Raw genomic sequence first — 72,089 nt, forward strand, 5'->3', positions numbered from 1 at the left:
TTTATAGAAATGAGGGTGTAAAGGAGTCCACATCCAGCTTCACAGTTAGGCTTGGGGAAATTCAACCACTGAATGTGGGGTTCACTGATGAAAACAAGGTAGATTGATCCTATTGCAGGAAGAAAAGGGACTCTGAGGGAATCGAAGGCTTGAGTAGCCCCCAGAGAATGTTCTGAATAGACAGTGCTTAGCTACAAGGAAGAACTAATGGTTTAAGAGAGAATCCCTTTTGAAAGTCTGCTCCATGCCAGATGGCGTCCAACATTGCTAAGAAGACCCAGAGACCACATTGTGTCCTACACACCAGTCCTGGGCTTCCCTTGGTCCCTCTTCGGAGTTGTATCCTTGTTTGGTGGTCACCTTTATGGTCCTTGGATCATTTTTGCCCACTTTTCTGACCTTCCCCTTATCTCTGCTCCAGGAAAATGAAACAGACTCCTCTTCCGTTTACCCCAAAGCATAAGTAATGCTAAGATCAGGCACTTTACAGGGTCTTCCCTTGAAGCTTGAGTGTGATCTGGGAGATCACAAGGCAGAAGACAACAGCTGCACACTAGTTTTGTACACATTTGTATAATATCTAAGGAAGGATGGACAGATCCTGTGCAACAGGTGGGGTTTAGGTTGCTGGAGAGAAGGATCCAAAGGATACTTGCTTTCAGATCTAAACTTCTTGAATTTTGCACTAAAATTTCCAAAAATGTTTATGTATCTACTTTTCCAACTCACTCAACCTTAAGCAAGCATGAACCCAGGCAATGCTGTTTCTCCAGCCCAGAATCCCTTCCTGGGGCTCTTCTTGCATCCCCAGCTTGCTGCCATCTTGCCACCATGTGGATTCTCCATATCCTGAACTCCCTCCCTGAGTCTCCAGGACCCCAACACTTTGTCAAACCAGCAGGAAGAGAAATAAGCCAACCTTATCAGGCTCCACTTCTTCTTTTAAATCTTGAGACATCTCCTAAGATGTCCTTGACCTCCTGGCTGATGGCCTCTTTTGCCACTATGTGATATACCTCTCCTTGTCTCAAGATCTTTTCTAGAAGAGGATTTAGGCTTTACTTGCATCACTCATAGTCCCATTGGAGAGACAAGTGGTCAAATGGAAGAAAGCGAACTGTCCCTTCTACCTTTATAAAGTGGTTGAGATTGGGAGTGAGTATTATTGATTTGAATTCATCTGCTCACTTCTCATTGACTGAATCTAGTCAGCTATGCGTAGACTTCTTGATGAAGCTCCCTATTTCACAATGTTTGCCCCTTTCCAGTGCTCAGTAGATATTCCCATAATATCCCTGTGTTTTTTTTTCCTGTTCTTAGGGCTCTTGGGGTGACATGGTCAGGCCCCAGACTCTGCTGCCAGATTATCAATGGCTTCTGCATGCTTTGCAATGCAGCCAGCTGTTGCCAGGGCCAGCTGAGCTATTTATACTTAGCCAGTCAGCTGCCCTGGAGCAATGCAGAGTGATCAGTCTGACCCCTTGACTGACTTCTCTGGAAGCTGGTGGTGGAAGGATGCTTGAGAGGAGGTGAGCTTGCAGGCCTGGGGAGGCATGTAGGAACTCAGATCTGTCCGAAGTAGATCTGCTCAGCACCTCACTGAGGTGCCTCCAAAATTGTGTGTGTTCCTTGACCAATACATCCTGAGGCATTGCAAGTATACTAAGGGATTGGGGTGATTGCCAAGCCCTGGGATTGGGGGTACCTTTGGGTTATCCAAATTGGGTAGTAATTTAGGTAAAGACCTGTTGAGGGTAAAACAGTTGGCTCTGTCATCTCGGTGACCTGAGGTTAGATATAAATAGTCCAAACGTGATGCCCACCATCTTTACCATCCCATGCCTGTCCCCACTGCTACCTCTAAGCACCGCCATATCCCCTCTATTGTCATGGAATCCCACTGCCTTTCCCCCATACTTCACGCCTTTACATATGAGATAACACACCTTTGACTTTTTGAGACTGGCTTATTTCATTTGGCATGATGTTCTCCAGTTCCATTCATTTACTGAAAATGCCTTGATCTTTGGACTATTTTCTACCAATGGCAAATTAAATTCAAGGATAAGAAACCTGTAAAATGGAGGGATGTTGAATTTGATCTTGCGGCTACTTTTTTTAAATTAGAGGATGATTATGAGCTGAAAATTCAAACACAGGATCAAAGTTCATCAATTAATGAAAACTAATGACACACCTGTGAGAGTATGTAATAAGGTGACCTGTAGTCATAGTGAGAGAGAAGGTTGGGAAGAGGGAGCCGGACATGATGACCAGAATAGATTACTGTAGTTTTTTCTAGAAATGTCCCCTGAAAAGCTTTTGATTTTGTTTTCCTATACAGACAGGTTCAGAGGTGGGGCTTTTAGATAGTGATAAGAGTTGTAATATCATCAGTTGATTAATCCATTTGCTGGATTAGTAATTTCAAGGGACAGCTGGATGGTAATTGTAGGCAGGTGGGTATGGTTGGAAAAAGGAAGTCCTTGGGAGTATGCCCTTGGGGATTATATCTTGTTCTAATTCCTTCTCTCTCTCTCTCTCTCTCTCTCTCTCTCTCTCTCTCTCTCTCTCTCTCTCTCTCTCTCTCTCTCTCTCTTCCTGCCATGAGCTGAGCAGCTTTCCTCCACCATGCCCTTTCAACATGATGATTTGCTTCATGCAGGCCCAGAGTAATGGAATAGGCTGACCATGGACTGAACCTGTGAGACCTTGAGCCCCAAATAACCTTTTTCTCTCCTAAGTTGTTTTTGTTAGGTATTTTAGTCACAGCAACCAAAAGCTGAGCAACTTTCTTAATGATACTGGAGTGAGGATGAACCAGTCATCAGAAGATTAGGGAGAAGAGGGTTCTGGAGAGAATTGGAGTCAACAAACACAAAGTCCCAGAAGTAGAAAGAGCTTGAATTATTTGATGAATAGAAAAGATCAATGTTTATATCAGCACAATTCACAATAGCTAAACTGTGGAGCCGACCTAGATGTCCTTCAGTGGATGAATAGATAAAAAGAAACGTGGCATTTATACACAATGGAATATTACTCAGCACTAAAAAAAGAATAAGATTATGGCACCTGCAGGGAAATGGATGGCATTAGAGAAGATTATGCTAAGTGAAGTTAGCCAATCCCCAAAAAACAAATGCCGAATATTTTCTCTGATATAAGGGGGGTGACTCAAAGTGGGGTAGGGAGGGATAGCGTCGGAAGAAGATTACCTCTAGATAGGAAATGGGGGTGGGAAGGAAAGGGAGGGAGAAGGGGAAGAGCAAGGATGGTGGAAGGAGACGGTCATCATAATACAAAATACATGTATGAAGATGTGAATTTGGTGTCGACATACATTATAGACAAAGAGAGTTATGATAAATTGTGCTATAAAGGTGTATTAAGAATTGTAATGCAAAAAAAATGAGGTCCTAAAATATATAAACATTTGTGATTCAACAACACATGGATGGTGCTTGGAGACACAGGACTGGAGAGTCACTGAGAGTGTGAACACATAGAAAATTTAAGTGGTTATAGGAGTGAGCCCTGGAGCACTTCTATATTAATTGATGAAAGAATCAAGAAAAAGTCAACCAGAAGACTGAGACAGGGTGGCTAATACTGTAGGAGGAATAAAGGAAACAAAGTGTGGTCTCCAAGTACAGAAAATATATTATCTAGACAGACTAACCCACTTTGTCAAAAATGCCACTTATAAGTCAAATAAAGACCATGTGAAAACAAACAAGAATTAAACTTTATTTTTTTGCATAGCAAAATCCAGATGACCTTGGGTATGATGATGAATTTTTAAATACATACCCAAAGCACAATGAAATAAATGTGAAATTTTGACTTTATTAAATAGAAAAAATTCTATTTAGCAAATAACATTATTAAGAGAATCAAAAGACTGTGAGAGAATATTTACAAAATCACATATTGTATAAAAGATTCATACTCAAAACATATAAAGAATGCCTAAAATACAACCCAATTTAAAAAGTGCAAAAAAATAGACAAAAAAAATCTGAACACCTATCTCATTGAAGAACATACATGGATGATAAACAAGCCTATGAAAGAGATGGTCAATTTAATTTTTTCATTGGGAAATGCAATTTAACACAATGAGATATCACTAAACACCATTTAGAATAGCTAAAATTCAAAAACCTAACAATTCTTATTCATTGCTGTGAGAAAGCAGAATGGTAGAATTACTTTGGAAAACAATTGGACAGTTTTTCAGAAATTTCAGCAGAGTTTTACCACACAATCCAGAAATTATACTTACAGGTATTTACCAACTGAATTGAAAACTTATGACAACATAAAAATCTGTACAAGAATTTCATAACAGCTTTATTCATTATAACTGTAAACTAAAAATAACCAAGATATTCTTTAATAAGTGCATGGATAAAGTATGTTATATCTATGCAACAGATCAGTCAAAAATAACAAAAGAAATTAAATATTAAGCCATGAAAGACACGATTGACTCTTATGTACATATTGATAAATGTAAGAAGCTAGTTCTGAAAAAATTACACACCAAGTCATTCTAACATGACATTATAAAAAGGAAAAAATTATAGTAATAACAAAAAAAAAGTCAGTTGTTTTCCAGGAATTTGGGAGGAGAGAGGATGTATTTACTCAGAGTCATGAAATATGTTACTCCACTTTTCATTCCTGTGACCAAATCGGCTACAAAAAAAAAGGAGAAACAATTTACTTTGGCTCCTGATTTCAGAAGATTGAGTCCATGGTCAGCCAGCTGCATATTACTGTAGGCCTGAGGTAAGGAATAACATCATGGTGGACAGGTATGGTGGGAGACAGATGCTCTGTTCCTCTGTTTGGGAAGGAGAGAGAGAGAGAGGAGAGAGAGAGAGGAGAGAGAGAGAGAGAGAGAGAGAGAGAGAGAGAGAGAGAGAGAGAGAGAGAGAGAGAGATTGATTGAGAGGAAAGGGTCAGGGATATGATGAACCCTTCCAGGATGCTCCCCCATAACGTACTTCCTCCACCAGATCCCTCCTCCCAATAGTCCATTTAGCTATCAATGGATTAATCCACTGATGAAGCCAGAGCCCTTATGATCCAATCATTACCCCAAAGTCCCACCCCCAAACCTTGCTGCACTGGGGACCATGCTTTCAACACACAAGGATTGTGGAGGACAATCCATATCCAGACTGTAACAGGAATATTTTATATGTTAACTGAAATGGTAAATACATAACATTAAGCAGTTGTCAAAACCCAAAGGATTTCACACTTGAAGAGTGAAATCTTAATGTATGCAAATTTTTAAAAAATAGTGATTTAAGAGGTTAAGAGATCCCAGGATACAAATGCAGCCCATGACAAAAGACACTTCACTATCTTTTAAATGGTATAAAACAACTTTGCTAAAACGAGTGGGATAAAAGGTGCTGATCTAAGCAACTTTGGAAGTCAGGAGAATCTAAAGGCAAAAGAAATGTATAAAACAAAATACTGACTAATAAAGTTTTTCCCCGAGGAGGTGCAGGTTAATAATTCTATTATTGTTGTACATATGCAGTGAAACTGATCAAAGTAAAAGGATGAGGAATGCAGGGAGTCAGGTTTCTCACTGTTGGAGTGAGAGTTTACAGACGAGTCAGGGAAGGAGGCTAAGATGATCATGAGATAATGTATTAGAGCTAAAGAAACCATGGATTTGTGTTTAGCTTAATATAGATACACATGTTACATTTAGGAATAGTCTAGGTATGTGCATATACACAGCTTAGTATACACGTGTTTCCCTGTTCTGTCTAGAGGGATGAGGAGCTATGATCCCCAGGAGCAATGAGCACAGATCTTGGTCCTCCCCAGAACTTGGTTTCTGACACCATTCTCCAGTAAGAAGCAATAGGACTTCTTTAAAAACAGGCAGAGTCTAGGACAGGGACAGAAACATCCTATGGCACCTAAAAAAAAAAAAAAATTATAGGGCTAGAAAGTATGAAATGCATCCCCCCAACAAAACCCCGCAATAATGAGGATCTGTCAAAATATCACTTTCAAATGATTTATTTTTATTTTATGTGAATTTTACCTCAATAAATTATTTTTAAAGGTCAACACAAAAGATTCTTATGCTGATATAATTGTTTGGTGTCTTGAGTATGGTGTTGGATACCTGGACTTATACTTGAGCTAACATTGTATACAACATGTACACACACACACACACACACACACACACACACAACCTACATGCATATACACACACAAACACGCACAAGTAGAAGTAAAATGGAAAATACAAATAAGACCTGTAGGTTATATCATATCAATGTCCCAAAGATGTTACTTTAAATTGGGTAAAGAGTCAATATTCTCTATATATTGTTTCTTAAGTTGCATGTGAATCTATAATTATCTTAAAATTAAAAATTACATTTAAAAAAATCCCTCTTCCCATCTTTAATGACATCCACCCTAGATGCTGTTGAGAAACTGAGAGAGATGACCTGGTTACCATCTCTCCTGCCTTGAAGACCAAGTGGATCTCATTACTAATAGGGTCTCCAGGAACTGTAAGAAGCCTCCTGTGACTCACCACCTATTATACTGGTGCCTGTTCATTTGATGTGGCCACAATTTTTCTCAAGTTACCTGATTTAATACTTTTTTCTATGCTTGAGGATTAGCCTGGACTCAAGATTTATTTATTTTTTTCAGAGCCAAGTATTTTAATAGAGTTCAATATTACAGCTTAATACTGTCCATCTCAGCCAGAGTGACAACTCACACCATATTCACATTTGAACTGGGAGACATAAAGGAAGAATACAATTTTCTTACATTGTGCCAATTTCTCAACTAGGGAAAAATAAAGTACCAAGGGAATATTAGTTTGTTTTCCATTGATATACAAAATACCTGAGGCTTGGTGTTTTATAAAGAAAAAAAAGATTTGTTTAACACACAGTTTGGGAGGCTGAAAGTCCAAGATCAGGTGGCCCCATTAATTTGGCCTCTGGTGAGGGCCCCATTGGCCATATCACATCATGATGGCATAAGGCACAAGAGGGAGATATAGCACATGCTGAGACAGAAAGTCAGAGAGATTCAGGGGCCATACAACTTTTTTATATCAATTTGCTCTTTCAGGAACTAAACAGTGTCTCACTAGAACCATATCAACTGGGTTCCACTTCTTACATGTTTCACTACCTTGACATTGCCACACTAGGGAACAGGCTTCCAGCACATTAACTATTGAGCTACATGCTCAAACCATAGCAAGCAGCATTCATTTTTAGGCATAAATCTTTTTCTTCAGAGAAGTAAAAATGACTGGTTATTTCTTCTCAGCCTGTCTGCCTCTGCTTTGGAATGAATACAATGCATACCTAAGAGTGGAGGGCTATGTTAACTGCAGAGAGACCCTGCAGAGAGCACTTCCTCTCTCCTGACCTTACTTCTCTCATTTCCACTCTGTGAAAGTTAAATTGGTTCCTTCTGAAAGTCCCTCCCGTTCAAAAGCCCTGTGATTCTTCCTGTCTGTCATTATGAATCCTAGCTTAGTAATTTAACCCCAGTGAGCCCTAGACAATAGTGTATCCAGTTCTATAAAATACTAATGTAAATAACTGAAGCAAATAAAACTAGTAGGCTTTCTGGAATTTTGATAGGGATTGCACTGAATTTATGGAGCAGCTTAAAGAGAACTACTCTGGTACTTTTGAATGTTTTCACCCATGTACAATATACATCTCTGTACATCTTTAGATTTTCAGTTTCCCTGAGCAATGTCTTATAGTTGTCAGGGTACAGGTCTAGCATTTCTTATCATATTTGTCTCAAAGCACTTGATTTCCTATAATTCAAAGATATTTTATTTCAGTTTTGACTGTTCATTGCCAGCCGATAGCCGTGTGATTCAGTTTTGTTCTTGTATCCTACATATTTGCTGAACTCATCCTTTACTTCTTCTTATCTGCCATTTATTTTGTTTGCATGCCTCATTGCCCTACCATGAACTACCTAGGTCTGAGAAGCTTTTCCCCTCTGACTTCTCTCAAAAAGGAATTGGCTCCCCAACTAGAGATTTGGGGCTATCTCCCCTAAGAGCAGAAATGAAGAGTGCCCTTCAAGTCAATGAGAATTTCACCAAGGGCTTTTGCAGGGATGCAAGAGGGACTCTGGCGATCTCTTCCTCTCACAGTCGACTTTTAAGCACTGACTAAGGATGAATGGTACTTACAGCACAGGCCCCTAGACCAGCTCAGGCATATGAAGACATCTGTTGGGGCTCTGAGGTTTAATTCAAAGATAAATATAGGGTCCCTGCAGCCCAGATTATGAGTCTATAACAACCCCTGCAAGGGCTCTTTACTTTAACATTTTATTAGGATAACAATGAGAACTGTGAATTATTAAGCCTGTACATAACATGAAAATTATGCAGAATTTACCCTATGCAATTGCTTTATCCTGGTTTTCCAATCAGGCTCCGTGAATGTTACTCCATACCATATGGCTTTCCTGGCATTTAGGAAGTAGCTCATTTAGAAAACGGACATCTTCTCCATGGCCACCACCTCCAGAAGCCTCCATTGACATCCAAAAAATGCTCTCTCTCATACAAAAGTCAAAGCCTAAGCATTTTCATACTTCAACCCTGGAGCCAGAACATGGAGGCTCATCCTGATGTCCTAGGGCTTCCCCAAGCCTTCTTGAATGCAAACAGATGCAGAACTTTGCTGCTGCCAGTATAGTCTGGATTGCACATTGGCTCAGATCACAGAAGTAGCTCCTGAGGCTGTGAAGGGACATTCTTTCATTCAGGATGTCCTCAGCCCCAGGAGCTCCCTGCCCAAACGTACCTGATGGATGTAGGGTTCACCTGTAGCCTCATTTTAGAACTCCTGCTTTCTTTTCTCCTCACTCAGTCCTCTCCTGAAAGCACTGTACACTGAGGTTAGAGGCAGCAGGCAGTAAGGACAGTCTAACTTACAATAAAAATGTTTGCTTTTCTGTTGAGCTGAACGTCTCCTCTGGCTGCACACAACGAGGAATTATTCTATAATTATTTTGTGCTTAGTATAGATTAATCTACACAGAGATTTCCCATTGCAATGTCTTTTCTTCCTCTATTAAAAGTACATAAAGCTTATTTTCCTCTTTAAATCGACTAGAAAGGTAAAGAATTAACAAGTAAAGCAAGCTATTCAACATAAGGGTCTCAGTGTCTCCATCTTTAAAATGGAATCATTAACTCCAACCTGAGAGGAGGTGGAGTGGTTGCCAGAGTGGCCAGCAGATGGTGTGTGAGTACTCAGAATCTCATTTCTGCTTTTACCTGTGTGGTCTTGCAGAATCCTCACTCAGTATCTCTTCCTCTGGGCCATGCTGATCTCCCTGGCTCTCCATCAATGGTTCAGCAGATGCTTGACTCACAGGAGGAGCTTTGGAACTTTGTGAGACATTGGGGGTTATTATCAGCATGATGGGGAGGGCACTTCTGCAATACACAGAAGGCTTCCAACTCTAATTTGAATATGCTACCAGACATTCACTCACATTGGTGATAGACCTGTTTATGATTTAAACATCATGTCACATAAACACAAAGTGTATTTCCCCAGTTTCATATACAATTCAAACTGCAATAATTGTGAGACTCAGAGGAAGATTGGCTTCTTTACCAAGCATTGCTCTTCTGGGAAAATCCCATTTCAACACCAGTGCCCTTCCACGGGTGTGAATCATCTTCAGCCCAAACCCCCCAGGCACATCTGCACCTGTGATTTCCACGTGACTCCCCTGAATAAATAACTTCTGCATGTATAAGTATAGCTCTGCACTCTTACTCCAAAATATCAAAGAAAAGTCTTCAACAAAATTACTGCCTTCTTTCTCTCCATCCACACTTATTCATTTTAAGTGGATGCAAACATCTGATTACTTCATTATGTTTTTTAATAAAGTCAGACCTGAATGAACATTTACATGTTATGACAAATAGCATTTTACTTTAGATTACTTTCCTTTTGTTTCTCCCTTTTCACTGTATTATGACCAAAGCCTCATTGTCTTTATAAAAAATCATGTGTATAAATAAGTGATGCTACCCCTAAGTGTCTTCTCAATGTAGTAAAGAAAATGTTATAAAATATTTTATACAAAGGGTATTGGTTCTGACAGGGTGGAGAAGCACTGTCCCGTATTACTTAATCCCCCCAATTATTCTGCTCTGGAGAAAATTCCTTTGATAAATGAAGGTTGGTATTAGATATTGATAGGAGATAAACTAACTTAGGGCTGAGGAGATTATGTGAACTAGACACACATTAAATATTTAGCTGCAGTAGAACAGCCGTGCCAGGGTCAGCCTTAGGTCTTGGGTACCTAGTGAGATCACAATTCCGCCCACCAGATGTCAGGTGTCAATTCACAAGCAGAAGCAAGACCTAATTTAGCAAGATTTTTTGGTTTCACTTTACAGCTGAATATTGAATCGGCTTCCAAAAGGGTAAACTATTGTTTGGGTGAATAGAGCAGTTGTCTCAAAGGTCATGCCCCTTCCCTCCTGATCATCTAATTGATGCTCAAGATGGATTGAAATGAGGATCATGAAACAAATGTATGCGGGATTGCACAAATACGGAAGGTCGTCAGGGCAAGAGGGAAGCCTGGCTGAGTTCAGTTAATACCTCTTTCATGGGCACCCACAGCCACTTAAAGCTGTGCAGTCTGAAGAGGCATGACCTAGCTCCTGATAGGAGCCCTCCCCTCCTGTCTGGAACCCTGCTTCTGCAGGTCACAAATCCTGACGCTGCAGGAGAGATGGGAGTTGGACGCACGCACCCAGGTGCAGGACCCTTCATCCATCACAAAAGGAAGCCACCTATTGGATCCTGGACAACCTTCCACTTAAAGCTGGAAGTAGGTCTTAGGTACCTAGTGAGCAAGGGCAGGCTTTAGTCCTCCTTGAGGATCTACAGATTTTGCATTGCTACTGCCACAATACCTGGAAAGAACAACTTAGAGGAGGAAAAGTATGTTTTGGCTCACAGTTTCAGAGGCCTCAGTCTGTGATGGCCCACTCTATTGCTCTGGGCCCAAGATGAAGCAGAATACTGTGGCAGAGGAAAGCAGCTCAGGACATGACAGCCAAGGAGCAGAGAGAAAACTCTGCTCCCCAGGAACAAAATATAAACCCACAAGGCAGGACTCCAGTGACCTACTTCCTGCAGCCACATCCTACCTACTGCAGTCACCACACAGTTAATTCATTCAAGTGGATTAATCCACTGATTAGGTTATACTTCTCATAATCTATTTTAACTCTGAACTTTCTTACATTGTCTCACACCTGAGTTTTTTGCAGGGCAACTATTATGGAAACCATAACAATCAGTTCATTTATTCAGTAGTTATGTTTGGGGGCAACCAGACTTGCCTGGTGCTGGAAATAGATGGTGCACAAAGCAGACATGGCACCTGCTCTCAGAGAGCCACCATCTGGCAGAACGCAGACACTGGGTAAAGGAATAGCCATATAAACAGTGTGCAATTATAATAGGACTTGAGCACTCTTCAGTATGGAATGGGATGGGAGGGGGCATCAAGAAAGGCTTCCTTGGGAAGCAGTGCTTGAGCAAACAGTTAAGTAGAACTTAACTCTGAGAAAAGGAAGGAGCGCAGGGGGAAGAGGATGATCTGGAGATGAGGGTTGAAGCATGTGCCAAGGCCCTCTGGTAGGTAGGACAGCACCAGATCCAGTTGTCTTGCAGACCAGTGCAGAGGAATGAGGAACATGGGGGAAAGTGAGACTGGACAGAAGGGTGCAGCCCATGCAAGTTTTAGAGTCAAGTTAAGAGACTTTATTTTAAGAATGATGGAAAGTCATGCCAATATGTTATACCAGGGAGACTTATTGACAGTCTCACATTTTGGAGCAATCATCCTGGCTGCAGACTAGAGAAAGAAGGATAGGGTCCCACAGCATGGAGTCAGCATCCTTCCCTGTTCTGGAGGATGGAGGATCTGTTAAATTCTGATTAAGCCACTTGCCCTGGATTGGGGAGCAAAGAATCAGGCTCATTAATGCCCTTCAGATGAGTGAGTAAACCCTGAAGGTATTAGCCCTACCTTTCACCTGGACACCGGGAAGGTGTCATGCTAGGCAGAAAGGATTTCTCTGCAGAAAGTGGTGGTTTCAGGCTTTTCTGAAGACCTCCGGGTTATCTGTCTCAACCTGTTGCCTGCCTTGCAGATGTCAAGCTGCATGGGAATAGGCAATGTGGAAACTAGTGTCCAGCCCACATGCTGGCCAAGTCAGAGGACACACCTTCCTGGCCTCTGCAGGTTTGTCCAAGTAGACCCAAGACTGAGACACAGCTAGTGGGAAACTTACACATTCTATAACTTTAAAAATACCCAGGACCAAGAAAAGGGCTGCCATCAGTAATCAGAGCAGAGTGGTCACCCCCACAGGCTGGACAAAGCTGTTCACCACTTACTCACTGTGTGACCTTGGGCAATCTAAATTCTCCAAGCCTCAATGTTCCACATCTAGAAGAGAGAGCATGATAGTACCTACCTCACAACACTGTGTCATGATAAGTCAGAATCCCTAAAAACTACCTGGCACCTTAAACCTACCCCATAAATCTTCCCTGTGTGTTTTTTTGCTACAGTGGATAGCTGGAGATGAATATTATTATCCTAATGGTGCATTTGAAGCTTAGAAAAGTCAATTAATGGGCTGAAGGTCACCAACTTGCTAGAGACATAACCATAGGCAACAAGGGCCCCCATCTTCACTGTCAATCACATCAGCTGCTGCTTAGGCACGGCCAAGAAACCAACCCAGGGCACACACACACAGCATGCTGCAGCTGGGGCAGAGAAGGAGCCTCCTAGCACAAGGTTCCACCAGCCAGGCCACCCTCCTTCCTGGACTTCTAAAATACACACAAGTCCCCATCATTAAAACAGGAAGTGGGACCCTGATCTCCTCCACTCTCACCACACCACAACCAGCTTAGAGTTGTGCCAGGGTCATGTGCCCTCCAGAGCATCGCTTATGTTCTCACTTGGTGACCTCTCTCTGAGTTTCTCCAGGAGAAACCCTGTGCTCATCTGCCTGGTGGCCATGATTTTGCCTCTTAGACCCAAAGGCCATCAGCGATCATCTAGTATGCTTGCCACTCTTGAGAGTCTGTGGGTATTAACACTTTGATCTCATTGTAACTCTGAGAAGAGACTTCATTGTCACGTTGCAGATGGAGAAACTAAGGTCTCCCTTGACTAGAGAGATTAAGTATTTATCCACAGACACACAGCTACTAAGTGGCAGTATTGAATTCCATTCCAGGCAGTCTGCACTTAAAGCTAAGATTATTTTTAATAATGTCAAGTTTATAGAAAAGCTGAAAACATTGTTGCCAAGGACCTCTATAAAATAATTAACATTTTACCAATTTTTGATTATCATTCTCCATCTCTGACAGCTATTTGAATATTTGAAAATGTTACTCACATGTTCCTTTTACCTCCAAATGGTGCAGCATGGAAATCCTAAGAAAAATTACATTTATTTCCACATCCAAATTGCAATTACATGAATCAGGAAATTTAACCTTGATAGAATAATATTATTTACCTCTTTCTTAATGATGTTTTTCTTAGCTACTATTTTTGGGGATGCAAAATGTTTTGTGGGGCTAGAATTGTAGCTCAGCTGTAGAGTACTCGCCTAGGACAGATGGGACTCGGGTTCGATTCTCAGCACCACATAAAAATAAAGGCATTGTGTTGTGTCCATCTACAAAAAAAGATTCATTCATATTCTCTCTCTCTCTTTCTCTCTCTCTCCTTAAAAAATGTTTTGTGCCTCCTTTAATATGGGTTAGTTTTTTGGCCTTTTTTTATTGCATTGAAATTTTAAGAGTGCAGAGCTTTGTCTTTTTATTTTTTTTCAGAATTTCTCAATTTCTTCGATGTTTTCTCACAACTAGGTTTAGATTGTGCCTTTTGGATTGGAATACCCAGAAGTGATATGTTCTCCAAACATTATTTCAGGAGGCTCATGATGTTAATTTGTTCCATTTCTACTGATATAAACTTTGATCACATGGCTCTGTTTTCTCCACAATACAGTTACTTTTCCTCCCTCTGTAATTAACAAATCTGTGGAGAGATACTTTGAAAGGATGTAAATCGTCTGTTGTCATCAAACTTTCAACCACAGCCTTAGCATCGCTTGATGCTTCTGACCTGAATCTAGCGGTGCCCCAGCGGGGTACAAGTAGCTTCCAGCTCTGTCATTACTTCTGTGTTTATTAGTGGGTGTTCTCTTCCTCCTTATTTACTAACAGTAGGGCTCATGGATCCTTAATTTTTTCATCTGTTATCATCTATCACTATTATTTATTTATTTTGTTACTGGGGATTGAATTCAGGGGCATTCGACCACTGAGCCACATCCCCATCCCCTTTTTGTATTTTATTTAGAGACAGGGTATAGCTGAGTTGCTTAGTGCCTTCCTTTTGCTGAGGTTGGCTTTGAACTCAAAATCCTCCTGTTTCAGCCTCCCAAGCTACTGGGATTACAGACATGCTCCACTGCAACCCAGCACTATTATTTATTTTGATACTTAAATCATCCCAGGTATGGCCAACCGGCATCTCCTTCTGTTTCCTTGGTTCTTAAAACTCTGGGAGCACTCTCTATTCTGCACAAAAGTTCCAGACCACATTTCCCCCAGCAGCCTTGGTTTCATCCAGTTGACATAGAATTTAGAACCCAAGGTCTGAGCACAGGGTGTTCATTACGGCTGGTGTCTCATCCCTTCCAGGCTTGTGCTTGAGCTTGTGCTGCTCACTATTGGGCAACCCTGCCCCTCGTGCAACTGCTCAGGTCTCTCTTCATAGAACACCTCAACCTCAGGCAGTCAAACCTGTGCAAAACTATTGAGACTTGCATTTGGAGTTCTGTTCCTGGATTGGTTCTCTCTGGCTCTTATCAATCTTCTTTGTCCTACTTCCAAAGTATGCTACTCTGTGACACTAACCAGCCCACCATTACATCCTGAAATGCAACCAAAGCTATGCCTCTAAGCATCGGTGGGCTCATTCATTAAGAGCTACCTACCTCATCATTAAGAAGACATATTCCCATTTTGCAGTAGGATTGAGAGAGGGCAGCAGAGAGAATCAGTAGATGAATGCTGAGTTGTGGCTTCACGTGGTGGTGGCAGCCTTCCATCTTAGGGGCCTCCATTGAAACCTCTCTGAGGATTAGTGCTTATTATAGAGGGGTATGTGTGTTTGTGTGTTCCAATAATTTGACCCTCACTGGGTGGGGAGCCCTTGACAGGGGTGAGAACTGGAGTTGCAAACCTCCCACTGCACCAGCACACCAGGTCTACCACCATAGCTAATAGGGTCTAAGTCTGGGTCTGCATTGTCCAACAGAGTCGTCACCAGCCTCAGATAGCTACGGACATCCTACTAGATTTCACTGTGGCTCAGTCCTACTACCAACATTTCAAGAGTTCTGCACAGGTATAAAAGTTTCCAGCAAGTACAGAAACTTCCATGAAACTGTACAACTCCAGGCTGAATTATGCTGGTGGATGGGAAGACCAGAAGCCCCAAAGCAGGAACCTCCTGATAAGGCCTGGAAGCCACATCACCTGGCAGAGCAAAGCCCCCTCACGACTTCCTCTCTTAGTACTGGGCACATATAGTGGGAAACACTGTAGGGAGGGACGGCCTGCAATATAAGCCTCATATGGAGGGATTCAGAATAGAGAGAAGACCTGCAGCATGTCAAGACCACCCAGAACCAGAGCTCAGAGCTGGGGAGTCTGGGAGGGATGTGGGCCTGGGATGGTGTCCCAGGGGCACTGGCCAAACAATGCTACGTCCTTCAGCTCCTAACTTCAGTGTCACAGGGTGTCTTCTCTGCTGCCCTGTTCAAAGCAGCAGTCCTGGCTAGCCCTCACACTTTAACCCTCTGTATAGTCAAATGATAAATATGTGTTGAATGACTGAATGTAATATTTGTGTTATGTTCTTGTAAGTTTCAGGCCAACTCTTATAAAGAAAAATGGAAGTACCCAAGTGAGTTCTCTTTGAGGATAAAATATTACATATCTCATCACTAACAATACTAAACAAAGTCCTCAGATGGACCATTTTCTCTCTCTCCCCACCTGCCCCCATGCAATTCACACACACACACACACACACACACACACACACACGCACACACACACACACACACACACGCACGCACACACACACACACACACACACACACACACACACACAGTGTTACCTGACTTACCATGTGCTGTTCCCTGCCCCCAGGATGTCCTTCTCCCTAAACCTTACTTCCTCTTCAACCCTCATGTACATGCTGTCTTCCTTACAAGATCAGCCTTGACCCCCAAGCTGACCCAGGTTCCAGGATACCCAGGCCCTGTCCTAGGAGCCACAGGGCCACTTAGAATCCTCCGGTAACACTTCTATTCTCCTTTCCCAATTTGAGCTTTTTGAAACTTGGATTGTTTCTTATTCATAGGTCTTTGTTAAACCTATTCTAAGTCTAAAAAAATTTTTGTTTTTCTGGAGCCTTCTCAATAGCACCCCCACAACAGGGTATTAGTTAAGTTGGCCATTTGGATCTATGCAAAAACTGAGTGGCTGTGGGCGTACCATAAGTTCTTCTTCCTCTGATCTCATACCATTTTCTTGGCTCCCACAATGTCCTAGGACCAGCTTTGGACAAAGCCAAACCAGTTATTTACCACGTCTCAACACTATTCTTTCTTTACTCATTCAGTTGATGATAGCTACCACTGTAAAGGGCTTTTATAGTAACATTACTTATAACATTGCCTATTATAGTAACGTTACTTATTCCTAACAAAAGTAATAAATATACTTGTGTCTGCTTCTTTGTCTCCCAGCTAATTGTTAGGTTAAAAATAAATACGCAACACATAGTATTGCTTTTTACAGAATATTAAGGCCTGAGATCTTTATCGATTTCATTCATTCACTTGTTAAACATATGTAAGACCCACAGTTATTGTTCTAGCAATAATTATATGAGTAATACAGAGACAATCCATCATGAATCTTGCAAACATGTGGCTGGTTATCTGGAGAGATAAAGTACCGTATTTCACCACATGATTGTTGCAGATTTTATGCCTTTTTATATTTGATTTTTGCAAAAACATGTGAGGTGTGACCCTATGTGAAGGTTTTATTTTTAAAAATTGTGGTGGTATTACTTAAAAATCACATTACTAATCTGTGTGTGGTACAAGATTAGGATACATGAAATACTCATGAATATACCTTGATGTGGTGGCAATGATTATATGGTGAAATGCTGTATATAAAAGTAACATAAATAAAATCAGGGTATAACATAGAAGTGTTTGAGAAAAGACCATTTCTCATGGAGAGGATCTGTTTGTTAAAGAGCTTCAAAAGTAGAGACACTAGCATAAACATGGATACTTATTCAAAGGGAAGAATGAGAAGTTTATTTCAATTGCCAGGGCATTAGAAATACTTAAAATATTCAGAAGGATCCATTTGTCCACTGGCTTTCCTTTAAGCAATCACACAAGTATCTGCCTGGTCCCCTCCCCTCAGCCAGCCACATCACCCACTCACATCCTGGCTCAACATGAGCCACGGTGCAGAGATAGGAGAGAGTGACTCCAAATTTTCTAGGAAAGGAAGGAGGTGAAGGGAGAAGGTGGAATTTGGAAAAAAAGCTTCCCCTCCATATTCTAACACATCTCTTTACTGAAACAATCTCAGGAATAAACCTTCTGCCTTTTAGTAAACTGAGATAAGAATATCAATTTGCTTCTGTTATAGTTTGGGTTTGTGGTGTCCCCCAAAATCTCATGTTTGAGACAATGCAAGGAAGAGGTGAAACAATTGGGTTATGAGAGTCTTAACCTAATCAGTGCATTAATCCACAATGGATTAATTTAATGGTAACCTAGTAGGTAGGTAGGGTGTGGCTCGAGGAGGTGAGTCACAGGGGCCAGGCGCCTTTAGGGTTTATATTTTATCTCTGATGAATGGAGTTTACTCTCTGCTTCCTCCTGGCTCTCAGGTCCGAGATGCTTCCTCTACCACTCTCTCCCACCATGATGTTCCACCTTACCTCAGGCCAAGAGCAATGGAGTTGCCCATCTATGGACTGAGATCTCTGAAATCATGAGCACTACATAAACTTTTCCTCCTCTATGTGTTCTTGTGAGGTCTATTGATCACAGTGTCAGAAAAACCTTCTAAAACAACCCCCCAAAGATTAAAAAAAAATGTTCCTGCCACCTTGATGCAATTTTTGGAGCTAAACACTGAAAGCAGTTTTATAAATTTAATTTCTAATCCAACATAATATTAAAGGCATATGTTGTTGTGAAATAACATTCAAGATGTAGCCTTAAAAATAACAGTAAATCACTCCGTTGTTAAAAATTAGTAAATAAGTAAGTAGGTATGCTACATTAACAGCTCCTAATGAGAGCATAGATAAATAAAGCAGTAGACTAATAAAAATAGTAAGAAGAACACACTCTGATGTTTTTGCTTCTGGTTAGACATGGTTCATTAAAAATATAATTAGCATTGTAAATAATCTTGTTTCTGCACTAAGTTTTTGCTTTTTGCCACTGTGGTTTCTCTGTTCACCTCCACATACTGGGGCTGAGGTGAATTCTTCTACATCTTTGTTTACTTGCCTTGTCCTGTTGAATAATTCACTGCTTGATGCAGGAGTCTCCAGGAGCTGCAGAGCAGAGCTGAGAGCTGGGGGAAGTTGTGAAACCCAGAAGTGCCAACTTTTTGCTTTTAATTAAAGTTTCTGCCCATAACTGATCCCATGCACTAGCCAGAGGACCAGCCCCTCCCTGACACTCTACCTGAACACAAACAGCCTTACAAGCCACAGAGCTGCCTCTCCACTATCCTCATGCTCCCACTTCAGCTAGTGAAAATGGCTTATAAATTATAACAATTTATACAGAGCCCTGTTGACAAACAGCACAGCCTGTCAAAAGTTAAATAAATAAGTGAACAAAAAAATTATGAAGGGTACGCCAAGCCCCGAGTCTCCCTGACTGCATATGCAAAATGAAAGGAGTGTTAAGAGGAACTGGGGGATGCGTCTTTTACATCTCAGCTAAACCCACAGGAATGCACTTGAACGTGTACATCTCTCCCCCAAACTGGTGGGTCAGAGAGCGGTCAAATGCATCTTCCAGACACTTTCAGCCCCAGAGTGTAAAAATCACACTTGCATTGAATCAACAGTCACTGCCTGCTAGTTAAGAGCCAAGTCCTGTACTAGGATGCAAAAATGAGTCACACACAGGCCTTTCCTCTAGGAATTCATAGCCTATGCAGGAAGAAACAAGAAAATAGACAAGTTCCAAACACAGGGGGATATTGTGGGGCCAGGAAAATATAGAGGAAGTCTTGAAGCAGAGACAGGCTCCTCCCACTGAGTGGAATCATAGAGACGGGGTAGAACATTCTGGGCTAAATGTATGGCACCAGTAAAGGCCCAGAGGTGAGAAGTGGCCTGACTAAGGGAGAACATAAGGTCCATTCCCTTAAACTCTGGAGCCCAGACAGGGAGAGGAAAGGGAAGTCAAAGGCCAGGTCACGGATAAGCCTCCTCCAGGCTTAAACCATTGCAGCGGGCAGCAGAACCAATGCAGCAATCGTAAAAGCCCAATTCACAGGGACTGATGGCACAGGCCACCTGATCACAGTGTCCTTGGGAAAGAAACAAAAGCAAAGCCTAGTAAATTGCCATCAGATCTATATGAACAGAACTCTAGGCCCAACCAACAAAGTCTGACCAAAACAGAAGGTGAACCAATCCACCAGTTCCTGGGCAAGCTGAGTTAAATAATCCAGAGCCCTTTAAATGAAGTGGACTTAAATGCAATTTGAATGATGCAGAGGTCAGGTCTCCTAAAGGAAAAAAAAAAATTTGTCAAAAATTTGCACTGTTAATTTTTCTTCCAGACCCCCCACAAAGGAAGCTACAGCCTTTCACTGGGGTAACTGTGCATTGAGGAAAAGGAAATAGGCCTTTCAGGGGTTACTGGAAACTGGCTCTGAAATGATAGTAATTCCAGAAGACCCCAAAGATCCCTGTGGCCCTTTAATCAGAGTACAGGCTTATGGAAGTCAGGTGATTGATAGAGATTTAGCTCAGGTCCATCCCACAGCACCCTGGGATTATTGCGCCAGTTCAGGAAGGCTTGATTGCATATGCATATTCAGCAACCCACAGAATCAGGTTCCCTAAACTATGGAGTGACTGCTATTATGGTGGTAAAAAACAAGTGGAAGCATTGCAACTGCCTTTACCTTCAAAATAGCAAACCAGTAGCAATTTCACACTCCTGGAGAGGACATGGGACATACAGAGGTGATGATTCTTACCATATTCTTGTTAAACTCGCCCATTTGGCCTGTGTGGAAGACAGATCCAAGAGGATGACCATGGATTACCATCAGTTTGACCAGGTGGTAACTCCAGTTACAACTGTGATTCCAGATGCAATTTTGTTGCTAAGGTAAAACAAACACATCCCTTCAGACCAGCTCTTCAGCTCTTCATCTGGCAAATACTTTGTTGCCTCTTTACACATTAGTCAGGACCAGCAGAAGCAGTTTGCTTTTAGCTGTCAAGACCAGGAATGCACCTTCACTGTTCTCCAGTCTTATCTCATGGTTGAGACTGCAGGGATTGGTCACCCTTTTCTTCAAAAAGGACATAAGATTAGTCCATTACATTGATGGCATTGCGCTGATTGGACCTAATGAACAAGAAGCACATTGGTAAAACATTTATGTGATAGAGAGTGAAAAATAAATCCCACAAAATTCAATGTCCTTCCATTTCTGTATGATTTGTTGGAAGTCCAGTGATTTAGGGTGCATTGAGACAACCCATGAATGTGAAGGGCATATCGCTGTATCCAGTCCTTCCAGCAACAAAACAAGAGGTGCAATACCTAATGAATTGTGGAGGACTTGAATTTTGGAGGCAACATGTTCCCCATTTGAGTAAGTTACTCCATTACATTTACTGAATACCCCCCCCCAAAACCTACTCGTTTTGAGTAGAGCCCAGGACAAGAGAAGGCTCTACAATAGGTCCATGCTGTTGTTAAAAATTCTCTGCCAGGGGGCATGGTGGCACATACCTATAATCCCAGTGACTCTGGAGGCAGAGGCAGGAGGATCTGTAGTTCACAACCAGCCTCAGAAACTTAGCAAGGCCCTAAGAAACTTACTGAGACCCTGTCTCAAAATAATATATAAAAAGGGTTAGGGATGTAGCTCAGTAGTTAAGCACCCCAGGTTCAATCCCTGGTACCAAAACAAAACATTTCAGCCACTTGGGCCACATGTTTCAGTTTGAGGTGTCAGGAACCAAAAATTTACACTGTTAAAGAGATGCTATTTGGGCCCTTTGGCATATCCCATACATGAGTACCTTAGGATTTGGGAGCAAAACCTTGAAAATATCTACAGAAAACTACTCTCCTTTTGATAAAGACTTCCTGGCCTACTCCTGGATCTTAATGGAGATCGAAGGCTTTACCATGAACCACCAAGCTACATGTCACTGGTCACGAACTGGTACTGTTTGTCCCATCTAGCTATAGCATTGCATATGCACAGTAGGACCCCCTACCAACAGGAAGTAGCTAAAGAGATCTGGCACCTTATCTCTTGCCTTACCTTGATCATACCTGCTCATGGGCAAGGCTCTCCCAGCCTGATTATACAAGCCAGGGTTTTTAAATCTTTCCTGATGTCAAAGCTCAAATGCTAGAGGCACCTGTCTTCAGCCTAATTCTAATATCCTATGCAAAGGAGGCCACCCACTCCTTGAACCAAGCCACGTTCATGGAGACCAATGGCTTATCATTAATCATGAAGGCTTTGGGGCAAGGGTAGCTGAGCATAAGCCAAGAGTGGAGTGGGCTGAGCTCATATTCAGCAAGTTCCAGTTGTGCATGGTCATGCATGTGACACAGGGACTTGAGGGCTCTATTAATGACAGATTAATACAGTGAAATTGAAATGCCTGAGCTTCTGGGGTTTTGGCCTATTCTGTGCGGCACTCTTGGCACAGTTGATTTAATGCTGTGGCTGGGAGGCACACAGAGTGATATATTAATTTATTGGCATTTAGATTTATAGGCTTCAAGACATGCTAACCAAATATAATTAAAATTAGCCAACCTGACCCTCGCTGTCCTCAAACCTGTGAGACAGTTGAGAGGATTTATATTTCTCTGCAAATTCAGGAGTGCTTTGGAATCAACCCAGTTTTGGGGAGACTGCTGTGCTTCATTAAGTCAGGGGAGAAGAAGGGAGAACATATATTAGCTACATTTTAAAACCCTTATTCAAGTTCCAGAGGCACTTTCCTGGCTTGTCCCATAGATCTGATAATGTAATGGTCTTTTAAAGAATGTTGGGGAGGCAGTGACAAAAAAGGGGGAAAGATTCATCAAAAGGCAGCAATTTCCAGCTAAATTTCTTGATAACAAATGTGCTGCAGAGCATCTCTGCCCAATTCTTAACAAAATCAAAATCTACAGAAAGCCCAACAACATACACATGTATTGATTGACCAACCTACACCACTTAAAAATATAGTTCTCCTTCGGTTTCCATGAGTGATTAATTCCAGGGCGTCTGTGAATGCCAAAATCTGTAGACATGCAAGTCTTCTATATAAAAGAGCACAGCATTTGCATGTTACCTATGCACATCATTCCGTATACTTTAAATCATCTCTAGAATATTCATGATTCAAAATGTGATGTAAATGCTATATAAGTAGCTGTTACCTATCATGTTTAAAAAAGGGTAGCATTAAGAAAAATCTGTACATGTGAATAATATTTTGAATATTATAATATTTTGAATCCAAGGTTGGTTGAATCTGTAGATCCAGAATCCACAGATATGAATATGTATACAATTTTTAACCTTTAACTATGCCTTGATGAAGATGGAGAAAAATAAAATAAAACTAACTTGCCATTTAAAAGAAAAAAATACAGTGAAAGCATAAATTAAAGGTCTCATTTCCTCAAAAACAATTTACACCAACAGCAATTGAAGGGGGAATGAGATACAGACTAGAGCTTCCCAAGTGGGAAGCTACCCACCATACCATGTCTAACCTGCCCCACCCCAGATAAACACAAGCCAGTCTGCAAAATCCTGAAAATTCTTGCCAATACCCTCAAACCTAGAGTTGGGCAAACAGGGTGATGGTTAGTCTGAATTGTCAATTTGATTGGACTGAGAGATGCCTAGGATTAAGAGACTTCTTGGAGGATTGATGGTGTTTCCAGATATGATTGGCATGTGGGACAGCAAACTGAGAGGAGACCCTCCCTAAATTTGGGTGGTATTGGCCAACAGGCCGGGGCCAGATGGGGCATAAAGCAAGAAGAGGAGGAAGAAGCAGAGAACACAAGCACCATACTTCTCCAGCGGGTGCTTCCGCTGTGTCTCTGGCTTCCTCCATCCCCTGTTGATATCAGTCTCCAGCTCCTTCCCCCTGCCAGTGTGGACTCTCACCAGTGATTCTCCAGGGAGTTCCCAGGCCCTCAGTCTCCCACCAGGGTTGCATCATTGGTCCCTCTTATTCTGAGGCTCCATATTCCTGGACTGACCACCTACTGGTTCCTCCAGCTTTCCAGCCTTCAGACAACCACTGGGGGGACTATCATGTAAGCCAATCTAATAAATTCCCTTTTATAATCATATATATATACAGATCCAGTTGCTTCTGTTCCTCTAGAGAACCCTGACTAATACCCTAGGGATGGGCATCTCATGCTTTCTTTTTGTGGAAAAGCAGATGTATTTGCTGGTGACTGGGCTGTCAGTAAAGATCTGAAGCCCCCCTCATGGCAATGGGGAGCACCCTCAAACAGGTGTTGGCCTCAGTGTCAATGTCAGCCCCCTGACCGCAGCTCCAGCCCAGCTAGGGCTAGAGTCCAGGACTTCTCCTAGACACAATGCTCCTCCATCATGCTCTCTGGTTGCAGAGACCCAACAAAAGAGTCTCTGAGGGGGGAAAGACCAGGTCTCAGATAACAGAGAAATGTCATCTTCATACTAATCAGAACAGGTGAAAGATCTGGACAGGAGCCAAGATGGAAAGATTCAATTACACAGACAACAGACCCACAGACAAAATCTCTCTCTCTCTCTCTCTCTCTCTCTCTCTCTCTCTCTCTCTCTCTCTCACACACACACACACACACACACACACACACACACCATAATAATAATAACAATGAAAAAAGGAACACAGCATGAAGAACAAAGAACTCAACCTAGAAGAAAACATCATCCTAGGAGCAAAATGAAATGTTCCCCAATTGCTTTAAAGAGCACCATAAAAGGGCATAAAGTGTAGAACAAGAGAGCTCAGTGACAGGATGATAAAACAGAATGAAGTGGGAAAAAAGAGACTCTAGGTATACAGGAGCAAACTAATATCAAAACAGCAGCATTACAGACCTAATAATATATTAGGAACAGCAAGAAAAAGGATGAGCATTACTGAAAATAATTTGTTCCCTACAGAAAAAAAGGCTCAAGTGGATGTTTATTTAACAACATATATGACACTTATTGTATTCTAGTACTTTCTAAATAAGTTACTAATATTAAAGACTCATTCCCATAATAATCCTGAGACAAGGACATTTATTATCTCTATTTTGCAAAGGAGGACAACAAGACACAGAGAAGTTCAGCACGTGGCCCAAGGTCACACAAAGTGGCAGTCTGGCTCCAGAGTTCTTTGTAACTAATCACTTTACAATGAGAAATAATGATAATAAAATCCATACTAGTGAAAATCGTGATCATTTTTATATGACTTCCATGGGCTGAGCACAGTCTCAAGAGATTTATACATATTAATTATTTTAATCCTGGGGGCTTCCCCCTTAGAAAGGTATATTATCTTAACTATAATGTGAGGAAACTGAGGCTCAGTGAGGTTAAGTGACTGGATAATGAATACAAATAGAAAATAGAGGAGAGAGGGATAATGATGAGGGAAAACACACAAAAAGAATCAAAACAGGGAAGAGATTGTGGCTTAGTGGTAGAGCACTTGCCTCGCACAGGTGAGGCACTGGGTTGGATCCTCAACACCACAAAAAAATAAATAAATAAATAAAGGTATTGTGTCCTTCTATAACTAAAAAAAAAAAATAAAAGATTCAAAACATGTCCCAACATGTGGAAAGGATAACATCATCCTTCCAAAAGAGAAAAATTTCTGAATTTGAAGAATGGGAAAAAATCCATAGGTTAAAAAAATGTACATCCTAATCAAGGAAATTTTTACACAAAGTTCATCATGTTGAAATGTCTCATTTCTTAGGTAACTATTAAAATTAGAGAATAGCCAGGCACGGTGGCACACTCCCATAATCATCCCAGCAACTCGGGAGGATGTGGCAGGAAGATCACAAGTTTGAGGGCAGCCTCAGCAACTTAGTGAGATCCTGTCTCAAAATAAAAGGGCTGGGGATGTAGTTCAAAGGTTAGGCATCCCTGGATTCAATCCATAGCACTGGAGAAAAAAAAAAAATAAAACTCTTCCGCCATCCTGACAGAAAATAAAGTAGAAAGATAAAGTTAAAAAAATACCAATCTGGCCTCAAATTTCTCCACAGTAACAGTGGTGTCAGAAACAAGGGAGCAACCTGGGCAGGAAACAATGGATCTTAACATCCAGGGGAGACTCCATTTGAGTGCAAAGCCAGGATGTTTCTTTCTTCGCTTGGGCAATGAGTTGACTATGCAAACGTGGAATGAGAAACAGAGCCTATCAAACCCAGTCCTTCACCTCTCCCTAAATAAGAGAGGGATGATAATAAATAATTCAAGAATGGAGAAACAATGATTTGGAAGAAATAGTGGGTGCAACAAATCTGCTTATATCTATAGATACTATTAAACCACACAGGAACTCTTTAGAATAGAACACAGATGCTGTATGTCCAAAAACATTAGAACAAATAACCATGGCAAGCTATTCGGAGGCTGACTAGACAGAGAAAAATTATAAATGGTGCTGATATTCTCATCTTTTATAACAGGGAGTCAATAGATACTGTATAAAATTGAAATAAATGGCTAAAAATGATTTCAGCTTCCTAAGGGGTTTATAATGTCTCTTTTTTTAAACCTGAAGGAATCTTGCTTCTTCGGTTTCTTCTGATAGCCTTCATTTATTCCCAGGTAGTAATAAATAAGGATAAAACTTGCCACCCCCCTGCACCAGGGTCCAATGGCAAGCTCTCCAGATTCACCCTAAGCAGTGGGGTGGATGTGGCCAGAGATGGACCTGCCTGCAGGGGCAGACCTAGAATAGCCCAGCTACCCTGAGGCCAATACTGAGCATCCAAGCAGGGTACACTGTTCTCTTTCTTTTAGGCATCCCAGAATACAGGGGAAACAACAAGAATGAGTATAACATTAAGGAATCATTTCTGTGGGATGGATTCTTGTCCTTTGCACTGGGAAGAAAGCAATGTATTTTTTTTAAAAAAAAATCTCCTTGTAAAATTTCAGATATGCATCACTCAACAATGGGAACACAGTCTAAGAAATGCATTTTCAGTTGATTCCATCACTGTGCAAACATGGTGAACTATATTACACAAACCTACATGGTGAAGCCTACCCTGAGGCTATCTGGCAAACATATGAGGCAGCCTATCACTCTTAGGACCATGATGAGCAAAACAGTATGAGATTAAATCATGTGCAAGATAAAATGATACAATCAAGAGAGGCAATAAACACAAGATGTATGAGGATACTGTGATGTCACACGGCATACAGAAAACTTTTTCTTGTATACATAGAAGGAGTGCATGTTAAAATAATGATGTACAGGATAGGATAAGATAGTAAATAGAGCAACCTGCAACAGAGCCACTGATTATTAAGGGTGTGCACCCATGTACTTGTATGGGCTGGACTTTGAATCACCTGGTGGTGCAGTAGTTTTCTTTACACCAGCATCACACAAACATGTGAGGAATGCCTTTTGCTGTGAGGTTGCCAACACTACAGCATCGCTACAGGATGGGAACTTCTCAGCTCCGTTATATTCTCATAGAACCAAAGTCATGGGTGCAGCTGACCAAAATATTATGTGGTGTGTGTCTGTGTTACACTGTGTGAAGGTGTAAGTAAATAAAATGAGGCAAAAAAAAAGTGTTTTTAAGATTCTAACAGCAAGCATTCTATTTAAAGAAATGCTTCAACATAACAACTTAGAGGGAAGGCTGAACTGCAGTCGCCTGGAGAAGCTTAAAGTCTTCTCACTGGCAGCCAGGTGGGGAGGTAAGAGGCAGGTGAGTTAAGCCTAGCCTACCTTGACCTTCAAGGTCTCTCAGACACCACGGACATCTGGGAGGTAGCTTCTAAGATGTGGAATGTATATCTTTTTAAAAATTTTTTTTTTGTTCTAAAAATTTGGATGTGGAAAAAAATTTACGTTTTCTAATCTTTTCCATGATTGAACATAATTTCTACTTCAAGCCCCATTCTGCTGATTCTAGAAATTTAACCAAATGCCTTTTATGCATATGAGAATTCCCCACGTGCACACACACACCCGTCTGTCTGGTTTTCTTCCCAATTCCTTTTTTTGGGGGGGGTAGGGGAGGTTACCCAGGATTGAACTCAAGAGTACTCAACACTGAGCCACAACTCCAGCCTTATTTTGTGTTTGATTTAGAGACAGGGTTTCACTGAGCTGCTTAGCACCTCACTTTTGCTGAGGCTCGCTTTGAACTCATGATCCTCCTGCCTCAGCCTCTCGAGCCACTGGGATCACAGGCATGCGCCACCGTTCCCAGCCTCTTCCTGCATTTTTTATGAGGGTGGTAGCTGGTCCCTGAAGGGCTGGGAATACCATCTGGTGCTTAGCCAGTGACCTCAGTGTCCACGAGCAGCCACTGAGATGCTTAGTACCTGGCCTATCCTTTCTGGTCACCTCTCTGGCACCAACTGAGGATCCAATCTTACCTGGGCCCCTGGCTCTCCTCCCTACATTGTCCTCTCTCTCGCCAGCAAGTACCTGCATCTCAGGAACCTGAAAAGCTGTGGTTTTTTCCTACCTTATTTTGGAACATGGGTTTTCTCAGGCCATCCCAACCCTCTCACTGCCAAGTCTGTATCAGATTGGGAGGTGTGATAAGATGGGACTCAAGGAACTCACCATCTCCCTGAGCCTTTTCCCAGGTCCAGCCCCAGGTTCTTCTTCACCAGAAACTTCCAGTCCCTCTGAAGTGCTGTTGATCCTCCAACCCTCAGAACTCTCAGCTGAGCATGCTTCCTCTGGTCCTCAATAGTCTCCTCTCCACCAGGGAGCACCCAAAACATCTCAATTTCAAGGTCTAATTTCATGGACTGAGGTTAGTATTCTAAATTTAAAATCAGGAATTGCCACAAATGAAAACTGCTCCTGTTACTATATTAAAGTATCACCAGCCCCTTTGAGACAATGTATGTGACTGCGCCAGTGAACTGCATTCAGATGGAGATGCAGCTCTGTTGAAAGGAATACACTTCCATTTTCTGGAAGATCTGAGCCAGCCCTCCACACTCTTCCCCCTGCAGGATTCTCAGTGTTACACGGCCCCCCGAATGTGGATCACCAGGCTCTCTACGCAGTTCAGCTCTGGGCAGCCTGGGCTCTCAGACTTGGCAGTTTGCAGAGAGTCCGGGTTCCTATATTCCACATTGGGATTTTGTGCCTGTTCCAGAGGAGGACAAGGAAGGCCAGCAAGAAATCAGCAGGGAGCCTCCCGTGGCCTGGCAAGAAGCGGCCCTGGGGAGCAGGACTCACTCAGATGGAACCAGTCAGACCTTTAATACCCAAATCACAAGGTGTTGCTCATCAACCATTAAGAGACAGCAGGGCCTGGTAATTCCGCGCCATCTTGTGGTGTAGGTTTCAGGTGATTACCCAGCTTTCCAGGCATTATCTCCACATGGTGCACGACTATTATATGAGAAATTAAATGGAAACATTTTCCTTCCCAGCAGTTGATGCTCCTGAATTTCCTCGCCCCACCCCTCCCTCTTTCTGTGAGATCTCAATAATGAGTGCTTTGGTTTTATAAATGGGGGCGGGCGAGAGCTGTCCTGAAGTGGGGAGAGAATCCCACTTCCTTAACAGTAGGATGCTGTGATGCTGCTCCTGGGGACCTCTGAGGTTCTCTTGGGGACAACAGCATGCAGTAGGACTCAGGAAAACACACAGACCTGGAATCAGATGAGGGCTCAGATCCTGACTCTTCTAGAAACTTGTTCTGTCTCCTTAGGTGGCTTCTCTTGGCAAAGCCCCAAACCACCATTTGACCACACCTTCCTCTCAGGGTCGACAGATCAAATAGAGGACAGGGACACGGTAAGGTCAATGCTCCAGTCCAGCACTTCAGGGGAATGGCTGCTGAGGGCACCTAGGGCACTTCCTCTGCTCCCCCTTTCTCCTGCCCAGCCCTTGGGAGGTCATGGACATAAGGGCCTGCCCTGTTTCTTCTGGACACCCACCTGAAGCACTGGACATGGTCACACTGACCCTATAGGCAGTCCAGTTCAGCCCTTTCCTGTTCCCCAGGCCTTCCCAGGTAGGAGAGCCTGGACCTGTCCTGTCCACTGAACCTCCACGGTGAGGGAACTAGAAAGGCACGGTCACTTCTGGAATAATTTTTATTCTATGTTAAGAATTTGAGTCTTCCCAGAAAATAAATTAAACAAATTCCCTTTGAAAAGTTTCTCAACAGTCACTTTAGAGCTTGGCCCATCATGCCATCTGGAGCAGGTATCTGTCTGGGTGTGCAAAGGAGAAGACTAACAGCCTTGCATGACAGGTCTGTTCTAGCCCCCAAGGGCAGCGAAGTCCCTGGGATGTTTGAGGGGCTGCATGTCCATGTTTCCTCATTCAATCCCTAAATAGCTATTTGTAGGCATTACTGCTGTTTTGGAGGAACTGAGGTCAGAGGGTAAAGAAATTTGTCCAAGGTCCCTGGGACAGTAAACCATACACATAGGGCTGGTGGTTCACATTGTCCCTACCATGGTCCTAATGCTTTCCCAAGTCATGAAAATGTGGCCAACTCTCATGGACCCCTACCCCATCCTCCTTTGCTGACCACCCCTCAGATGACTGCATTCTGCCCCTCTCTCTGCCACCCAGGGCTTACTAGGTGTCCCACAGCGTCCTGATCATTGTGACCTGCATAGCCAGTTAAGCCTGGGACCTTCAAGCCACCACAAACCATGTCCCCAGCTGCTAGTAACCGTCCAACTGAAATGGCTTTAACAAGACAGATGATTAACCTTCTTTTACAGAAATGGAGCCTCAGAGGTGGGTGATCCAAAGTGCTTCGACGCTCCATGATCATTAGAGAGTCGACCCCCTTCACCTTTCTCCTCTGCCCTCTTCCGTTTTACTCCTCTAAACAAACAGTCCAAGACAGCAGCAGCCGCAGCTTCAGAGATCACATCCAAGTCCCCAAGAACGGGAAGAAAGAACAAGGGAAAGGCCAAAGGACTTCCCATAAACCCTCTCTAATGATTATATTTCCATCTTATTGGCCGTTCTTACATGCTGGGAAGCTGGAAACTGTGGTTTTTCACCTGGGGTACGGGTGGTGTTTCAGTCAGCTTTCTCACTGCTGTGACTGAAAGACCTGACCAGAACAGTTGTAGAGGAGGAAAAGTTTGTAGGGGGCTCACAGTTTCAGAGGTCTCAGTCCATAGACAACAGGCTTCATGCCTTGAGACTCAAGATGAGGCAGACCAACAGGGCAGAATAGTGTGGTGGAGAGAAGCAGCTTACTTGATGATCAGGAAGCAGAGAGAGAGACTCCACTCACCAAATACACATATAGACCCCAAAGCCACGTCCCCAATGCTCCACCTCCTCCAGCCACACCCTACCCGCCTTCAATTACCACTCAATGAATTCCATCAGGTGATTAATTCATTGATTGGGTTGGAAGTTCTCATAAATCTAATCATTTCTCCTCTAATCCTTCTTGCATTGTCTCATATGTAAGCTTTTGGGGGACACCTCTCATCTAAACCACAATAGGTGGTTAGCTACGCCCCTTGCTGCGTAGCTGTTAGCCACGCCCCTTGTCTCCCTGAAAATCTGTCTCCTTCTCTCATTGTACTCCTTTGCCCATCCCTTCTCTGCCTCCTTCTTAAATGTTAGGGACTCATGGGCCTACTTCTCTTCCTCTTTCTCACCCTTTCTCAAGATAATCTCATGCATACCTGTTTCTAGCTGCTTTCTCTCTCACATGTCCCCTGGAGCTTCTGATGGTGACTCTGACTGCTAGCCTATTAGGTCTACCCCTCACCGATTTTCTCAGTATCTTCCTAAATTCCTCTGGATCTGTTTTCCCCAGTGTTCTCTTCCTTGGGGGCCATCGAGATTTCTCAGCAAACAGCAGCTTCTAATTGGATGATTTTCCAGCCGGGCTGTTTTTTCTCTACTGTGACAAATCTATCACCCTTGGTTACCATACTCCAGTTTAGCCTGCTGTAAGTCAGAATCAAGACTTGCTGGAGGGTTAGGAGTGGGAGATGGTGAGAAACAATGACACCAAGCCATTGTCCCCCGTGCAATCATACTTGCTGACCTGATACGGGGCCCCACTCAAGGTCACTCAATCAACCTGTCCTACTATGTGCTTGCATAGCAACACTTGGCAAGGCAGAGGCGGGGGAAGAGAAATCAGATTAAAAGCTATGGGGAACCAGGCCATGCATCAAGAAACTTAAACTGGATCAGGAAAACAAAAAGACAGAAAGGGGAGGCATCCTGGGGAGGATGCAGAGGAGGGCCTAGACCGGAGGTTCCAAAATTGCTGAGAAACAGCAGTGTGGGAGGAGAGGAGCTGAGGAGGGATTTGGAGGCAAAGGGTTCCCAGTATAGCAAGATTCCAGAGTGATGTGGGGCATGAGCAGCTGATCCGAGCCCCCAGAGATGGCTTCCAGAGAAGAGGAGATTAAAGAAACCTGTATCAGGTGAGCCATCAGGGTGAAAACCAACACCATGGAGAACAGGTGAAAGGTAGACTCGGAGACAGGTGCATGCCTCCACATCAAACAGCAGGTTCCAGTGTTCAGAAGGGACAAGGACCTCAGAGGATCAGAGCTCTGACAAGAGGTCTCAGGTGGCCAGGAAGTAGCATGTGGGCAAGACATTTCCACCACCTCCACCCAGGGACACAAGGACATTCCCTTGTGGGCTTAGGCTTCATCCTGAAGGGGAGCTGCAGGGACTTGGCATATGAGAAGCACTTAAAAAGGGTTTCCTAAATGGAGTAAAGAGCTTTAAACTGGAAAGCAATGAAAGAAACCCCAAGTTGAGAAAGATCCCCTTGAAGAAGCCTGCTGTTTGACATTGGAAGAGAATTTGAGGCTGACTGGAGTGGCCTTGGGAAAAGCAGTTGGGAAGCAGAGATGACAATACAAAGAAAGACACCCAGAGGGCTGCTGTGGGAGTTCAGAGTAGAGAACTGAGGAGGGAAGGGATAGGGTGATGATAAAGAAGCAATCAATGGAATTTGTCATTGAATGTGGGGGGTAACAGCAACTGAGGGAATTGGGAACCATGCCCTTCCTGGATTGGGTAGTTAGGATGGTACAAGCCAGGACTGCATAAGGGCTTTGGAAGGAACTGAAGCCAGCAAGGTCTATGTGTGCATGCCCAACACCCAGCCAGGCCATGCCCACACCACACACACTCTAGATGGTCCAGGACCACCCAGCTGGATAGAAGCTCCAACCCACATCAGGCTATGCAAGACCGAGTTTGGTTCCTCTCTGATGACACAGGGCTTTCTTCTTGGACCAAATGACTTCACCAATATTGAGACACTCATTGGAACTTCATGGCTTAACTATTAAATCATAGAAACCAGTTTAAGGAAATTTAAATTGACCAAATAAGAACAAAGAAGCAAAGATTGTCCTTGGGCTAGGGAGACAAAGGTGAATATATCACCATGGACCCTCGACTCTGGAAAGCAATAAAAATGAGCCTGTCCCAGAAAACAAGAGGCTAATAGCAAAATTCCAGATGGAATTTTATGTGAAGGGCAGTAGCTGCAGAACCAGGTGTAGGGAGACAGGATCCCAGTGCTTCTGGGCAAGCCAATCACCTAGAGTTTCAGTTCCCCTCTATACACAGGTGTCAGTGCTAATTTTTTCAGTGTTGGTGGGGATTATGGAAACAATGTATTCACAGCATCTACAGCGGAGCCTGGCACACAGTGGTAGCAATTAGGAGAACTATTGGCCCATTATATACAGCAGCATTGCTCCCAATAAACTCCTGCAGGGCAAAAAAGAGAAGAGATGTGGCCCTGCCTTCAGTAAGTACATTTTCTGCAAGAGACAAGAGACAATCAGGAGCAGATTCATACTAATCAATAGGGACAGGGAAAGGGCCCAGGTGAAGACACCTAATAAATAGATGGTCTAGGCAGCTTCCTGGAGAAGGTGATGAGGGAGAGTCCTAAAACTCAAGGAATCAGACACACAAAGGTGGGGAAAGTGAGTTCAAAACAAATTATAAGAGCACAACTGTGTTATGTGTGGCCGTGCACATAAGTGGGTGTGCGCACAAGTTTGGGGGAGGGAGGATGGAATGTGTGTCGGACATTTGTATGGGTGTATGTGCACAAGTGTGAGCAGGTGCATGTGTGGATGCTCCCAGGTGATGGGGGCTGTGAGTCCAGAGCTAAGATTAAAGACCTTATCGTGGAGATTCCTTCAGGGTGTTAACTTGACAGCAGAAGGCATAGGAGCTGGGAGAGTTTTAGGTAGGAGTGTCCCCATAGCTTTCTGCTTTCCGGGTCAGCAGTGAGGTGGACTGACCTGCAGCAGGTGGAGAGGCAAGGATCTTGTGATACTCAGAATGAGGGGCCCCACTGAGCCAGAGGCAGACCTAGGATTGGAGGGGATCATGGAGAGAGCAGCAGAAACCAGTATGCAGGTTGGCTGAGATGCCCCAATGGAGCATCGCCTAACATGAAGCCCAAAGAAAGGCAAGATTGTGGAAGACTGAGCTGGGCCCAAGTCCCATCTGGATTCAACAGCACCCGCATGAAGCACATGGACAACCCCACTTCAGGCACAAGGTCCAGGCTCCATCCCAGCCCTTCCTGGACTTTCTCAGAGACAAGAACAGAGTGGTGCGCAGCTTTGGATTCCCAAGTCTGTTCACCCTGTCATTTCACTTGACTTGGGACAAAGCGATCCGGATAGAAAGGGGAGCAACTCTGACCCATTTCACAGTGAGAGAAGCTGAAAAGAGGCCAGGAACCCTGTAGCCACTTGAGGATCCCGCAGCCCAACCCCTCCCCCCGTAGGCTGTTCCAGCCGCCGCAGTCACTTGCCCTGCTCTTCCGCAGGGTCCCTCCAGCTTTAGAGATTCCCAGGAGGGAGGGACCCCGCGGGAAGCTTAGGCAGGCGTTGCCTGTCCGGGTCACCGCTCCTGGGGACTCGCATCAAGCCAGGACCTGACCTGTGGGAGATCCCCACCTGCCCTCCACCTGAATCCTGGAGGCGTGGTTGGGAAGGTTCGGGTGCAGGCTGCTTTCCCCCTGCGCATCCTTGGGCAAACTGCTCCACTTTGGGGTTCTCAGGCGCCTCTACGGTTAAATAGGGAGAGCATTGCTGGTCCGCCTGGGGCCACGGCAGGGTGGGAGATGAGGGGCTGGGAATGCGGAGGGCACCCACGTAGCCCTCCATCCTCATCCCCGCAGGGTCTGCAGGGAGGCCAGGGGTAGGCCGCTGAATCTTCCCTGCTCCTGCCCCATCCCCGGAAGGAAGTTCATCCCGACTGCAACAGCCACCATTGGTACGTAGGCTCTGGGACATGCCCGGCCAGCCACCCCTTCTCCCCTGGTGGCCCAGAGGTCATCGTGCAAGGCGCATAAGTCCCCACCTCCTTTCTTCCTCTTCCATTCAGCCTCTTACTTGCCCGGTGACCCTGGGCAAGCCACATCGGTTCTCCCCGACCTCTGTTTCCCCATCGGTGCAGCAAGAAGCGAAAGGAACGCGATGGCTAAATACTCCGACCGGAATATAATTGGGTTCTTTATTTGCAGCATCGCGGAGCCTGGGCGCGCCCGCGGAGATTCCCGTGCCGCGCGCGCCCTCTAGTGCTCAATCCTCGCCGCTGCACAATCATGACTGAGCAAGGGCACCCCAGGAGAGGACCGAAGAAAGGAGGTGTTAAGAAAATGAGGAGTGGAAAAATAAGAATTCACACCCCATTTGAATCAAATGTATGATATGTCAAGATCATTGTAATGTTTTGAGCATCTAATAAAGAAATTTAAAAAAGAAAATGAGGAGTTCTGTGAAATGTCACTTTTGCAAACTGATGAATCAACCAATCAGGAGGGAAAGGAATAGGTAAGTAAACTTCAGAATGAGGGAATAATAGGTAAATGATAATGAGTGCTCGAAAGTACGAATTAATGTTCATCCAAATGATTGGAAGCAGTCTCCCAGGAAGGACCCCACCTGTGATCCCAGCTCCTTGGAAGGCCAGGGCAGGAGGATGGAAAGTTCTAGGCTGGCCTGGACAACTTGGTGAGACACTATGTCAAAATTTTAAAAAATATCTGCAGACATAGCTCAGCCCCCCCAGGTCCAATCTCCAGTACCACAATGAATATATAAATAGAAAAGCAAGCAATTGGAGGGAGTAGAACCAAATCGATAAACGGTCTTGTGAATGACTATTTTCAAATGTGTCATTTGGAGTATGAAATCAGACTATAGACAAAGCCTTGGGCACAAATGGCATGAAATCCTGCCCACCCACTCCTATCCGCTCACCCTTGGTGGGACACTTATGTGCTACAAGCACCCCAAGTCCTATTTTCACTTCTTAGTACCTCTGCACTGCCTGAAACCTCTTCCTCTAGCTCTCTTGGGACCCCCCTCATCATCATCTTTGGGTTGAAGTGCTGTGCCTGCCCAGCCCTATGTCTAGCTGTTTCATTGCTTCCAGGGTTACCTCCTGTGTTTCTCTTTCCCTCCAGAACCTTACACACAGTGACTCCCTGGACACATCTGACAGGCACTTCCCAGGGTCTGCTGAATGCCTGATACATAATAGTAGGTGCTCAAAGTGCATCTGGTACATAGTAGGTCCTCAAAGTGCATCTGAAGTGCAATTTGCCCATTCATCTGCTGGAGCCAACAAGACAGAGTCCCCTGTCCCAGAAGGAAGGAGGGAGTTAGGGCATAGAATCAAAGCAGCAGCATCCAGTCTGGGGCTTATCAGGACTGACAGCTTTACACAACCTGATTCTGGGATTCTGGCTGGGGGATTCTAGGGGAGGCAGCAGGTTATTAAATGCCAGCCCATTCTTCCTGCTGGCCTCACCTGGGACAGAGTGGATCAAGGAGCTGTGTTAATTAGCTTTGATGGTAATCACAGTTGCAGTGCTGGGATGGCTGGGTTCAGCCTCCAGCGATAACAGCATGACCTCCCTCCACCCTGAGTCCCTGCAATCTACTTTCCCACTTCTTTGTTCCAGAGAGCTGGGCAGATTTCAACAGGGCCCAATTAAAGGGGCTCTGACAGTGTCTGATTCCAGAAGGGTTCCTTCCCTGTGACCCAACAGTATCTCTGCCGATCAAAAGCAGGAGCAATAAGGCCCTGAGAGCTCATTTTCTCTTCCTTGTCTGTACAGTCAGCTCTGTTTCATCTCGGCAGTCCAGCACACACCACCAGGCACCTCAATTTTCCAGTTATTGCCCTTTACAATCTGCATATGGGAGGGAAAAACATGCTAAGGCTTCTAGCTTCAGCGCTACATTTAATCAGGAGCAGTTATGCCTTGGGTGGGCACCTCTGGCCATCCCTGGGAGCACCATCCTGGAAAAAGTAGGAGGGCTAACAGGGAGGCTAGAGACCTGGGTCCCCTTCTCCGATCTCAGAGAAGCCCTAAGAGTCCATTTCTACCAGCGGAATGGGGAGCCAGATGGAGGACACAGCCATGAAGGGGCAGCTTCTGCAAACCTGCAGGCTTCCCCTCCATTCTGGAGCACCTCGTGTGTCTCAGGCCTTACTAAGCCAAGTGTCCAGAAAGCACACTGATCTTTTTTAAGGATGGAGTCTCTGCAACTGGGATGGGACTGGAGCCCAAGGTTGGCTGACCCCAGAGCCCAGCCTTTCTAATAGAGCCTTTCCATTTCCTCCTGCTATCATGCTGCCTACAGAATATCCTCAGGAATGTCCCTGGGTCTCTCCTGGAATGTCTCTGTGATTCCATAGAACAGGCAGCTCTTTCTAATAGTTTTTGGATGGATAAGACTCCCTCTTAGCAAGTGCTTTTTTATGTAGAGCTGAGACCTGTCTGCTGTGACATCACCTCAGGGCCTGGGTCACCCTGGAGAACATAAGGTCTTCCCATTCCCGTCAGGCACAGCATCAGGTGAGTAGTGGGCAACCACCACCCCAACTCCTGTCCCCTGGTCCTCCCCAGCTGGGCACTCCCAGGCCCCTTCTTGGCTCCTCAATAACATTTCATCCTCTTCTGCACCCACTTTCTCCCAGGAGATCGTGTTTTCCAAGCAGGCAGGAAGGTTGGCTGGGCTAAAACTGGAGAGAGTGATTTTCCCTCTAAGTGGGGAGATGATTCCCCAAATCTCTGTGCAGCTGTTTTAGCTGCCCCCCCCCCACCATCTGTACTCCCTGCATGGTTCAGATGTCTGCAAAGATTTGGCAGTTTTCCTGCCAATTTGGGGGGTCCCCTCCCAGGCTTCTACTTTGTTCCCTGGCTCTTCAAGCCCACTAAACTCTGGATTTCCTCTCCCAGTTTTTATGACCAGTGGGAACACTTTGCTTACAGAGCTCCCACTGGGGGAGGGGTGAGCCTCCCTTCTTCTAATGCTCCATTCTCTCTTCCACCTGTTGTGGGTCCCACCCTCCTAGGCCTTCCCCTGGAGGCTTTAGGAAGTGTCCGGAGTGTGCAGTTGTTATCTGTGGCAGGGTTTGTTTAATAGGAGCTTCTCAGGCCTTGAGCCCCCATTTATTGTCAGTTCTCTTATAATCTGACCTTGCCTCTGAACACCCCAGCTGATCAGCAGTTACCTCAACTCCTCAAGCGATTGGTTCCAGGAACAATGATAGGTGGCACACCTCCTTTTCTTCACCACCACCACCACCACCACCGCCTGACAGGACCTAGAGATGGGAGGAGCCCTGGGACTTATTACAGGCGGCACTCTGGGACAAGCAGGACCCCCTCAGAAAGGCAGTTGTTGTCCTAGAAGCCTTTCTCAGTTGTCCTTGGCACCCCTCCCTTCCTGAATCCACTGCCTCCAGGTTTCACGCCGACTGCCATCCTTCCCTGTACACCTGGATCTCGGCAGGTGGATGGCAGGTGGAAGGCAGGTGCCCCTTTCTGCTCTCATAATAGCCAGTGGTGCCCTAACACCTGGATGTTGAAATAGCCTTATTGCTACCGACTCTAATCAAGCGAAATCGCATCTTTAACATGGCTTTATCCCCGGGCCCTGGAACCCTGCCAGGCACATCCTTATGCTCTCCACAAATACTCCTGGAGTGAATGAATGAGCAAATGGATGAATGATTGAATGAACCCTGTAAGGTGAGTCCCGCAGAGGAAGGGGAGCGCCCTCCTGTGGCTGGAGAGCACATACCTCTGACTCCCCTCCACACACAACCTCTGCCAAAGGGAGCTGACTTTAACCTAGGCAGGAGCGGCAGCGGCAGCGGCTTCTGCACAAGTGACAGGTTTTAATTTGTAATTGTTTTCATCCTCATTTCCTGCTTCTGCTCTGCTGACAGGCTGCCTGCACTTACATCAGCTCAGACTTTTTTGCCCAAGGAGAAATTTAGAAGCCTGGTGATCCAGATGCATGATTTTCTTACTAACAGTCGCTATTGTGCACTGATTTGTAGAACCTCACAATGTCTCTGGACAACAAGACATTGTTGTGCCCATTTTTAAGATAGGAAAACTGAGGATGGGAAAGTGGAACATCTTGCCAGAGGCCATTCAGTGAATGTATATTAGAGACGGGATTCATACTGGGGCTGACCAACTATGACTTAGAGAGCATCTTTGAGTACCTGAGGTTGAGGTATTTCTTGCAGGAAGCAATTTGAAGTTTTCTGAGGCCTGGATCCCCAGCCATGCCTCCCCCCATGAATTGCTAAGAGAGCCCACAATTCCAGGACAGTGTCTTCATGGTGAGTCCTGATAGGCATTAACCCAAATGGATAAACTTATGCTGTGCAAAACTTATGCTACTCCATGCCACACAGTGGACACAGAGATAAGCAGCTGCTCTGGGCTCAGACCCCAGGGCACAGGATAGTTACCAGGTAGCATAGCTATGCACCTCCCCACTGTATTCTGCAGGGATGGGATAGAGAGCTATTGGAGGGGAGTGGAGGGAGGCAAGGCTTTCCACAAAGAGAACTGGGGAAAGCTGATTGTAAAGAATCAATCAATCGTGTCTGGCCCTTCTTTGCTCCATAAGGGTCAGGGTACTCCAAGGAGAAGGAGCATGTGAAGTTCCCCATAGCACACAGAGTTGAGAAGGAGACATTCAGAGCTGGCAGTGTGAGAGGAGCATGGGGACAAAAGGACTAGTTAGGAGCTTAGGTCAGGTGGTGGCTGACACAAGTTGTAAACTGATGACTCAGGGTAAGCATGGCTGGAAGAGCCACCGCTTCTGGGAACAAGACACAGGGCTCCATCCCCTGGGGTGGATAACTGTTGCTGATGGGAACCAGGAATTCTTTGCAAGTGTCTTTTCTATTTGTTACCTTCTCTTCCAGTCCCATCGGTCAAGTATAATTGCAAAGAGCTAAGGTTCAGAAGTGGCAACCCCACCTGAGGAAGCAGCCACTAACAGTTCAAGCCAACCACACTGAGAATCCAAAGAGTGGGACAAGGGCTCTGACTGTACATTTGTGATCAAAAACATGTCTGTCTTTGCACTGTACAATTCCTAGCATCTAGCACAGTGCCAGGCACATAACAGGAGCTCAACTAACACTGGATGGATAGATGGATGGATGGATGGCCAGATGGATGAGTGAGTAGGTGGAGGGATAGATAAGTGGGTAGGTGAATAAGTGCATGGATTGATGGATGGGTAGGTAGATGGATGGATAGATGAGTGGATAGATGGATGAGTAATTTAATAAATGGATGGATGGATGGATGGATGGATGGATGGATGGATGGATGGATGGACAGATGGATGAGTATCCAGATCATTTCATTGTGAGGGAAGCACCAACCTGCACACTCAACAGCTAATACTCAAACACTCATGTTCACTCACACAATCACACACTTGTACACTCACAAACACATATACATACACACATAAATGACTACCATGCAAACACACACACCCACCAGACCCTAGGGAGGGAACTTGGCTACAGATGTCAATCCATAGGGTTACTGCCACAAGAGCACCCTTTAGTGGCCCAGAAATTAATCTAGCAGGTCATGGATAGTGTTCTTTGAAAAAATTAAAAATATAGGAGAGGATCAAAGAAGAGGTGAGAAAGAGGTAACCTGGTGCTCCTTAAGTGAGGATGCTGTCAAGATTCTCGGGGCATCTGCCTAGGGGCACCATTCCTTCTGACTCTGGGTGCCATATGGACAGAAAGCAAAAGTGTTTTTGCAGTGGCTAAAGGTATATAAGCCAGATTTCTGTGAGAACACTGTGACCATGAGTCTCTTGGCTCTGCCTTGGCTTCCACCTTTAACTTGTGCATCAGCCACAAGTGGAAAAGTCCACACGGTCTCCTTCAGTCCCAGGAAGCAATAGTTCCTGTTCCCCTGTCTTGAGAGTCTAGTTTTCAAAATCCAAAAAGGGCTAGAGAATTGCAATGCAGAGCAGTAAGAGGTACTGGGAGCATATGTACAGGGCTCAATGGGATTCTGTCATCCAGGGTCCAGTGACAAGGCATGAACATAAGCCCTCCAAATACTAGAACTGACCATATGGAAAAGGGAAGGGGGCCAGGGACCTGGGAGGAGGAGTAGGGAGGATGCTGCAGGTGGAGGGAATCACCTGGACAAAGGTGTGGGAGCCTGAGAGATCACAGTGCTTTCTAGAAATAGGAAATTTTGTGTGACCTGAATGTAAAGGCCATGAGGCATGTGGCTCCAAGACAGCGGCTGGGAGTCCCCGTGGGTTGGGACCTGAAGCACACATGCTGTGCATGCTGACTCAGCTCCATCTGGCTGGCTCCAAGTGGCCAGGGTCACACAGCTCCTGGGAGGTCCTCCTGTCAGAAAGAGGAGCTCCTGCTCCTCCCCAGACCCCATGCTCAGGATCCTACTTTGGGAGGTCTCTGCTTTGTTTTACAATCTCTGCATCAGGCAAGAAAGCATTTTTGAAAATGTCAGTTTGTACAAATTCCTGAGTCCTCTTTTCTCACCAATGTTTTTTTCCAGCTTGAGACTAACAAAGCCATCTTTCTTTGCCAGCTGACCACTAGGTAGACCTCCCTATTCCTGTTCAAAAGAGTAAGGCTCATTGATTAGGGAGAAACAAAGGCCCATTTCTTGTAACGACTCACGGTGCTCTCTGTTCTTTCATTTGGTCCTCACAATCAATCACGAGCAAGGCAGGCTGACCGCACTTTGCAGAAGGGGAAACTGAGGCTGGGAGTATTCATGGCAATTCTCTGATACACAAGCCAGTTAGTGGTGGAGCATGAGTGCAGGACATTCAAGGCAATCTTTAGTAATGCCATCTGCCAAAATGCACAGGAGGAAAAAAAAAAGGAGAAGGAAAAATATAGCTTCCAAAGAAAGTTCTAGTGCCATTAGGACAACCAAATGTGAAGCATGGCCTGTGAAAAGTCCCACCCACCAGGTGCTACAACCAAGACTGAGGACTGAACTTGGAGGAGACAAGCCAAGGGTCACATGGGGTCTATTATGCACAGAGCTGGCAGATCTCACCCTGTGGACTGAACCGCTCAGCCTCAGCCTCTCTGAGAGGAGGCAGACAATGGTGGTGATGGGGGGAGGGGAGGGTGTCCAATGAAGACCACAGAGAATGCCAGTCAACAATGCCAGCCAGCAAGATCAGGAGTGTTGGTCGTGGATACAAATTGAGGGGGAAAGGAGATGGCAGGAGCTGAGCACTCACGAAGTCCTCCAGGGAGGTTCAGGATGGACTTGGGTCCTGGAGAACTCACTGGAAAGCAAGGTATGACTGGGAACTCATAGAAGATGCAGGAAGATCCTTTAACCCCTATCAGAACTCACCCCCCAGAGTAGCCTGTGCACCCTGCAGACCTGCCAGGAACCTCCCACCTGCCTCCCCAGAGAACCCCCATCTCTCCCAAAAGGAAATTTTCAGCCCAGCTGTGCCCCCAACATCCCCATCACAAAGGCCCTGATCCTTCCTTGCAGGGTTGCCAGATTAGGACCCAGAAAAGGCAGCAACACGTACCTCTCTCCATGAAAGGAAAAAAATAAATGTCGTAGTAAAAAAGAGAAGAGCAGTGCTGTCATTTGTCTGTGAAGTCTCGTGTACAGGGAGTTTTATCAGCCATGAAATTAGCCCTTCATGCTCTCCTACGCCAGTGGCCAGGGAGGGTGGGGGGAGCTCAGCACCACCTGTGAGCCGCAGGGGACCCAGCTCCCCCAGCTCAGCCCTCCCTGACGCCCTTGGATAATGTAAAACTCAGCCCCCGTTTCATAGCAGCCACTGATGTGGGCCGGCCACAGGAAGTCAGCATTGTCGGGCACAGCAAGGACACATGATGCCTCTCCTGCTCTTGCTGACCCCCAGCTTCTGCAGCGGCACTTTGGAGGGGCTTTTGAGTCTCATTCTGAGCAAGGACAGTATCTCCACTTCTCGGGATGCCAGCACTATGCACATACAATTACGTGTGTATACAGATGTCAACGTGACCCTGGACAAGCTCCTTTACCTCCCCGAGTCTGCCTTTCTTCTCTCAAGTGGGTCATGGGCCTGTTCTGTAGGTGAGGCAGCACTGGGTCAGTGCACGTCACATCTAGGCTTGAAGTCCCTGCTGCACCTCTTCAAGGGATACCTGAGCCTCAGGGAGACTGAGGACAGAGCTAACCCCAGGGCTGCTGTGTTACTGAAGAGAATCTCACACATGCACGTGCACGCACTCACACACACACACACACACACACACACACACACACTGCAGAGCCCTACTCCTCAGAGTGCACGTATCCTGATGGCTCCACTCAGCTGGAATGCTTCTCTGTGCCTGCCTCTCTCTTAAGATGAATTCTGGCAGCATCCACAGAGTCAACCATCTGACCCAGGTATTTCAGGATGAACAAGCATTAGAAATATTTTCCTCCATTTCTGCCCTTGCCTGGCCCGCTGTTATTCAGGTGATTGCCCCTTTAAAGAGGAAAAGAAAGAAAGATTCATTCTCATTCTCCTTGAGTGCTTGCACTGTCTCAACACGCTCTCTTTCTCTTCCCTCCCTTCCTCCCTCCTTCCCTCTTCTTGGACCCTCTTCCGCTGGAGGTGGGGGTAAGTGACCAGAGAGAGCCCCCTCTTGGGACGTCTCCACTGCAGACCAGCAGGACTGCAGTGCTGGAGCCAACCCATCTCAGGTGTGAGGACCACAATCCAGCACCCCTTGCAGTGAGCGCTCTGAGGCTTCCAGGTACCGAGATCCTCGCTTTCACAATGTGTACATCCAGCCCAGTCGGGTGGGCTCTGAGCCTTACTGCACTTGAGGCTGTATAGACAAGACTTATCTCCAGAAATTCAACAGCAGAAAACAAAGTTGGACCTCAGACGCTGCAGGTCCCATGGGCCTCAGTGTCCCTGGGTAGCACCTGTGCACCAGGACCCCTCATAAGCCAGGAAACCTTCCTTTATTAAACAAGATTTGGCCAGCTGATTCTGTTCACCTTGGGACCACCCCAGCCAGCCCTCTAAAATGACCCCATTCACAACCATCCCTTTCCATTTCAGGTTCTCTGGAGACCTCCAGGCTAACACAGGGCCACATTAGCTGGTCCCAAGTGTCCATGGGGGCTGAGTGCATATCAGTGAGGCTGCCTCATGCTCCCCGGCCCAGCGCACCACACACAGAGCTGTGCTGGAGGGCAGCAGCCAGCTCCAGGATTCCCTGAACTTACCTGGACTTTATGCACCCTACACCACCCAAGTTTTCAGAGCTTGTCAATTTTCCCCTTTGTGGTGAGATAAGAAGAGACCCTTTAGGCCATTCTGCATTCTTCTCACCTTTTTTTATTATTATTATTATCTAAACTTAGCATCTTTGGAGGCGTTACCTCTTGAAATTCTTCTTAGAGATCATAAAGCCAGAACTATACAAATCTTTTCTCCTTGAAAATGCTCAGCACTTGTTCAAAGAGGATCATCTTTATGAGATTAAATATTTCTTTTAATTGTTGAGAAGCATAGAGAAGAAGACAGATTGTCAAGATTGGCATTTTAGATCTACTACTTCACCCCTGGGAATACTAAGCAAAGTTGCTGAATCTTTCTGTGTCTCAATATCGACATGTATAAAATAAAAATAGAGGGAAAGCATGGGAGGAATAGATGAATTCTAGATAGGGAAGAGGAGTGGGAGGGAAAAGGAAGGGGCAGGGGATTAGCAAGTTTGGTGGAATGTGATGGACATCATTATACAAAGTACATGTATGAAGACTTGAATTGGGTGTCAACATACTTTATGTACAAACAAGATACAAAAATTGTGGTATATATGTGTATTAAGAATTATAATTGCATTACAATTCTTAATACACATATTCAAAAAAAGAATAGAGTTACCCTAGATTAGGTAGAGGGAAGTGAAAGGAGGGGAAGGCAGGGGATATGGGGATAAGAAAGATAGTAGAATGAAACAGACATTATTACTGTATGTATGTATGTGACTGTATGACCAATGTGATTCTACAATATGTACACTCAGAAAAATGAGAAATTATATCCCATCTATGGATGATACATCAGAGTATATAAGTACATTCTACTGTCATGTGTAACTAATTAAAACAGATTAAAATTTAAAAAATAAATAAATAAAATAAAAATAATAATAGTGGATAATCACAATAAACTGATTCTTTAAGTACTGAAGAACCACTCAAAAAATGAAACTACTAATATTTAGAAATGCAATTGATTTCTCTCAGCTATTTGTGACCTCTACTCTATGGTCAATAGACACTGCCCAGAGAGCAACAAAACATCCAAGGAACAGGCACATAGAAGCAACAGAAAGCACAAGTTAAATGTGATAAGAAAACCCTAGTGATTATCTCAAAAGTGACTTTACTACTCCCAACAGGCCTGTGGGCAATACCATTATCCTGCCCTAGACACCAGGCCGTGGAGGCCCAGGGAGAAACCTCTCTCTGAAGAGCCTTCGCAGTTACTGACCAGCTCAACCTGTGCTGTTCGTCAAAGCCATGAACCACAAGTGGCTGATGAGCCCTGGAATGTGACCACTGTGAACTGAGATATTCTGTGAGCATAAAATCCACACGGGTTTATAAAACTTAGTGCAAAAAACAAAAGGGTATAAAGCCTCATTCATACCTTTTATATTTAAGTGGAAATAATATTTTTGATATACCAAGTTGAATAGGATATGTCACTCAAATTAATTTTACCTGGTTATTTGTGCATGTGTGTGACATTATTTTTTATTTATTTTTTATTTATATATGACAGCAGAATGCACTTCAATTCTTATTACATATATAAAGCACAATCTTTCATATCTCTGGTTGTATACAAAATATATTCACACCAATTCGTGTCTTCATACATGTACTCTGTATAATAATGGTCATCACATTCCACCATCATTAATAACCCCATGCCCTCTCCTTTCCCCTCCAACCCCTCTGCCCTATCTAGAGTTTGTCTAATCATCCCATGCTCCCTCTCCCTATTCCACTATGAATCAGCCTCCTTATATCAAAGGAAACATTCGGCATTTGGTTTTTGGGGATTGGCTAACTTCACTTAGCATTATTTTCTCTCTAACTCCATCCATTTATCTGCAAATGCCATGATTTTATTCTCTTTTATTGCTGAGTAATATTCCATTGTGTATTTATGCCACATTTTTTTAATCCGTTCATCTATTGAAGGGCATCTTGGTTGGTTCCACAGTTTAGCTATTATGAATTGTGCCGCTAAAACATTGATGTGGCTATGTCCTGTAGTATGCTGTTTTTAAGTTCTTTGGGTATAGATGGAGGAGAGGGATAGCTGGGTCAAATGGTGGTTCCATTCGCAGATTTCCAAGGAATCTCCATACTGCTTTCCATATTGGCTGCACCAATTTGCAGTCCCATCAGCAATGTATGAGTGTGCCTTTTCCCCCACATCCTTGCCAACACTTATTGTTGTTTGTATGCCTAATAGCTACCGTTCTGATTGGAGTGAGATGAAATCTTAGTGGTTTTGATTTGCATTTCTCTAATTGATGATGAACATTTTTTCATGTATTTGTTGATTGATTGTACATCATTTTCGAGAAGTGTCTGTTCAGGTCCTTGGCCCATTTATTGATTGGATTAATTGGGGTTTTTTTTGATGCTTAGCTTTTTGAGTTCTTTATATACCCTAGAGATTAGTGCTCTATCTGATGTCTGAGGGGTAAAGATTTGCTCCCAAGATGTAGGTTCTCTGTTCACCTCAAAGATTGTTTCTTTTGCTGAGAAGAAACTTTTTAATTTGAATCCATCAGACTTATTGATTCTTGATTTTAATTCTTGCACCACAGGAGTCTTATTAAAGAAGTTGGGGCCTAATCTCACATGATGGAGATTAGGGTCTACCTGGTTATTTTTAACTTCTTTTAAAATGTGACTATGGAGACAGACATTGTGGCACATGCCTGTAATCTCAGAGACTCAGGAGGCTGAGGCAGAGGATCCCAAGTTTGAGGCTAGCCTCAGCAAATTAGCAAGGCCCTAAGTAACTGAGTGAGATCCTGTCTGTCTCAAAATAAAAAATACAAAGGGCTGGGGATGTAGCTCAGTGGGAAAGCACCCCTGGGTTCAATCCCCAGTACCAAAAAAATATCAACTAAAATGTGACTATGAGAAAATTTCATTTGCGGCTTGTGTCTTATTTTCTTTGGATACACTGAGCTAGACGGTTCCTTCCTTGACATCAACAGCAGGAGACTGACTGGAGCTGAGCTCATGTCTGTGTTCCAGTGCTAACAAGGATTCCTTCAGAAAGTGCGTGGTCTAACTTTAGTCCCTCATGCTCCTGCACTGGCCTGGATCTGAGATGTCACTAAGAGTGACCTCCAGGACCCATGGGGAAGAGCGGGAAACAGATTCACTGTGCACTGGTTGCCATTTCAGCCAACCACATCACAGGCTGCAATTTCTTCTACTTGCACAAGTCCAGTGAGACAGAACACTCACAGAGCAAGCAAAGCAAAGCAGCTTCCTTATGTACAGAGAGCAAGGGAGGAAAAATGGAGGGAGGGGAAGAGGAAGGACAGACAGAACTGACAAAATAAGAAAGGTCTAGAAATGAGGACTAATTACTGATCAACCCTGGTGCTAAATGAGAAGGTAGAGGCAAGAGCCCAGATTTCTGGCTTTGGTAGCCTGTGTCTGATGGATCCATTCACAAAGTTGGAATGCTAGGGAGAAGGCCAGTAGGGAAGAGGATGAGTTTAAGGTGGGAATCCAGGTCCTTATGTCCAGTGAGCAATTGTGTGTGTGCACAGATGGAGGTTTGGAGGGAGTGGTCAGTAGTCATCATGAGTAACACCTGCATATCGGGTAAGACGCCAGGCAGTATTCTGAGCATTTCCATGCATATCATTATTAACCCCCCTTTGCACATGAAAATCTTGAGGCAGGGAGAGGTTTTCTCCCCAAGTGCTTAACCCCTATCCTATTCTCTTCTCTAAGAGGAACACATGCTGAGTCCACAGTGAGAGCCCTGAGAGCAGTGCATTTGACAATCAGGAGCTCCCAGCACCTTTGGTGAGAGCAGGTGTGTGGAAAGATGGGTCTGGGAGTCAACTGCAGTGAATGTAGGGACCATGGGAGAAGAGACATTCTGCCACAGAGAAATGGAGGAGGGAAAAATGATCACTGAAGAAAGATGAAATAAAGTAGAATTTTCTTAACTTTTGGAGGGCTTCAGTGGGTTCAAATGCTGTCAGGAGGAAACTTGAAGTTAAAGGATAGAGAACAGATATTGGATGGCCTCCAGTCTCCAGGGAGTCAGGAAGGGCTGCAGTCAAGACCAGAGATGAGGGAGCCATGGCCTCTTCTTACTGAGGAAGAGAGAGAGAGGGAGAGGGACAGCAGATGGGAGAGATGAGAGAAGGGGACAGGTCCAAGAGAGGATGCAACACAATTCATCAACTTGCGGGGGAAGCACAGAATTTCTGACAGAGGTAATCTTCTGCTACTCAGCAATCAAGGAGCCAGCCCAATAGGGGTAAAGGAGGGCTTCAATGCTCACTATGGGACAGAGGGACAGTTTGCTGGCCAGAGATTCAGCCTTCATTTCCCTTCTCCTAGGAAAGGGGTCTGGAGCTCGTGGGTCTAGAAGTGATTGGGGGCTGCTGCTGAGATGAGTGTTGGTCGAGGCAACATAAAGCTGTTTCCCATAACTAAAACTACTAGCTAGATTATAGAGTGAAATAACAACAACTTAGAATATGACATGAAATAAGAGCCTCCCTCTGCTTGCCTTCCGTGGATCTCTCAGGGAAGAGGAGCTGGAATGAGGAGATGACAGGATGAAACCTCCAAACTGTTGTAAGATGGGGGAGTGTCTTGCTTCCTGCCTTAGAGTTGCCACCGGGGGCCAGCATCCGCCTCTGGGCTATGCAGCATCCTGGAGGACTCCATAGCCCCGGCCTGGCCTGTGCACAAGGAGAAATCACCACGGTGCTAATTACCAGGCAGAGCCTGATATCCTATAATCAAATTAATTCAATATGGTCTATAAAATAAAACTAGCATGACCAGTCACCAAACTCTCAGTACAAGGTTGGGATCAGCTCATTTCAGGAATATTTATTCACTCCAAATCCCCAGCACTGTCCAGCCAACAGGGACTGTTCATTTCTATAATTTAGGCCTCATTTTTCCCCCCTAGAAAAATAAATTACCTAAACAAATTGAAAAGAATAAACAGCTTGAATTGCAAATTATAAAGTTGCCTAGTCCAGTGGTACCGGAGGTCGTTATTCACAATATGCCATTTTAAGATAAGTTAATAAAGAAATATAGAAGAGAATCAATTTTTGGTCATCATTAGCATATACAGTACAAAAAGCTACAGGGTATTCAATTAATTCTAGACCATAATTATGGAGCAGGAGTCTTGCGTATAAATCAACTTTTTTTTTCCTCTTTCAGTGTAATGGGAAATGCCACTTCCAACCAAGTTCAGAAGGAGAATGAATGACTGCTGCCCAGCCACATGGCCCAGGGGCCCCAAGAACTTATGCAGGAACTTCAACCCCAGAAGTATTTCATAAATTTATCACATCCAGAAAATCATAATTACCATCCGTGCAATCATTTCCCATTTTTTTCCAGCGGCCATCTGTCAAGAAGTGCTGGCCACCTAGACCTCATGTCACTTGCACAGTCACTAATTAATCCCAGAAGACAGCCCAAGCTAAGTGGAAATGTATTATTTTAAAAAGATGGAAGGGAACCAGCCACTACAAATACCTCACAAGGAGGCCAACTCTCCCATGTCACTGTGGAAAAACAGAATGATGGAGGATATTATTTGAAAAATGCAAACTCAGTCCTTAACACAAAGTGCTAGAAATTGCGGTTCTAGACCAGAGTGTTTTTTCACAGTGGCTTCGGGACTTCTGGGCTCTAGAGACACTTCTCGGGTTGCTTGAGGTGTTTTTAAACACAGATTTCACATCTGGATGTTTGTCAGAAAATCTGAAATTTTCTGTTTGTCAACTTGGATTCTTTTCTGCCACCAAATCAATTATGTGACTTCTGCACATATCACTAGGTAGGACATCTCTACCTAATGAAGCTTCTCTATTTACCTTTAACTATACATTTCCCAGGTCAAAAAAAAAATGACAATGTCCCCAAGTCTCATCTTCCCTTTCTCTAAAGACATGACTGGTTGTGATGTTTCTGTCCCAAAGGGTGAGTGTCGAGCTGTCACCTGTCATGTCTGCTTGCCTGACAGCTTCTCTGCTCTTAACTCCCTCCCCCACCCCCTTCTCTGCCTATGAAGCAGACAGGAGGCTCATCTAGACAGAGTGCTCTGCTGCTGACATATGAGCAGTCAGAACCTTCTGGACATCTCCATGGACAATTAGGTACTGAATCTATTAAGACCAGGGCCCTTGGGGCCATCTGTGCCACTTGTCTGAGAGGTGAACCCACCAACTATGGAGAGCCAGCCCTAATAACATCTTCTGAGCCTCTTGACCCAGTCATGCCTGAGCCATCTTGCCCTGGCCTCCCAATTTTAGGAAACAATACATTTCTTTTTGTTAAGCCAGTTTGAGTGGAGTTCTGTCCATTTCAAATTTAAAAGCCCTGCCTGGATACAGCACTTAACCTTTCTGATGCCTTTCCTCTGTACTTGTGATCTTCCATTACCCTCTCCTTGCCAGCAAAGCATCTAGAACCTGCAGAAAGATAAACCTTTAATGAAGGTCTTCATTCCTCTCCCCAGGTGAGGCTCTTACATGGATAAGCATGCCCAAGGTCAGTGAGAGTGGCCTCTGGGAGAGTAGGGGGCTGCTTATAGCCCCTGCACAAGGCCCAAGAGATTCACAGTTCTCTAGTTTATTCATTCAGCAGAAAGTATCCTGAATGCAGGGGACATACACAAAGGCAAGGTGAACATGACTACTTCCTTGCCCAATGATGGAACCTCCCCTCTTGCCAATTGCTCTTCCACCCACCACAGCCCAACCTCACTTTCACAAGCACACTTTCACAGACAGGCATGCAGAGACATGTGCACACAAACATATATATATGTGCAACATGAGCCCACACAATACACACTCAAATATGAACACACAACATTCAGGCACAGATACATGTACTTACACATGCAGATACAAATATGCACAGGTGGGCAACCCAAATACACACATGTGCAGGTAGGCACACTCATTTTCAAACAGAGAACACCTCCATTTGTGTGCACACAGGCACACACAAAGTCACTGATGCATGTGCACACAGCCACAGGCAGATACAGTGTCAGCCACTCTCAGCAGTCTGTCAGGACACATGTCCATTCCTCGGCCAATTGTTCCTTTTCATCTCCTCTTTCACCTTCCCCTGGCTATTTCTGAAAACTTGGCTTCTAAATCTCCTCCAGAACCTCTGTCTGCACATGGTTCCCCTCTCCTGGCTCCCCCAGGCCCTGTGCTCCCTCCACACACTCCAGCCTGTAAGGACATTGGCTCATAGCACAGCCTCCCACCCAGAAGAATTTAGCAAGCTTCTGCAAATGACTGTGTCCTTGGATCTTTGGAAGTGACCAGATGAGATCCTGATTCATTGTAATGGATGATAGATCTCAAGGATTTATAATTTCAAGAAGTATCTCAGACTGGAAGAGGAGAGGAGAATTTCAAGAGAGTTACGAAAGAATGCATCATTAGCCATGCCCAGTATGTTATCAGATATTTGAAAGCATGTCTACAGCCCCTGAGATCAATGCCATTCACTTGTCAATGAGCCATCATTCGCCTAGGGGCCATGGTCTCTGCTGGCCCAGAGGAGGCAGCAGTGCCTTCTACTTTTCAGGGTCTTTATCAGAGACCTTAGTTTACATGTGACTTGGAGACAGCAACCTTGAATCATAAAGCATTAGAGCCCCAGAGGCTCCTAGGTGGATGACAACACATTTCATGTCCAGATGGACTTGTCCCACGTTTCCAGGGCACCAGGCTACATCAAGATAGCCTTGATGAATTAACCAGCTTTTCATCACAAAATACCTAAGACAGCTTACTCATTCAAGAGAAAAGTTTTAATTCACTCACAGGACAGGGTGTGTGCATTGGCTCAGTTCTATTAAGGGCATAGTGGCAAATGGCAGATGGTGGAGCACGCACAGGAGCAAGCAAGTGACTACATTTTGAATCAGGGGCAGAGAGAGAGAGAGAGATTGGCATCTCACAAGGTCACACCCCTAATGACCTAAGGACCTCCTCTAAGACCCCACTTCTCAAAGGTGGCATGACACATTCCAATAGCACCAACCTGGGGACCAAGTCTCCCATCACAATGGACCCATAGAGGACACACTCAAACCACATCTGAACCACAACACTGGATAATCATCCAGTGTGAGAGTCAGGCTTTGTGATTCAGCCAGTCCCCTCAGGTGACTTTTGATCCAAGGACAGAGGTCTTCTCCCCAAGAGAACCCCTAGATTCCCTCCTCTGGATGTTAACAACACCCACACTCCATCCCTTCTACTCAGACCCAAATCTATGTGTTTCTGTGCAAGGAGAGTTTTCCTAGTTTGCACTACCCTAGTGCAAGTCCTTCTTTGGCACCCACAAGGGAGCATGGAACCCCTCATTCATTCTTGATTTCCAATCCTTAATCCATTGGTTCACTAGGCTCATCATTCATTTAGTCAACCATTGCCGAAGTCTAGCTTGGCACAAATCAGGAGCCACTTGTCAAAAAGAAACTAACTTTTTTAGAACTACAAACGCCAAACAAAACAGCTCCAGGGAAAAACCCTCAGAGCCCAACTGCCACCACCGGCTTCCACAAGCCTCTCTCCCCCACACCAGCCTCTCCACCTCCCACAATCCTCCTCTCTTGAGGCCGATTGGCTGGGTTGCGTGGGTAGAGCCAAAGAAGTCACCCAATGAGCAGCTCCGTGGAGGAGCCAATCAGCTAGATGTTGCTGGGGCCGCTGTGAGCCAATCACCGCAGAGGAGCCAATCAGCTAGATGTTGCTGGGGCAGTCTGAAGCTTGCTGGCAGCTGGAAGTTTGCTGGGGCCCCTTTGGCTGTGGCTCTCAACATCTCCCCCTCTCTGTTTAAACAACAAGCATGTGGCTTAGGGACTGTGCCTGCCTTAGGTTGTCCAATACTACATATGGTCCTTACCCGTCTTCGGATGAGCTGACCTCAGGGCGTCAGCCTCCTGTCTTAGGTTGGTACCATTGTAATTGGATCTTACCCGTCATTGACTACCGGTCCAGTATACAGCCACACCTGTGGAGAGGTCTCAGCGGGGGGGGGGGGTGAGGTTCTTTGCCTCACCTCTGTTGACCCTCAAATTTTAGCTGAATGATCATGACAAGCAGAAGGGAGGAAGATATACCAAGTCAATTGACGGCTCCTTTTGGGAAAATTGTACCACCGATGAAATCATCAGCAAAAATACCCCAACACTACCACAAGTCGCTGCACCAACAGATAGTTCACAATGCATACAAATGACACATAGTTCTGTAAGCAGTTCAGTGCAAGTTCTGTAAGCAGTTCAGTGATGGCTATTGCAGAAACTGTAGATTAGTTTTATCTTTGTCTTCACCGGCACAGGGATGAAGATAGGAATTCTGGCAATAATGACTAAAGAAAAAATTAGGTAACATTCCAGAAGACACTAAAAGAAAACAATTTTCTTAACAATTTATATTATCTTCATCTGAAGATAGAAATTCTGGCAATAATGGCTAAAGAAAAAATTAGGTAACATTTCAGAAGGCACTAAAAGAAAACAATTTTCTTAACAATTTACATTATAGTGAAGAGAATTATTAAATATAATGAAAACGAAAGGTGAGAGTAAACAAACAGATCTGTTAACCTCCTTTTTTGTTTACATATTAAAACAATTCTTAACAGTTATTTACCCAATTTAAATTAAACCATTTAAATCACGTGAATAAAAAAAAAAAATTGGATCCATCTTTTCATGAGCGCTCATCATATATATGAAAATACATACATTGGACATACGTACATTCAAACATATAACACAAAACACAAGTGTGCACACATAATATAATACATACAACACATAACATAATAGTAAAGGCCTTATAACTTTTTACAGGTAAAATCTCTATTGCAATGTTTAAAAACTCTATAGTCAAAAAAAAAAAATAGAACTGATCAGCAAAACATTAACCTAGGTCTGTATGAGCTCAAAAAAAATAAAATAGAACTTCATGATATGGGAAAGGGCAATAATAAAATAGATATTGAAAAAAGCATCCTGGTTCTGTCGCAGATGTAAGGATAGCCAAATTAGAGTTTTGGATATCAGCTATTATGGATTTGAGCTAAATCATCTTCTTTTTGGTCTGTAGAAATCGCTTTAGTTAATCTCTCTGGAATCCAAATCGGTTGCTGTTCTCCCTGTGGAAACACAAAAACAGACCCCCGACTCCAGACAATCACTGGGTCAGGATTTTAGTTAATCTCTCCGGAATCCAAATCAGCTGCTGTTCTCCCTGTGGAAACACACAAACAGGCCCCCGACTCCAGACAATCACTGGGTCAGAACCTTGGTTAATCTCTCTGGAATCCAAATCGGCTGCTGTTCTGGGTAAGAACCTTGGTTAATCTCTCTGGAATCCAAATCGGCTGCTGTTCTGGGTCAGAACCTTGGTTAATCTCTCTGGAATCCAAATCGGCTGCTGTTCTTCCTGTGGAAACACACAAACAGACCCCCGATTCCAGACAATTACTGGGTCAGGACCTTTCCATTGTCCTGTTAGAATATCTTTCCAAAGTACCTTGGGCTTATGTACATTTTTTGGACACATATGCCTTTCTGCAGCACTAAGTCCTGATGAATCCAAATTTAAAAAGTTTAGAGTAAAAAGGGTTATTTTAAGTTTATCTTTGGGGAATATATACCCCTTCCCAATTCCATCTTTTTGCTTTAATAAATACATTTTAATAGTTTGATGAGCTCTTTCAACTATGCCTTGTCCCTGTGGATTGTATGGGATTCCTGTTATATGAGTAATGCCAAATGATGAGCAAAATTGTTTAAAAGAAGTAGACGTATAACCAGGGGCATTATCTGTTTTTAACTGTTTTGGAATGCCCACAGTGGCAAAATTTTGTAAGCAATGAGCTATAACATCTTTAGTTTTTTCGCCGGCATGAAGGGAGCCCATCAAAAATCCAGAAGAAGTATCAACTGTAACATGCAAATATTTTAATTTTCCAAATTCTGGCAAGTGTGTGACGTCCATCTGCCAAATATGGTTAGGCATCAATCCTCTAGGATTGACTCCAAGATTAACTTGTGGTAAAAAGGTCACACAATTTTGACATTGTTTTATTATTTGTCTAGCTTGTTCCTTAGTTATTTTAAAACGCTTTTGTAAAGTATTAGCATTGACATGGAATCTTTCATGAAAATTTATAGCTTCTTCTAGTACAGAGAAAATATGTATGTCACGTGTAGTTTTATCTGCTAAATCATTGCCTAAACTAAGGGCTCCAGGCAATCCTGTATGTGCCCTGATATGTCCTATAAAGAATGGATCTTTTCTGTCCCAGATTAAACTTTGTATAGTGGAAAACAAAGAGAAAACAGTAGAAGAAGGGGAAATTCTACCAGCATCTTCAAGGGATACTATAGCATTAACTATATACTGGCTATCAGAAAATAAATTAAATACAGAATCTTTAAACATCACAGAAGTTTGTAATACTGCATTAAGCTCTACCTTTTGAGCTGATTGTTTGGGTACTAAAAATGTAAAAGTTTGATCAGGTGTAACTATTGCTGCTGTACCATTATTTGACCCATCAGTGAATATATTTGGAGCATTCATGATAGGGGTTTTTCTTGTCATTTTTGGAAAAATTACAGGATGCAATGACCAAAAAGACAATAAAGGATTAGATGGTAAGTGGTTATCAAATGAAACATTAGATTTGCACATTATTATTGCCCAAGTATTTAACTCATTAGCTAATTCATCAATTTGATTCATAGTATATGGAGTAATAATTTTATGGGGAGAAATTCCAAACACTGCCTTTGCTGTTTTTATTCCTTTGAGTATTAATTGTCCTACAGCCTCAGGATATCTAGTAAGAATAGTGTTAGGAGAATAAGATAAATGTATCCATAATAATGGACCTTCTTGCCAAAATACTCCTGTAGGAATATTTTTTGTTGGTAGTACAATAAATAATAAAGGTAAACTTATATCAATTCTATCCAAATGCATATTTTCCATATATGTTTCAATGATTTTTAATGCCTTTCTTGCTTCAGGCGTTAACATTCGGGGTGAATTTGGATCTGATGGACCTTTTAGGATATCAAATAAAGGTCCCAACTCTCCTGTTGGAATACCTAGATAAGGCCTTATCCAATTTATGTCTCCTAATAACTTTTGAAAGTCATTAAGTGATTTGAGTTGATCTACTCGTATTTGAATTTTTGGTGGACGGACCATGGTTGAGGATAATAGAACTCCTAAATAATTAATTGGAAAATTTAATTGTACTTTATCTATTGCTATCTCTAGATTATAATTTTTTAATAAGTTTGTAAGTGTGGCATAACATTCTAGCAATGTGTTTTTAGCTTTGTGTGCTAATAATACATCATCCATATAATGAAATATTTGTAGTTCAGGATTTTGATTTCTAAGTGGCTGGATTACTTTGTTAACATAAATTTGACACATAGTTGGGCTGTTAGCCATCCCTTGAGGGAGTACTTTCCATTCATATCTCTGATCAGGACCTTCATGATTTAGTGCAGGGATAGTAAATGCAAAACGTGGACTATCCTCAGGATGAATTGGAATTGAAAAAAAACAATCTTTAATATCTATAACTAAAACATACCAAGTTTTTGGCAAAGCAGACAATTGAGGAATCCCCGATTGAGCAGGTCCCATAATGACCATTTCATTGTTAATGGCTCTTAAATCTTGCAGTAATCTCCATTTACCAGATTTCTTTTTGATGACAAAAATGGGAGTATTATGGGGAGATACAGAAGGTTGTATATGTCCTTCCGCTAATTGTTTGACCAGATCATGGGCTACTTGTGTCTTTTCTTTAGTCAAGGGCCACTGAGGAACCCATACTGGTCTTTCTGATTTCCATGTAATTTTTATTGTCTCAGTGGCCCTTTGTGAAAATCCAACCCATGTCTGTCTGTTCCTTGATCTATTTGTATTGGTGCTGCTATATATTGTTCTTGTCTTTCTAATCTTTTTCCTTTCCTAATACCTTGTCTAGCCATAATAGTGGGTGCATTTTGATTGATATTATTTGTTAATGTCAAACCTAATTGATCTAAGACATCTCGTCCCCATAAATTTACGGGAAGATGATCCAATACATATGGCTGTATAGTTCCTTCACATCCTTCAGGATCCTTCCAATCTAATAGCATTGCACTTCTATCGGGATTAGTCGCCACTCCTAGGCCTCGAAGCGATTGAGTGGCTTGTTGTAATGGCCAATGTTTTGGCCATTCTTGACGAGAGATGATGCTAAGGTCTGCACCTGTATCCAGTAGCCCATTAAATTCATGTCCTTGAATATTTAGTTTTAGCATGGGGCGAGAATCTAAATTTAAAGAAAGCATAGCCCAATCTACACCTGTGGAGCCTAATTCCTTGGAACCTCTTTCTACAACATGACTGGAAAATTTATCATGTAGGCTTGGTATTATTAGTAACTGTGCTATTCTATCTCCTGGTGAAATTACTGATATACCCTTTGGAGAACTGGCTATAATTTTTATTTCACCTTCATAATTGGAATCAATTACCCCAGGACTTATCAAAAGTCCTTTTAGAGTAGAAGAGCTGCGTCCCAATAATAAGCCTACTGTTCCTTTGGGAAGAGGTCCTTTTACCCCTGTGGGAATGATTTGAACTCCCATCTCTGGAGTTAGTACTGATTTGGTGGAGGCGCAGATGTCCAACCCTGCGCTCCCTCTGGTTTGTCTGATGAGGGATCTGATGTGCTGGGCACTACCTTGATGGGGTTGCTGGGTTCCTCCAGTGCTCCGTATATTTGTGGTTTGGGGCCCCGGAGCATTGGGGCCCCCTGTCCATTTTTTGGCAACGGAGCCCGATGCCTTTGTCCACGATATTGTGGATAAACACCCTGTCCTTGTTCGTTTTTTGATAATGGAGTACCCTCTATGGTGGTTTGAGGACGGTATTCATTAGCCCAATATAATGGAGTACCCTCTATGGTGGTTTGAGAACGGCATTCATTAGCCCAATGTCTCCCTCTACGGCATCGTGGGCAAATACCCGGTATTCTACTTGTTTGATACCTAGTTTTGTTAAACCCTCCTCCTATGGGGCAATTCCTTTTAAAATGTCCTGTTTGTTGACAATTGTAGCATGTTCTTGGCCTGGCATCTAAAGCCTGTTTTACTGCAGCTGCCACAATTTGCCCTTGTTCATTAATGTCTCTGGCATCTAAAACCTGTTTTACTGCAGCTGCCACAATTTGCCCTTGTTCATTAATGTCTCTGGCATCTAAAGCCTGTTTTACTGCAGCTGCCACAATTTGCCCTTGTTCATTAATGTCTCTGGCATCTAAAGCCTGTTTTACTGCAGCTGCCACAATTTGCCCTTGTTCATTAATGTCTCTACATAATTTAATATATGTGTTTAAATCTTCCTGTTTCCATGGTCTAATGATATCTCTACACCAACGATTCGCTTGGTCATAAGCCAGTTGTTTTATAAATGGCATTGCTTGTTCTGTATTCCCAAAAACTCTGGTAGCTGTTTGAATAAGCCTAACTACAAATTCAGCGTAAGGTTCATTAGCTCCTTGTATTATCTTAGATAATTGACCTTGTAAACCTCCATGTTCTTGTAAAGTCTTCCATGCCCTAACTGCATCTACAGCAATTTGTAAATATACACCACGATCATATGCAAGTTGTTGCTGCCGATCCTCATAAGGTCCCTTTCCTAACAACATATCTAGATTTCTCTGAGGATAACCAGCTGCTGCATTTCGACTAGCCGTCTCTTTGCAAAATTCCTCATTGGCAACCTTCCATAACAGGTATTGTCCTCCATTTAGCACAGCTTTACACAAACTAGCCCAATCTGCTGGCGTCATGCTTAAGTTGGTAATGGATTCGACCAAGCTTACAGTGAAGGGTGCTTGAGGACCATAGGTTGTTACAGCCTCTTTTAGCTCCTTCACTGATTTGAAATTTAAACCCTGGTAAGTTCGCTGCCCTCCTACCTCAAATACAGGGCATACTTGAGATCCTGTCTCAGGATCCCAACTATCAACTGCGGGGGTTGGGAGTCTCTTAGCATATGGAGGTGGTGCTGTTGATTGGACACTTATGCCCTCTGGTGATAGAGTGCTGTTAGTAGCAGTCTCCTGTAGAGGTGGCGCTGTTGGTTGAACACTTACGCCCTCTGGTGATAGAATGCTGTTAGTAGCAGTCTCCTGTAGAGGCGGTGCTGTTGGTTGGACACTTACGCTCTCTAATAAAAGGGTCTTATTAGCAGTCACCTGTTTTAACTTTTCCCCTGATAGATTTTTCTGCTCTAAACTTCCTTCCTCTGTCTCACTATCTCGAAAGACCTTCTCTTTTACTTGAATCTTTTCCTCTTTCTGACTAACTTGAGAGACTTCCTCTTCTACTTGAATCAATATGTCTTCTTCTTCCTCTACCTCTGTCTGAACTGAAGGCTTTGGACTAAGCAAACTAGATACCAACGTCCACGATGACAATGTGCCAACTGGCAGAGTCCCTGGGTTGTTCTTTTCTATTCTTTTTAAATCTTCACCATGATGGTTCCATTGTGATATATCTAACAACTCCTCCTTAAAAAGCCATGGGCTATATTCTTGTATTATATCAACGTATGCCCTGACTGCTCTTGATTTTACTGGGAAGCTTCCTTCCTTTAACAATTTACTTAACAGTCTTTCGGTTTGTTTTTTACTAATTGCTGATCCCGTATTTATACTATAATACAACCCAGCAAGATAACAGCAAATAAAACCGAGACAGAATCCAATAAAAAGGGAACCACACAAAATCATTATAACAGCCTTTCTATCCTCCTGACATATGTATCCATCCTTTCTCCCTATCTGTTCCTCAAACGCAAATAGTTTTTCCTCAGATGTGAGTGGTTTTTCTTCCCTCTTACTCATCTCCAGGGACAGGAAAGTTAAAACAAAAACGAAGCAAAACAAAAGAGGAGACTTAGAATGGCTCCCCATCCTCTCGCCCTGCCCTCAGGGGCGAGCAGTTTACTTACCCTCAGTTGCTCCCCGTGCGAGCCACCAAATGCCGAAGTCTGGCTTGGCACAAATCAGGAGCCACTTGTCAAAAAGAAACTAACTTTATTTTTAGAACTACAAACGCCAAACAAAACAGCTCCAGGGAAAAACCCTCAGAGCCCAACTGCCACCACCGGCTTCCACAAGCCTCTCTCCCCCACACCAGCCTCTCCACCTCCCACAATCCTCCTCTCTTGAGGCCGATTGGCTGGGTTGCGTGGGTAGAGCCAAAGAAGTCACCCAATGAGCAGCTCCGTGGAGGAGCCAATCAGCTAGATGTTGCTGGGGCCGCTGTGAGCCAATCACCGCAGAGGAGCCAATCAGCTAGATGTTGCTGGGGCAGTCTGAAGCTTGCTGGCAGCTGGAAGTTTGCTGGGGCCCCTTTGGCTGTGGCTCTCAACAAACCATCACATGGAGACCACACTGCATGTGTCTGAGAGCTCCCCAAAGGGCCCCATTGGGTTTAATAGGCCCTGTAGGGTTATTTGTACCAGGTAGGCAGTAATGCAGACCAGGGGTCCATGAGTCCAGAAGCTGATCTTGCTGCAGAGACTCATGCACCCAAAATAAAACTGTCTTCCCTCCCCACCACACACATACAGAATAGAAACAGTGAAAACCAAATTGCATGTTCCCAAGGACAGGGGACAATGGGAGACACACACTCCCACTGCTTCACTGAGGTTCTGAAGTCCTGCTGAATGGACTCAATGAGAGAGATCCCCTTAACTGGGGAGAGGAAGGTTCTATAATCAGGTCCTGATTCTGCCCCAGAGGTGGGAGTTCTGGGCCTTGGCTGTGCCCTGCAGGAAGAACCCTCCTTTTCTGTTACTCTCTGTGACCACATCTTAAGGGGCCTTAGACAATGTCCTTTTTCAGGATTCAGCATCTCCTCCTACCTTCCTTCTCTAGAAAGTTGGATCCAAAGATCATTTTCAGTGTGTTACAAACCATTTTGGTTTTTTTGATAGTATCCCTCTCTCAAAAACCTAGTCAACTTCTTATCTATTTAATTCTAATCAACTGATTATCAACTCTGTGCCATTGTCATCCAGAGATCTTAAATCTTCCCCCTTTCCTCCTCACAGCCTCTTTCTGTCCTTCTCCCTCTTCCTCTCTTCCTCATCCATTAATTTCAAGAAGTTGCCTCTCTCCTTTTCTCCGTGGCCTCTTTTTGACCAACTAGAAAGATTCCTTTATCATCTTAACTATTTAAATATATTTTTAGCTTTATTGATTTTATTTTTTTTAAATACAGGACAGCGGAATGCATTACAATTCTTATTACACATATCAAGTACAATTTTTCATATCTGTTTATATAGAGTATGTTCATGCCAATTCATGCCTTTACATATATACTTTGGTTTTTTGCGTTATAATTCTTATTATACATATATACCACAATTTTTCATATTTTTAATCATATATAAAGTATGTTGGCACCCAATTCAAGTCTTCAAACATGTACTTTGGATAATGATGTCCATCACATTCCACCATCCTTGCTAATCTCCTGCCCCCTCCCTTTCCCTCTCTCCCTTCTTCCCTATCTAGAATTCATCTAATCCTCCCATGCTCCCCCTCCCTACCCCACTAGAAGTCAGCCTCCTTATATCAGAGAAAACATTCGGCATTTGTTTTGGGGGGATTGGCTAACTTCAGTTAGCATTATCTTCTCCAATGCCATCCATTTACCTGCAAATGCCATGATTTTATTCTCTTTTAATGTTGAGTAAAATTCCTTTGTGTATATATGTCACATTTTTTTATCCATTCGTCCACTGAAGGGCATCTATGTTGGCTCCACAGTTCAGCTATTGTGAATTGTGTTGCTATAAACATTGATGTGGCTGTGCCCCTGTAGTATGCTGTTTTTAAGTACTTTGGGTGTAGTCCAAGGAGAGGAATAGCTGTGTCAAATGGTGGTTCTATTCCCAGATTTCCAAGGAATCTCCATACTGCTTTCCATATTGGCAGCACCAATTTGCAGTCCCACCAGCAATGTATGAGAGTGCCTTTTTCCCTACATCCTTGCCAACACTTATTGTTGTTTGTCTTCATGATAACTGCCAATCTGACTGGAGTGAGATGAAAAAACTATTCAAATATACTCAAATGTGTGTGTGGTGCAAACACTTATTTGAGTCCTTGCTACAAGTCCAAGTTTTACCCATCCTTTCCTGCTCACACACTTCTCAATGTTAGCTTCTACTGTTTGGAGAAGCAGTGGCCTCCTCCAAATGCCCACATCGCTGGACTTCTGAACTCTATTCTATTTTCAGCCAACACATACCACTAACATTCTGCTTTGTGAACTGTTCCCTGTACACTAGAAGTTCATGGAATGATGAGCTTAATTTTAGATACTATGAGTGGTGTGGTTCCCAGTTATCTCAGCACCACTTGACATGGAACCTATCCTTCCAATCTCCATAAAGTGGAGACTTTCACCTTTGCCGAGGTGCTAAAAATTCAGAGGGAGCAAAATGAATAAGTGGGGAGAAAAAAATAATTTTGAGATGCCTATTCAGTATACCTACACTATGAGTTTGGATTCCAGAGAAGGGATGATTTTTTTTCATATTTTTATTGGTACCTTATAAGCATATATAATGGTGGAATTCATTGTTACATATTATTACATGCACAGAATAACAATATAATTTGGCCAGTGTCATTCCCCAGTATCTCCTTTTCCCCTTCCCACTTCATTCCCCTTAGTCCCAGGGAGGGGTATTGAAGATAGAAATGAAGGAGTCATCATGCTCATGCTTGTTTATGGACTAAGAAACATGACTAAATAAAGGATGAACTGATCCTGATGGATTTTTGTATTTAGATGTCTTAAACAGAGCATTCTTCAAGCTAAATTCAACACTGGTGACTTTTTAAATTTTATGCAACCTCTTCCGCATCTCTTATTTCCACCCTTCAACCATGAAAATCATCAACTTTGAAAGCACGGTTACCAGGAGAAACTGTGCGCGGTGTCTGGGGTGCAGAGAAGATAAAAGCTTGTGAATCTCCAGTCGCCCAAGATGATCTAAGCACATTTCAGGTCCAACAATCTCTGACTGTTTAACTATAAATTAAATGCACCATGCTTCTTTTATTATAGACACTCTGAAATATTAAAGAAGGTTAATAATTCAGGCTAATCTTGAACAAGTTCAAAGCTCCAACACTAATGATTTGAGAGAGCTTGACTATTTCTGAGACTTCCATATCATGCAAAAATACCCCTCTCCATCAATCCTACTGTCACCCCTCAGTAAGTGGACTCTAAAAAGATATTACAAGGTGCATCACTTTCATACATCTCTAGGGACAATTCCAGAAGCTGAAATAAGTCTGCTTCACTATCCTCATTCTTCTAAGGTAAACAGTCAATTTGAAGTAGGTGGAGTCTTTGGCTTTTAATGCACACGAATAAGTATGTCATTCATACACACCAAGAAACTTAGCAACATGGCATTTAAATATTTTACTGACTGGGTACGTTCATTAGATACCTGATTCCCAGCTTGAATTAAGAATTTATTATTCATCTTTCTCCAAAGCCCATTTTAAATCTAGGCGTTTGTCAACATGTTCAAAGAATGACACCATCTACTGTAATTCATTTCTCTCCTCGTTTATTTTCCCATTCCCCTCACAACCTCTTATATGTAATTTTGTATAACAATGAGGGTCTCCCTCCATTTCCATGCAATTTCCCTTAAGAAGATGGGAGGGGAGGGAAGGGAGGATAGTAGAGGATAGGAAAGGTAGCAGAATACAACAGCTACTAATAGGGCATTATGTAAAATTGTGGATGTGTAACCGATGTGATTCTGCAATCTGTATTTGGGGTAAAAATGGGAGTTCATAACCCACTTGAATCTAATGTATGAAATATGATATGTCAAGAGCTTTGTAATGTTTTGAACAACCAATAAAAAAAGAATAAAAATTTTTTAAAAAAACTGCTCAAAATGAAAAAAAAAAAAAACAAAGAATGACACCAGATCCCCAGAAATTTAGATCTAGGCCCCAGATGATCAAAAGTGACCTACAAGCATCATAAAATTTAAAAGCAAAAATAGGGCTGCACATTGATTATCTATAAAACCAACAGAGAGGTACTTCATGGCATATTAACAGCCAGAAAGGATAGTAGGTTCTACCATCAAAACCAAGATTCCAAACTAAAAACCAAGGCCATTGTTAAATGAATACTCTTTTGAAAATCCACAAAAAATATTTTATGAAAAAATATGCATTCATCATGGCAAGTGAGGATTGTGTATAATCATGGGTCCTGGTGAAACACTCCATTGGTGTATGTTCAGGATGGAAGTGTAGCTTTCCTTCAGTGGGAAACTAGATTAATTGAACCCTGGGAAAATGGTGTTGATACCTAGTAAGTAAGTATGTCATTCATACACACCAAGAAACTTAGCAACATGTAAGAGCCATGAGGCTCAGAAGATGATTAGAGGAGACATATACTCTTTGCAAAAAGAATAGCACAGATAGAATCAAACATTATTTTTTTTTCCTTTGTTTAACTTGAATTTTCTTGACATGCTCTCATTTCTTTACTTCCTGGACACCCTCTTCACATGCTGGATGTGATCCTCCTGTTCAACCTGTCCCTGTCAATCTCCTTCCTCATCACCTATGGACCCTGTATTCCAGCCCAAAACAGAACTTTCACACCATTCAGCGGTTCCTATCTTTACAGGGTCCTTTGAAAATCCGATGAAAGCTGTGAGTCTTCTATATGAAAATAAAAATGTGCATGTCCACACACACCCACAAATTTTGCATTTTGTTCAGGGGAGGCACCTACTCTGGACTAAGAGTCACTACCTGCATGACAGTGACCTCCTGGCCCCCCACTCTTCACCCTGATCCTCCCTCTGGACTCCCAGGTTGCCTACAAGTCAGTGTAAGGACAATGAGGACACTGCTCTCTATTGAACCCTAGGCACCTACATTTTAAGAAGCCAAAGAACATTTGCAAAGTAGTGAAAGAAGAATTTTAACTTGTGTGTAAAATATTTTGTAAGTAAGAGTAAAGCTTGCAAAAGTGTATGTGAAGCATCACCTTAACAATGGAAGCATGTGTTTAGGGAAAACAAACAAAACTTAAAAAGGAAGGAGACATATCAAAATTTACCCAGAGGATATTTCAGGGGGTGAAATTATAGATTTTTAAAAAATATTTTATCCCTTAGACTTGACTTTATTTCACTTTTTTTTTTAAAAAGAAGCAGATGTAGCAGTATATACTGGTCAGTTTTTTTCCTATCATGACATATTTTGAAGAATGAAAGTGTAAATTTTGTATCTCCCTCTTTGCTCCCATTCCCTCTTTTCTCTCCCCAATAGAACAAATCCCGATACTCCGAATTCTAGGTTATATGAAAGAAATGTAAACATTGTCAGAATCAAAATGGAGTCACTTGTGTCAACCCTAACAACAACAAAACAACCAAAAGGTAAATAAGGCTGGGAGGTTAGGAAGAAGTGTCCTAGGCACTCACAATGGTCCAATACTAACTACCCCAGAAGACTCTGCTAGAGTTAGGAGTTTTCACAGAAGCCACCACAGCCATGCATGAGGAGTGGCCCCACGGGACATCTGCCCTTTTCAACCCTGGACTGAGTCACTCTTGTAATTAATTATTGTGGCTCAGGAATTATGGTGTCAAAATGTTTGATGTAATCAAACATTTAGAGCCCTCAGGAGCTTGATTGTTTCCACAAGAAGAAAGACTCAAGCTTCATTCAGCTGAGTTATATCCCCAGAGTTACGACCCAACTGAAAGCAAGAGTGGAAAGATGTTGGCCATGAGACCCACAACTGGAGAATCTGTAAGCCCTGGAGGTGGAGCCAGAGGGTAGTTTGAACTGTGGTAGAGTTGGCTGGTTGTGGTAGAGTTTTCTTGTTGAAGAGAGTTGACTTGTATGGCCCCAGAAAGGTTGGAGGGACCAGAGGAGCTCCTCTTTCCTAGAGAAGAAGGAAATTTTAATCATGACCAAGGGGAAACATGTCATCCCTTGGTTCGATTTGCAGAAATAAAACAAGATGGTGTTTTCTGCACTTGAAGCCTGTGTGGAATGGTGCACACTTTTTGGTATTTGAGTGATGGTTGTTTTCTGCTGCAGCCTGTTGACATTAGCCTTTGGTTTTTTAGTTGAAAAATACCTTAGGCTGAAAGGCACATTTGAAAGAAGCCAGTTCCATGTCTTCAAAAATGGGCCCTTCAGAGCTTCTTTAAATCCACTGTAGGAAAGCGGGCAGGGCTCTCCTCCACACCCTGGGCTCCCCTCACCCAAACAGAGCCATTCTGCCTTCATGTTGATTGAATACAGTTCCCTATTAGATCCCATTCACCCCCAAACCATACAGCTCTCCAATATAGGGAAACCTCCAGTCTCCCACTTCACTGAGGGAGGTGAAATTATAGATTTTTTCTTTAAATATTTTATCCCTTAGACTTGACAAGGGAATTACCAGATCCCCCTGCTATAGTGGCAATTTTAGCTGGAGTGGTAGGTCTCTGTGTTCTTTTATAGTAGTAGTCAGACACTCTCCATCTTGGCAGAGTGATTCTGGGGGCTGGAGAATTTTCCTAGGAAACCTTTCTGGATCCTTCTTCTTCTGCCTTCCCAACAATTCTTTAAGGGCCTAGTTCCCTGTATTCAATCCATTTCTGTATAAACCATCTAGGTGGATTCTGTTGTCTGCAATTTAACCCATATTGAACTATGTCATCTTGGCCAACCTGATAAGTGAGAAAAAAATGAGAAAAATGAGAAAAAAAATTTTAATTTGATGTGCTCTCAATGTGAGCAAAGTTGAAATGCTTCTTCTACATTTAATAGACATTTGTATTTCCTTTCCTGTTGACAATCTATGCTTTTAAGAGATTATTACCCACCCCATTAGTCATGCTTATTCTCCTATTGTCTCTTCCATGAGCTTTTAGGTTTTCTTTTCACATTTAGATCTTTAATGCAACTGAATTCTCTATATGGGTTAAGGTAAAAAGCAAATTTTCCAAAATTATGTATTAGCATCTTTCATCAGATATCATATAGGCATGAATTTGTCCCAGAGCCATTTCTGTTCTGTTCTATTGACCTATTTATTACCTGCTTGGCACCAGTAGCACGCTGTTCTATTATATTAATATTGCAATACTTCTTCCTATGTGGTAGGGCGAATCTCCCTCAGTGCTTTTCTTTCTGATAATCATCTGAATTATTATAAACATTTATTCTGCTCTCTAAATTTAAGAATAGTTCTATTGAAGTCCTTAGAATATCACACTAGAATTTGTATTGGAATTGTATTAAGTTTACAAAATAAAAGAATATTAATATCTCTTTGAAGTTAACTTAATCACATTTACTCACATATTTTTATGTCTCTTAATTAAACTTTACAATTTTCTTTATTGGTGTTTTGTATTAAACTCTGTCAATTCCTAAGTACTTTAGAGTCTTTAAAACTACTGTGAAAGGCTCATTTTCCATTTTCCATTTTATTTGTGGGTAGTTATTGATGTTGTACATAAATATTATAGATTTTTGTAAATTGACCTTGTATCTAGCAATCTCAATGAACATTCTTATTAATTGGTTGTTGATTATTTTGTGCTCTCTGTGTTTTAAAAAGCAATATGTAGGGTCAAATAAATCCATATAATCTCTTTCCTTTTCTTGTGTGATAGTATTTCCTTTAATACCATGTAAAATCTGGCATCGAGAGAGAACATCCTTAATTTCTTCTTAATTCTAAATGCATTGAAAGTATCTACATTCAGTATGATGTTTACTGTAGGTTTTGCATTTATGAAACTCCATCAAGTGAAAGAAATCTCTTTGTAGCCCTGCTTTGCTAAAATGTTTTCCATTGTTTTATGGTTATTGACCCATTCGTTGTGGTTAAATTAAAAACAGAAAGACATACAAAATGTTGACAAGGATGTACTCACTCCAACAGCTGCAGGGAGTGTGGATTGGCACAACCACTAGAGCAGGCATGGTCAGTTCTTGTTTCTGTCTACACCACAGACTGAGTGGCTTAAACAACAAACACTTATTGCTCACAGTTCCGGGGATCAGAAGTATGAGACCAGCTCACCAGGCAGATCCTCTGTCTGGTGAGAGCCTGCTTACTGGTTCATAGATGGCAGACTTTTTGCTGTGTCTTCATGTGACAGAGAGAGGAAATAAACACTCTGGAGACTCTGATGAGGGATCCACCCTCATGACCTCATCTAATTAAAATTGCTATCCAAAGACACCAAGTCCTAATACCATCACAGTAGAAGATGTTTCCACATACAAATTTGGGGAAGGCATTCATTCCCTAACAGTTCTCTACCAAGTACCTCTCGACTCTTCTGTGCTCCACTTCCCAGCTTCTCTGTGCTTTGGAACCCCGTTGCCCACACCAACAATTCATTTGTGGAGAATGGGCCTAATGCAACTTGGACTGCTTGGGCCATATGGGCAGAGAGCCTGAAATACCTGGAGTTTAAGCCCTCCTCTGGCAACCCGTAGCCAATGGCTGAGAAGCATCAGGCCCAGCAAACTTACTTTGCTTCAAGTTGGGACAATTAAGAGACAATTTATATTCCAAATTTCTTTTGTGGGATCAATGAATCGCTCCACCGCAGGACTTTCCCTCAACTCACAACTTTACTTGGATTCTTCCCCTTGTCTGCCCTGCTTCTCTCACTATCTCACCCACTTCTCTGGATATCACATTCTTAATAAGTCACTTCTGCATGAATACTTGCCTTGAGGCCTGTTTCTGACCCTTACTTCTAACTTAGGTTTCCTTTAGAGACTGATAGTATCTCTAAAAGCTGGATGCCCTACGATCACAGTTCCACTCCTAGCTATCTGCATGCAACAGAAATGCATATATAAGTTCATCAAAAATATGTACAAAAAGTTTCAGAGCAGCATTATTCAAAATAGCACCAAACTGAAAATACCACATATGTGCATCAAATTATCTGAATAGAATAAGAAAATGTCTCATGTTCACATAATGGAACTCTACATAGCATTAATAATAGGGAACAAACTATAACTGTACTCAATCATGTGAATGATTCTGATGAATCTAATGTTGAGAGGATGAAGTCAGACATAGGGACTTAACCCCCCTCCATTTACATCAAATGCTTCCAGACTGATCTGCAAATCCAACTTTTTTCATGGCTACACAGTTGTCCCAGTACCATTTTTTTGAATTTTACATCTTTGTCTGCTGATGTGAAGTCAGGATAGGGATCACATTCCTTGGGGTTGGAGTCAGGAGGGATTCATGATTGGCAAAAGGTCAGGTGTGACATTTAAGGTTGCTGGTGTTGGTTATTTGGATGTTTCCAATCAATAAAAGTTGAATTATGTGTAATAAGAATTGTAATGCATTCTACTGTCATTTTTTTAAAAAATCAATAAAAAAGTTGAATTATATACTTAAAATTTGAAGAATTTCCAGTAAGTATATTCATTATCCACCAATATATTTTTATAATAAAATAATGAAGTGTTGAACGTTATCAAATTTTTCTGCCTAAGTGATATAATTTCATGGAGAGATATTTTTTCAGGTGGACCATTTCACACTGTTGGGGTAAACCTTCCTTGAGTATGTCAAAAGAAGTTTTTAGTGCTTGTTGGATTTGGTTATGACCTTTATATCTATTCTAAAAGGCAAAAAAAAACAGTTTTCTTGTAAAAACAGAAAACAGATGAGGAATTATTAGAGGTCAGATAGAAGAGCAGGAGAATGAGGGGTATGGCTTGGTGATTACAGAGTTTTGCTTAATGGTTATAAAAACTCTGTGGACCAGCACTTGTTACACTGTTTCAGAACTGTGGCTAAATTATGAAGTGGGCCACTTCCTGGAACTGTTATAGGGACAGATGAGGCAAGGCACCAAAGATATCAGGAAACAGTTTTATTTGGCTGCAGCCAGGTTCAGAGGGCACAGCTTTTGCTGTAATCAATCAATCCCCTGAACCTTGAGTTCAGGGAATTTCAGGGTTTTATACCCAGCATGTAAGGGGAGGGACTCAGAAGTTCAGTCTGCAGAAGTTCACATAAAAAGCAGCTTTTTATCTCACTGTTTTGAGCAAGTTAACTCTTCAAGGACAACACCTGAGAAGGAAGGAGCTTCATCTCCCCTTTCTTTCCTCCCCCTGCCAGTTGTTACCATGGAGCCCAGTTGCTAACTTCTATTATCTTAAAAATGTAGACATCTCTGTGAAGTCCCAGCTCAAGGCCAGAGGCCTGTTTACACATTTCTACAAACTACTATACGGGATACATGTTTGTGAAAAACAAAGGGGTGTCCAGCACCTGGAGTGCTGATATCTTCTCAGCCAGTGGCCAAGTAAAACAGGGCGACACGAAAATAGGAAGTTATCTACATTGAACTCTTTTGCAGAGACTCTTTTGCTGACAGTCCTAAAATCAGCCATGGTGAAGATTTCTGGAGAAGCCCAGTTAAGACTTTTCTGTGGAGAAAGGGGATGTCACTTCAGAACAAATGGGATAAGGTAAGAAACATTACCGCACTAGTATTTATTAGTAAAACTCACAACTTAACTGGATTTGGGGTCTTATTGGTGAAAAGTAGAGGAAAGATTTGATTACTCTTTCTATTTACTGAATGTTGGTGTATTAAGGGCTTTTTTATTTCTTCTTCCCTCCTTTGTTAACATTTTACAATTTTCAAAAATATGTCCATTTTTGTCAGCATTTAATTCTATTAGCATAGTGTCTTCTTGTAATTTCACAGCATTATTTTTCTCCTGCTTAAAAGTCTTGCCCATCTGAAATTTATTTTGAGGTCAGGTGGGTTGTAGTTCTAGCTTTATTTTATTTTATTTTATTTTTTTCTGTGTGGCTACCCAATTGTCCCCAGATCATTTATTGAATAATACATCTTTTCCTCAGGGAAGCTGATTGATGTCAGAGAGAGAGAGCTGTGAGCAGCAGCTCCATTGTGCACGGGAAACATCAATGGAGTAAGAGGTGCCGAAACAAGATATGAAGATATGAGCCCCCTTACCATTTCCTCCACTGAGAAGAAAGAACAAAAGAAGAAACAAATATCCAGATAAGCATGCCCAGACAGACCCCCTGCCATCCTGTCTCCTGATAGAGGGAACCCACAGGGAAACTAGTCACTTAGAATCAATCACGCAGCAGGGAGTTCAACAGAGGCAGACACTGTGGTACTTAGGATAGGAGGTTGTTAGAGCCACAGAGCCGGTACCCCTCTGTTTTCTTCCTCTATATTTTATTCAGCAATGTCACAATAAATGAGCAGACGATTTTCCCAAAGTCAGAAAGCGTCTCAGAAAGCGTCTGTGACTTATTTTTCATGGACTTGGGGTTGCTGCTCTAATTGGGAAAATCCCCAAGGCTCCAGGTAGGAGGGTGGTTGGTTTCAGCAGCAGCAGAGAAGTAATATGTAATATGGGAGGGAGAGGTGGTGATGAGTGGTGGGTCCCCCACAGGAGCCTCAGTTATGTCTTCTTCTGGTCTGGGCAGAATGGAACACACATTGGAACCTGGATGACATAAATCCA

The 72,089-nt window shown here is 43.1% G+C and overlaps 3 long non-coding RNA genes across 4 annotated transcripts in view; 2 read left to right on the forward strand and 1 right to left on the reverse strand.

The window, feature by feature from the left end:
• Nucleotides 1-3,726: 3,726 nt before the first annotated feature.
• Nucleotides 3,727-35,289, reverse strand: LOC110597502 (uncharacterized). 2 transcript variants are annotated; one of them, XR_013424046.1, is made up of 4 exons: nucleotides 35,096-35,289; nucleotides 20,488-20,864; nucleotides 9,338-20,010; nucleotides 3,727-4,852 (listed from the first exon to the last, which is right to left on the reverse strand). It is a non-coding gene; the product is annotated as an uncharacterized LOC110597502 (long non-coding RNA). The 2 variants fall into 2 exon arrangements; XR_013424045.1 differs by having other exon boundaries at nucleotides 3,727-5,954.
• On the forward strand, nucleotides 34,495-35,501 carry LOC120893015 (uncharacterized). Its single transcript, XR_005737914.2, has 2 exons — nucleotides 34,495-35,008; nucleotides 35,259-35,501. It is a non-coding gene; the product is annotated as an uncharacterized LOC120893015 (long non-coding RNA).
• A 35,085-nt stretch (nucleotides 35,502-70,586) lies between these two features.
• The window catches only part of LOC144365523 (uncharacterized), a 16,586-nt gene continuing 15,083 nt past the window's right edge, over nucleotides 70,587-72,089 (forward strand). Inside the window, exons 1-2 of the long non-coding RNA XR_013424047.1 lie at nucleotides 70,587-71,051; nucleotides 71,452-72,089. The exon at nucleotides 71,452-72,089 is cut by the window's right edge and continues 7,862 nt beyond it. This is a non-coding gene — a long non-coding RNA (uncharacterized LOC144365523). The remainder of the gene's footprint in view (nucleotides 71,052-71,451) is intronic.

This window comes from Ictidomys tridecemlineatus, chromosome 7 (genome assembly GCF_052094955.1).
Source record: "Ictidomys tridecemlineatus isolate mIctTri1 chromosome 7, mIctTri1.hap1, whole genome shotgun sequence".
NCBI classification, from domain to species: Eukaryota; Metazoa; Chordata; class Mammalia; order Rodentia; family Sciuridae; genus Ictidomys; species Ictidomys tridecemlineatus.